At 37.7% G+C, this 72089-nt stretch overlaps 1 non-coding gene and 1 pseudogene across 1 annotated transcript; one reads left to right on the top strand and one right to left on the bottom strand.

Annotated features, from left to right (window-relative positions):
- Nucleotides 1-35486: 35486 nt before the first annotated feature.
- Nucleotides 35487-35589, bottom strand: LOC149814552 (U6 spliceosomal RNA). Its single transcript, XR_016428192.1, has one exon. It is a non-coding gene; the product is annotated as a U6 spliceosomal RNA (small nuclear RNA).
- A 30432-nt stretch (nucleotides 35590-66021) lies between these two features.
- Nucleotides 66022-68788, top strand: LOC149814553 (transcription factor MUTE pseudogene; annotated as a pseudogene).
- The last annotated feature ends 3301 nt before the right edge of the window (nucleotides 68789-72089 follow it).

Genomic DNA, 72089 nt, shown 5'->3' on the forward strand with positions numbered 1-72089 from the left:
CTTGCATATGAGATTTCCTTGTTTGATGAGGAGACCTTAGGAGGAAGGTTATTTATATAGAAGTCCCTCTCTCTATCACACACCCCTCCCTCCTCTTATCTCTCTGTCTATTTTTCTTTCTCCCTTATCTCCCTCTTCTTTCCTTATTTTCTACAATGTGCATACGTTCATGGGGAGAGTTCAAAGGAATAGTGCATTGCTCTGTCGTCATATCGGCGACAAAGGAATAGTACATAGGCAACCAGGGGCGTAGCTAGGATTCATGTGAGGGGGGGGGGGCAAACAGGGGTGTAGTAAAAGAAAATTTATTTGTGCGATAGTTTGGGGTTAGGGGGCGTTGAACCCGAAAAACTTTTTTTTGAGATAAAATAAAAAGGGCTACAATTATTAATAAAAATCTATTTCATATGGACAAATCAAACTATTTGCTGCAGTCAGGGCTGGGCTAGTACTGGTCTGGGCTACAAAAATGGATAAAAATCTATTTCATATGGAATCAGGGTTGGGCTAGGACTGGGCTTTTAAAAAACAAAACAAAAAAAATTAACTGTTTCGGGAGGCAGGACTGGGCTACAACTCAGTCCTGCCCCCCCTAGCTACGCCCCTCTAGGCAACCATGGGGAATAACGTAGGACGTACCTTGAATTTTAAGGGTTCGTAAGGAAACCCTACTGGCTGCATTGTCCCAATTTTAGGGCAACCGAACCCTAAGGTTTCCTGCCATGAAGACGCAAACTCAGACTTTAGTATTGACCAGATACACTCTAACCTAATGAAACAGGATAAACATGTGAAGCCAAAAGAGAAAGGGCAAATCTAAACGAAAATAGTTATCTTAAGGTGGGTCGGGGTGAGAGAAGAGAGGGGTAAGAGGTGAGAGGAAAAGAGAATACAATGTAAGTGGTTCGGCTTATGAGCCGAAGTCCACGGAACAAGTTCAAAACTATTTTTTTCTTTCTTGTCTTTTACAAGGCCTCAACCATCCCTTTATATCCGTGGGATTACGTATTACATTTTTCATCTTAGTACAGTTTGTAGCCTTTTCAATCCCAGCCATTGGATTCATTCCAGAATCTTCATTAGGCATATCATCTATACGTGTGGGACTCATATTAGGTGGATCGAGTTCTTCACTAACAGGAGCGCTTGATGAGACTCCTTCCTTATCCTGCTTATCTTCCTCATTTGGTAGTTGAGGAGCTGGATGTCCCTTGAGATAACCTCCCAAATGTTGGTTTTGTCAAATGTGATAAGCTTTATCTTGATCAGTTGGACGTCCTTTGAGATAACCTCCAAAATGTCGATCTGCCAGCTAGGTAGATACGATACCCCCCCCCCCCCTCAAACTAGGTTAGGGAGGAGACCAAAGGCCAAGTTTGGGTCTTAACAAGTGAAAAACTGGCTTGGTCAAAGGCTTATTGAAGATGTTTGCAACTTGGAGATTGGAAGAAACAAACGAAGTAATAAGTTGTTGTTGAGCCACCTTCTCCTGAAAAAAGTAATAATCAAGTTTGATATGTTTTGAACGGTTATGAAAAATAGGATTAACGGTCATGTAGAGAGCTGAAAGATTATCACAATATAATGTAGGTGTCACGGGCCTATTTCCTTCAATGGGCCAGCGCGGCGCGACGGTCCTTCCTTACCGCCGCAAGCCTACTCGTCAGCTCGCTTGCCGGTCGCGGAAGCTTATGATCAGAGAGCAAGAGAGAATAGAGGGAGAGAAGTTGCAATCACAAGAAGCAATCACAACGAGGGTGAACAAAAGAAAGCTCAACGCATTTAATTCATTCACAATTTTGCCCGCAGGCTATTACAGTTCAAGTATACGGGCTGCCCCTTCGGGGTATTAATTCACCTGAACCGGGCAGCTTACATCAGACTCAACAAAAGCAAAACAGACTCTAGCGCAACTGTATACTGTAAGTCGCAAGGGAACATGCTCCCCCCTTCAAATCATGCGCCGTCCTCGGCGCCATCTGTTTCGTGGTAAGCCCTGACTTCAGCCGGGTAGCGGCTGTTCATTCGAAATGCAGGCTCCCACGTTGGTTCCGCTGTTTCCTCCCACTGCACCAAGTATTTCTTTGCTTGTCCCAAGTAGTTGACCTTGTGGCGAAGGATCTGACTGAGGTGCTTCTCGGCCCGTTGTGCTGCCGGGGCCCTCTGCATGATGGGAGCGCGTTGCAGCACATTGCGTTCCGGGTCTCCATCATCTGGATGGAACTGCTTGAGGTTGCACACGTGGAACACCGGGTGCACCTTGAAGTCTGGGGGCAACTCCAGCTTATATGCCAGCTTGCCCACCTTCTTTGTGATGGTGAAGTTCTCGCCAAGATAGATGTAGTAACTAGTGGTGGATCTACGAATTGTTGGGCAGCCTGCACAGTAAGCATAAGAAAATCCATACAAGACAAATAGATTGTGGGCTAGAAAATGTAAATCAAGATCTAAAGAGCCTTTAACATAGCATAAAATTTGTTTAACAAGCTGAAAACGGTAATGCATTGAAGCATGCATATACTGACAAACATAATTCACACTGAAGGATAAATTTGGTCTCATAAAGGTGAGATATTGTAAATTGCCTACAAGGCTTTGGTAATAATGGATATTAGGGAACGACTGGTCATTTGTAGGTGGAGTAGGTCGGGCGGGCGACCATGGGAGTGGAAATGGGCCGACAGTCTTTCATTTGTGCTTTGTCAAGAATTTCTCTAGCACATCGACTTTGATTAAGAAAGAGTCCACTAGGAAATTGAGTTACGTGTATGCCCAAAAAATGACAAAGATCGCCAAGGTCTTTCATAGCAAATTCCATGTGCAAATGGTTTATAATATTAGATAAAAAATTAAAATCACTCTTAGTAATAATGATATCATCCACATAAAGCAGGAGAAAAATACACTTATTGGAGTCATGGCAAATAAAGAGAGACAAATCAGCAACATTGCAGTAAAATCCCAAAGCAAGTAAAAAGGTGTTGAACCAATCAAACCAGGTCTGAGAAGATTGGCACAAACCATAGAGGGCTCGGTTAAGGAAGCACACATAGTCGGATTTATTTGGGTCCTTGAAACGGGGTGGTTGATCCATAAATACATGTTCTTCAAAGAATCCAAAAAGAAATGCATTTTTGATATCTAATTGATAGATAGACCAACCTGAGGCTACGATAATAGATAGGACAAGACAAATGGTTGTAGGTTTGATAACTGGAGAAAAAGTCTCAATGAAATTGACACCAGGTAATTGGGTAAAGGCCTTGGCAACTAAAGGGGCCTTGAGAAGTTCCAAAGACCCCTCAGATTTCAGTTTGGTTTTGAAAACCCACTTACATCATACAATATTCATGATAGGTGTCCTAGGCACAAGATGCCAAGTATGAGTTTAAGTCAGAGCTACCATCTCCTCTTGTATTGCTTGATTCCATCCTAGATTGGCAAGGGCAGACTTGACACTTTTTGGTTTAGATGGGATAGACAACTCAGCTATAAAATATTTAGGTTTTGATTTAACAATGCTATGTTTGGACCTGGTGAGCATGTTGTGTTGATTAACAACATTATTTGCAACACTGTCAGAAGCCGTGTGGTTTAAATTGCCATCATAAGTGGGAGAAGGTGTATCATAAGTATGAATTGGATCCTCCAAAATGAGTTTAGAGGGCTGAACCAAATCAACACTATTAATGCTGCTAAGATTTCGATGATCATGACAAAATAAATTTGGAGAACTCTGTGAATCTGCTTTGTTGTCATCTGAAACCCATTAAGACAAAATACTGGGCATAGGAAACTTGTTAATATTTTGATCTCAAAAAGGAAAACACTTTTCGGCAAAAACATGTCTGCTAATATAGACTTTCCCTGAAGGAATGTGTAGACATCGATATTCCTTATAATTGTTACTGTATCCCAGAAAGACGCAAGGTAAAGATCTAGGAAAAAGTTTGTTTTTTGTGTAGTCTATATGAGGAAAGCATTGTACATCAAGGACACAAAGATAGCCATATTTGGGAGGTTTTGAAAATAATTTCTCAAAAGGAGATACCATGATTAGAATATGAGTGGGTAGTTGATTTAAAAGCCAAACTGCAGTAAAGAATGCTTCAACCCAATATCTCAAAGGTAAATTGGCATGCAACATCATAGCAAATCTAATTTCAACAATGCTACCATGCTTTCTTTCAGCCCATCCATTTTGTTCGGGTGTGTGAGCACATGATTTGTTGTGATGAATGACATGATCTTTCAAATAATTATCAAACTCCTTACTCATAAATTCTCCTCCACCATTTGTTTGAAATATTTTAATATTCCTCAGAAATCTATTTAAGACTATCTTGTGAAACTCATAAAATCTAAGTATAAATTCATATTTGAATTTGAGGGGATAAAGCCAAACATAGCGTGAAAAATGATCAACCATAACCGCATAATATTTAAAATCTTGATATGATGATTCAGGTGTAGGGCCCCAAATATCACAATGTACCTTGCCAAAAACTTCACTACAAACGGATTCAAAAATATAAAAAGGCAATCGACTTGACTTAGCCATAAGGCAACTATGGCATGCACCATCATGCTTATTATCAGACAATGAAATAAAGTTCTTGCTTAGAAAATCAACAGTATCCTTGCTTGGGTGTCCCAAACGCCAGTACCAATCCACTTTACTCACGGTCCTTTGTCGATTTGAGAAGAAAACTTCTTTATTGTTGGAATCCAAAACGTAAAGATCTCCACTCCTACGCCCCAATGCTATCACTTTCTTGGTCTCCTTGTCCTTAACAAAAAAATTATCATTATAAAATTCAAAATATAGTGGTTGGTCGGAAATCAATTGGGTCACAAATAAAAGGTTTTTCATCATCTTTGGAACAACTAAAACATTATCAAGTTTTAATTTTCCAAATTTGGTAGAATCAACATGATTGATGGCTAGGGATGGCAGTGGACCGGGGGAAAGCGGGGCCCCGCCCCGTTTGGACCGGGGATGAAGGGTATGAAACGGGGATGGTGGCGGGGACGAAGGTTAAAATCCATCCCCGTCTGGGGGTGGAGGCGGGGGTGGACGTGCACTTTTCCCCGCCGCGCCCCATCCCCGCCTCATCACCGCCCCAACCACTTTTCCCCGCAATATCCCCACCCCGCCTCATCCCCGTTTGAACCGGGGATGGAGGACATGAAACGGGGATGAAGGCGGGGGTGGAGGATAAAATCCATTCCCGCCGCGGAGGCGGGGCGGGGGTGGAGGATAAAATTTTGAGGCGGGGCGGGGGTGGAGACCTTGTCCCCCACCCCGCCCCGCCCCACTGCCATCCCTAGTGATGGCAAGTCTATTTCCATCTCTAACCATAATCTTTTCAAAACCATTATACGAAGAAAGATCATAGAAATTATATGGGTTATTGGTAATATGAGAGCTAGCACCTGGATCTGGGAACCACACATGATCTTGATAATCAGAGATTGTTATAGCAGTCAAGAACTGTGGAATATCTCTTGCCTGGTACATTTGGTCGAACCTGTGGTTGCACTTTAATGCAGTATGATTGGGCTTAAGACATATATGACAAACTCTGCTCTTATCCTTGAATTGATTGTTTGGAACAAACTTATTTGGATGGTTATGAGAGTTTTGGACATTTTGAGCATTCTAGTTATTCTTGTTATTATTCTAGTGATATGATTGATTTCCCATTTATGAGAAACCACGACCTTTGGAAGAGAACCTATTTTGGTTTTGATACCCCCCACGCCTATTGTTATTGGAGTTTTTGTCCTGGCCACATTTTGGTTAGGTCAACTATTATGGCTAGAAGATTGTAACGAACGAACAAAAAGTTTCATGACCCTGTAGGAGAGATACAAGCTGCTTGCATGTGGGAATTGGGGGTTTCATCATAGAGGGGTTGAAGGCCTCATAGCCTTGACCCAAACCATTCAACGAAGAGAAAAATTTTGCATAGTCATCAACAAGCTTTCTAATAGCAGCTAATTCATCACAAGTGTTCTTAAAAGTGGCCAAATATTCAGAAAGAGTAAAGTTTCCTTTGTGAAGTGTGTAATTTTTGAAGAAGGTAGCACTCACGCTCTTGAGAATCAAGAGCGAAAGCTTTCTCAAGAGTCAAATAGACCTGCAGTGTCTAGACCGACAACAAATCCAAGGACTTCTTCGGATAACATACCCGTGCATGATCCAACCTTTGATCAAACGAGCTGACTTCCTCCATGCAACATAGTCAGGATTTTTTTGACCGGATACGTCAAAGCCAACAATATATTTGTTTGGGACTGCCACCTTATTATCGATGAAGCCCTGCAAGTCCTGGCTTTCGATCAAGCCCAGGAGTTAGGTCCTCCATAAGAGATACTTGGAATGACTGAGCTTCATGGAGACAAAATTTGCAACATTCAAAGTTGTTGGTTATGGAAATTTGGTTGGGACAGGAGATGACATTGAAGTAGTCATTGAAGAATTAACCTTAAAACAATAGGGTTCAAGGCTCTGATACTATAAAAGAAAATAGTTATCCTAAGGTGGGTTGAGGTGAGAGAAGAGAGAGGTAAGAGGTGAGAGGAAAAGAGAACACAATGTACGTAGCTTATGCGCCTACGTCCACGGAACAGGGTCAAAACTATTTTTTTATTTCTTGTCTTTTACAAGGCCTCAACCATCCCTTTATATTAGTGGGATCACATATTACATTTTTCATCTTAGTACAATTTGCAGCTTGTTTAATCCCAGCCATTGGATTCATTCCAGAATCTTCATTAGGCATATCATCTATATATGTGTGGGACCCACATTAGGTGGATCGAGTTCTTCACTATCAGCAGCGCTGGATGAGACTCCTTCCTTATCTAGCTTATCTTCCTTATTTGGTAGTTGACGAGTTGGACGTCCCTTGAGATAACCTCCCAAATGTTAGTTTTGTCTCATGTGATAAGCCTTATCTTGATCAACTGGATGTCCCTTGAGATAACCTCCCAAATGTTGATCTGCCATCTGGGTAGATCCGATAACAAAGGCCACATTAGGGCTTGGCTGGGCACATGCCCACCCTGACCCAAAAGTTACCCCATGGTGAGATTCCAGAATGCCCACCCTGACCTTGTGAAATGTTGGGTCAAGGTGGCAGTGCTCAGCCCCAAGGGGGGTTAGCGTAGTGGGGTGGGGTCTTGGCTGCTAGACGTGCAGTCAAGGTTCTATTCCCATGAGTGTCGCCCCTCTATGCAAGCCAACTCATAGCTTAGGCCCCGGGGGCAGGGGTCCTAACCTCAAAGTTTTACAATACCAGCACGACGACCGTAGGTATCACAGGTTGAGCTAGAGCGACTCGGGTTATAAATCCAAAAAAGAAGGTGACAGTGCCCGCCTGGACCCGACTTCTAAGTCTCTCTCTCTCTCTCTCTGAGATCCGACGCTCTCAGCTCCCAGTCAATATAAATTAAAAAAAGGATAGAAAACATATAGCTTTTAACAGTATTTTTTTAATGAAAACATAAAGAAACAACTAATTTTTTAAATCAAATAAACAAAAATAAAAAATATACTTAAAATATATAAATTAAGATTTTTCAATATCATGATATTATTGGTATATTTAAGCTATACACTATTCAAAAATATCGTAATATTTTCTATTTAATATAAGTTGTTAGGGTTATTTCCTTTTTACTGTCCATTTGTGCCCACCCTAGTTTTAATTTCTGGCTCCCCACCCCTATCACAAAGGCCGGAAATACAGCTCAGGAAAATGCAGTTGTCACGTAAATGTAGCTAAGAAACAAATTGTTTTGTCCAATGTTATCCCTATCAGTGCATATCTGCGTGTAGTATTGGCAGAAAATCGATACGCTTCACCCCTAAATCGGTTATTTTTAATAAATGTAAAATTAATAAAAAATAATTATTTTAATAGTTTTAACAAATGTTATGATTAACAAGTAAAATTTTTTTTGAATGATATAGAACGATTCACTTGAGTATCATTATCAGCCGATACAGTTGAATCGGTGGTCAAACGATTCAGGGCTGATACCGATACTGACAACATTGGTTTTGTCACCTAAGAAAGTGCCCGGAATGTAGGATAAGAGAGAATTCCTATATCATAGAAAGTTTGTCTAGATATAAGGAAATGTATAACAATAACAGATATGATAAGATTAGATAATATTTTTTCCTTTCTTTTACTATTGTAACTAACTCTGTAAAATCATTAAGCATGAGTCTAAATGTTTTTGTAAAGATCTTTTACAATTATCATCACCTCACTATCAACCTCGTCAAACATGAGTATATATGTGTAAAAATGGGCTCAGTATATATCTATATATATATACTTGAAGTATAATATTTAAAAAGAAAATGCATAATATATATAAAGAGAATGATGTATGAAAAATATATACATAAAATATGAACTATTAAGTGTAATATATAATTTAAGTGTAATATGTAAAAAAAACATGCTCTTTGTATAAATAACATGGAATATTCTTACACGAGCTAGCTCGTGTTTGGCTGGTCCCATTTAAAGATGAGCCAGCTGGGCTTGGCTAAACATGAACACTAGCTGAGTCACGTGCTCAATCCACTGGTAAACGAGTCAAGCCCGAACATGCCCTATTCGGTTTGTTCGGGTCGTTTATACCAGCCCTAACTATCCGGGGGTTTATGCATTTTGGAAAAGTAGCAGCTGCCAATTGCTGGATTTCACATCTATCAATTGTAAGAGGTCGCGTTACCAAATCTAGTTTTTAGTCCAAATACAAAAATAAACTACGCCTTCAACGTCCTCCGAAAAAGTAAGACAGTTTGATCAAGTTTTTACCGACTGCATGAACCCCCACCACAGCTACCAGTTCTCAAAAAAGACCTCATTCGGTCCATCAATTCTAGTTAACTTAATGAGATTGATCCATTTTAATTTTGGAATTTGCTGCAGTACTGTCACCTAGGGATGGCAGTGGACCCCGAGAAAGCGGGGCCCCGCCCCGCCTCGCCTCGTTTGGACCAGGGATGAAGGGTATGAAACGGGGATGGAGGCGGGGACGAAGGTTAAAATTCATCCCCGTCCGGGGGTGGGGGCGGGGGTGGAGACCTTGTCCCCCGCCCCGCCCCGCCCCACTGCCATCCCTACTGTCACCCTTCATCCCAACTTAGTAAGCTTGCTAGCTTTACTCAACAACTAGCTGTGGTGACAGAAGAAAAGGAGCGTCACAGTACTGCCTATGCCAGACAGCACCATTGCCACCAACTTTATGAAAATATATATTACTGCTCACAGATGTCCGAACACTACTAACATGAAGATCAAGTGGCCCTGTAAACCTGCATGTTTAGTACCTCTCCAGCCATTTTTGGCCAGTGATGTGGCTTTATCACCGGCAACCCCTGTAATTCAAAATTCAAAGAACAACAAAAACAGTGCACACAGTAGTCTCATACTTCAATGAATGGTGAGGTGTAAGTAATAGGAGACTTCAACCACCCCACCACTGAATTAATAAAGAGCTTTAAGTGGGTGGTTGTTGGATGGGATAGGGAAGGTGTGGCTCTGCGTAGCCATCAAGAGATGATGCTGAGAAGGTTGCACCTGAGCTGAACACCAACGGTCAGATTTGAAAGAGGCAATGTTGTCGGTATCGTATCTGCAGAGAATCGATACGATACTGACCCGAATCGGCTATTTTTTAATCAATATAAAAACAGCTTAAATTAAATTTTTTTAATATTATTAACACGTATCATTTTATGATCGACACCTAATATTTGATCGATTCAAAACGATTCACTTGAGAATTGTTATCGAGCAGATTCACCTGAATCCTTAGCCAAATGATACAGGTCCGATTCCGATACTGACAAGGAAGGACCAGGTGTACGGTTTGAGAAGGGAAGGGTCCCTTTCCTAGTAGACCCGCAATCGGATACAAAATCTTTGCCTCCATTAAAACGGTGGGGCAGTGAACGGGGGGTCCCTGACAACCCCCGAAACTCACGGTGGGGCAACCGGCCCTGAACCAGCCGGAGAGGATGATGGCAACCCCTAAGAATTCATTCTCCTTTCGTGTCCCATTTAATGGTGATGCCTGCGATGGTTTATGATACCATAAAACACTACGGAGCTGGAGGGTTTATGAGTACTTTCTAGGGATTCACGAGAATCTTCGTTTGTCTTTACTATTCTTGATACAATCTGTTCAGCCTCTTTTTCTTTTGTTTGGTTCTTATTGAGCGCAGAAAATAACCTGTGTTTGGATTAAATTGGGATTTGGAGAAGTTGGTTTGCATGCCCATGGAACTACGTACCTTATTATTGCATCACAAACTTTCAGTGAGACGGGGTTTTCATGATATATAATGCATGTTAAAATTTCCAACCATAGAAATTTTTTGCTCAGTGTTCGGTTAAGCTGAGAATGGTGTATGGTCTTAGTTCAGAATGGCTTCAAAACTAAGGCGTGAAAACGAGCCAAGCCGAATCTAGTTATAGGTTGTTCGTGCTTTGTTTGTTTAAGGAATATCCAATTCAGGCTTTGAACTTAAATACCAAGTTCCAACGTAATTTCAAGTTTAGATGCTTTAAGACATTCGATAGAATAATTATTTTGATTGTAGTCCGTTATAAGATGTATAAATTTCAAGTTTAGATGCTTCATGACATTCGATAGAATAATTTATTTTGAGTGTCCATGTAACATTGCATAGACATGCCTATGAGGGCTATGCACACCTCAGCTTGTGGTCATCTTAAGGCATTCAAGAAGTTGCACACTCTAAATAAATATATATATATATATATATTGATAGGCAACGTGGCACCTCCAGCCTGTAACAGGACGTGCAAACCATAATATTTTTTTTTCTTGATAGGCAAGCTGGGGTTAGGCAGACCCCCTACCAGATATCTCTAATTAAGCTTATGTGGTAGAGGGATTCGAACCTGGGCCTTCAGCTTGGCACAGGACCCCGCTTACCACATAGGTTACCATGGACATGTTTGAATTAACAAAATTTCAAAAATGCAAAGAACCCTTGGGGAGTACGGCCGGCTGCAACAACGCTTGGCCTATGTCAGCTGACTGTAAATCTTGAAAGGTTTTTAGCCATACACCAAGCTTGGTGTCTATGTCACAGGGACACGCTATTTTGGCTGTGTCCCTGGTGACATGAGCAAACATGGCCGGGTTGGGTTTGGTTCGGACCCAGGTGGTACCAGACTTGGACCCGGTTTTTGGGTATGGTATCAGGTGCGAAGTCAAGTTTGTTCAGGTCCACTATGAGAAAAACCATACCCGGACCTGTTAAGAACTGCATGGACCAGACCCAATAAAACCATATTTTTTTATCATTTTTACATTGAAAATTTGTGGGTCTCAGGTCGGGTCTGGGTTTGGTATAAGAATTCACAAACTATGCCCGAGTCCATGTATTAATCAGACCTTCGGGTCCAGTCTCGGGTCTTATTATTTATCACCATACCAGGACCCTATAGGGTTTGGTTCAGGTTAGGTCCGGGTAAAGCAGGCCCATTAAAACCCCTACTGACATGTATGCCATTATTTTAATAATTTTTAAATAATATTTTTTTATTTCGTCCAAGACCATAAAATTAGGTTAGCCACTTGGAACATAGGGTCTTTAACTGGTAAGTTGGTAGAGTTAGTAGATGTTATGTGTAGGAGAAAGATTGATATTTTATGTCTTCAAGAGACCAAATGGGTAGGTGAGAAAGCTAAAGTGATAGAACCTTGGGGATATAAGATTTGGTATACAAGAATAAATAGGAATAGGAATGGAGTAGGGATTGTTATGAGTCGTCAGTTTATAGATAATGTAGTTGAGGTCCGTAGGAAGGGTGATAGAATTTTACTTATTAAATTAGTATTAGGTACGGATATTATTAATATTATTAGTGTTTATGCACCTCAAGTAGGTTTAGATGATTCCATTAAGCATCAATTTTGGGAAGATTTAGATGGAGTAGTACAAGAGACATCTTATGGAGAAAAGCTTTTCATCGGCGGTGACCTTAATGGACATGTAGGCATTAGTAGGGATGGATTTGAGAATATCCATGGAGGCTATGGTATAGGAGAAAGAAATGAAAGTGGAGAAAGGATTTTAGATTTTTGTTTGTCCTATGATATGATCTTAGCAAACACTTGGTTTAGGAAGAGGGAGTCTCACCTAGTAACATTTAAAAGTGGGGTTAATACGAGTCAGATAGATTTTTTCCTACTTAGAAAGAGAGATAGGGGTTGTTGCATCGATTGTAAGGTTATACCGGGAGAAAGTGTAGCTACACAACATAGAGTCTTAATTTTAGATCTTAGAATTAGACAATGCCGCAAAAGGGATAGACATAGGATAGATCCTAGAATTAAGTGGTGGGCACTGAAAGGAGCTAAACAAGGAATGTTTGTAGAGCAGGTAGTTAAGGAAGTTGATTGGTGTCTCGAGGAGGATTCAGAATCAATGTGGAATAAGATAGCGGGTGGTATGAGAAAAGTAGCTAAGGAGGTATTGGGTGAGTCTAAAGGTGGTGCACCACTAGGTAAGGATACATCATGGTGGAACGAGGATGTCAAATTAGCTATTAAGGTTAAAAGAGAGTGTTATAGAAATCTAAGTAAGAGTCGTGATAATGAGAATTTGGAGAAGTATATGATAGCAAAGAAGGAAGCTAAAAAAATTGTTCGAAACGCGAGGGCTAAGGTATATAAGGAGGTTTATGACAAGTTGGATACCAAAGAAGGCGAGAAGGATATTTATAGGCTTGCAAAGATGAGAGATAGGAAATCGAAGGATTTGGGTATGGTTAGATGTATCAAAGATGAAACGCAAAGGGTTTTAGTCAAAGATGAGGAGATTAAGGAGAGATGGAAAGATTATTTTGATAAGCTATTTAATGATAGTCATGCTCAAGATCTTGGAGACTTCTCCATTCCTTTTCATGAGATAAATCGTGACTTCATGCGCAAGATTCAAAAGAAAGAAATTGCAGAGGCTTTGAAGAAAATGAAATCAAGAAGGGCAGTTGGCCCAGATGGTATACCTATCGAGGCTTGGAAATGCTTGGGAGAGAAAGGTTTAAAATGGTTGACAAATCTTTTTAACTTGATTTGGCGAACAAATAAGATGCCTAATGAGTGGAGGAAGAGTACTTTGGTGCCTTTATATAAGAATAAGGGTGATATACAAGATTGCACAAACTATCGTGGTATAAAACTCATGAGTCATACTATGAAACTTTGGGAGAGGGTGATTGAGTCTAGGTTGAGGAAGGTTGTCATGATATCGGGGAATCAATTTGGTTTTATGCCTGGAAGATCAACTATGGAAGCTATACATCTTCTTAGACAACTTATTGAAAGATATAGAGAGAGGAACAAAGATTTGCATATGGTTTTTATTGATTTAGAGAAGGCATACGATAGAGTACCTAGGGACGTTCTCTGGTGGACAATGATGAAGAAAGGTGTTTCTCTCAAGTACATTAGTATAATTAAAGATATGTATGAAGGAGTAGTAACCAATGTCCGCACTTGTGGAGGGGTGACAACCAATTTTCCGATAACGGTTGGGTTACATCAAGGATCTGCTTTAAGCCCTTTCCTATTTGCGATAGTGATGGATGAGCTTACGAGATCAATTCAAGATAATGTACCGTGGTGTATGTTGTTTGCTGATGATATTGTTTTGATTGATGAGTCTAGAGCTGGGGTTAATGCTAAGTTAGAATTATGGAGACAGACATTGGAAGCTAGAGGTTTTAAGTTGAGTAAGAGTAAGACTGAATATATGGAATGTCGGTTTAGTAAGCAACGAAGTAGTGATGGGAGTGTAGTGAAGCTTGGTGAGCAAGATATACCGGTGAATGATTATTTCAAATATTTGGGATCCATCATTCAAAAGTATGGAGAAATTGATGGAGATGTAAATCATAGGATAAAGGTTGGGTGGATGAAATGGAAAAGTGCTACTGGAGTGCTGTGCGATCGTAGAATGCCATTGTGGTTGAAGGGAAAGTTTTATAGGACGACTATTAGACCCGCTTTACTATATGGTACGGAATGTTGGGCTGCCAAGAGACATCATATTCAAAAAATGAGTGTAGCTGAGATGCGGATGCTTAGATGGATGTGTGGAAATACAATAAAAGATAAGATTCGGAACGAAGAGATACGTAAGAAGGTAGGTGTTGCACCCATTGAAAATAAGATGCGAGAGAATCGTTTACGGTGGTTTGGACATATTCGGCGAAGGCCTAATGATGCTCCAGTTAGAAGGTTGGAGAAATGGGAAAATATATTAGTTAAAAGAGGTCGGGGTAGGCCTAGGAAGACTTGGATGGAGATGATAGGAAAGGATATGAATGCTTTGAACCTCACCGAGGACATGGCGTTGGATAGAAATGATTGGAGGAAAAGGATTCATGTGGAAGACCCAAAATGAATTTCTTTTTTGGTTCATATCGCTGACCCCAATTGTTTTGGGATGAAGGCGTAGTTGTTGTTGTTGTTGTAATATTTTTTTATTTCAAAATATTCAGGAAAAATATTGATTCAAATTTTGAAAAAATATGTGTCCTCATGTTCTACTTTTGAAAAAAAAAATGAACTTTCAAGTTGAATATGATTCTCACGTATTCGAGTCCACAAATCATTGTGACATAGCTTGATGTGACTTGAGTTTGTCTTCATTTCTTTTCAAACTTGAAAGTAATGTTTGAACTGGCATTGTTAGTTTAACAAGTGAATCTTAAATGAGCTTCTAATGAGCCAAAATTGTATCAGGTTTGAGTATAATTGATTTGATAATCACCCCTATGATTGAACCCCAATGGGTTGTTGAATCTAGTTTCGGGGTGTGGTGATTGACAGTGGGGCATGTGCGCCAGAAGAAGGGGTTGAACCTCGAACCTTGTGAAGATCACATACTCTGCCATTGAGTTATCCCATCCCCTTTTTCCTATGTGGTGAATCTCTTTTCTACTCTAAGCTCTATGATTTTATATGTTTTTCATTCACATTCTCATGTACCTCTATGTAACAGATGAGATGCACCACATTTTATGGAGAAGCATGCCCTACTCTTCAATAACCATCCCCACTAACTGCACATGATCCACTATCTTGGTGGTCATGGGATTCATTGTAAGACCCAATGGCCATACTCTTGATCCAATACTTGAATCCAACATCTTTCACTTGGCCATAAGAGCGAACAATCACAACTGGTGCATCATGTATCATACATAGAAAAATATGCACCAAGTGACCTTGCACAATTCCAAGGGTTATATCAATATTTATGTATGATATTTTCCTCAAATGCTATGGGTTATTTCTCACATAAACATATGAATTTTCTATCATCATATGAATCATGATTCTTTTCACATATATTATGATTTAGCGATAACATTATGAGACTCTACATACACTAACTGGACTTTTTTTATGATATATCTTTATCATGAGGATAAGGATAAACTAGGTTGATTTTTCATCCTGATCTTTTTATGCACTCATTTTACATAACTATATGGGTTTTTTATCATGTCAAAAATTTCAATCACCCCTTAACGTGCAAAACCATGTGCAAAATTTATTTTTGTTTTCACATCCACTCGAGCGAGTCTATATCTAGGGATGACAGTGGACTCGGGAGAAACGGGGCCCCACTCTGCCTTGCCTTGTTTGGACCAAGGATGAAAGACATAAAACAGGGATAGAGGTTAAAATCAAAACTCGTGTGGGGATAGAGGGCAGAATTTTTAAACGAGGCGGGGGTGAAGACCTTATCTCTCATATCTGCGTCGGTCCAACCATGGTGAATTATTTTTTTATATTCAATCTAATGAGGGTCTCATTTTCTTATATACTCATGGGGTTTATATTACTCTTTCATGACCATACCATAGGACATCGTCTTGTCCTAATAATCTTGCAAGAAATTCATATGCACACTAGTGTAGTATTATAGATTTTTACCATCTCATGAATTCATAAAAATTGATTTTCCAAACATGATTAATGCTCTCACTTTGACAATACTCTCACTATGTATGTGCATCATTATCACATGCAATATGCTTAGACACTCATCGGGTTAACACCACCTGAACATTTTGGATTAATATGACCAAATCTAAATAGTCATAAATATGATTACAAAAAATAAAATTGAATACAACCATGTTGCACCCCATGCATAAAGCTTCTAAAGCATGAAAAACATTCTTTCATGCATTTATACAAGAAACCATGATAAATATCTACATGCATGTGCAAGTTATAATTTAGCTCTCACTTTTTTACGCATTGTAATGTCACATTCTTCTTGCTTCTTGTGTAGTAAAAAATCTTCTCATGTGGTATTTAAAGGTGGTAAGCCTCCACTAAGCACACGAGCTCTAGGAAAGGTCATCATGGTCACCAATCTTCTCGATATATTCCTTTATTTTTAGGAGGAATGCATGGCCTTTTTCATAATCATCCATGAGCTGACTATCAAGCAGTTGATTCATTTTCAAACTGCTCATATTTCTCATCAACCGTAGGTTGTTTGTTATACTCTTAATTAATTCAACTACATGAGTTGATTCATTGCTAAACATATCCCTCAGCCCATCAATGCAAGTTATTCATGTCAACATCTATGCTAATAATAATTTTCAAGCATATTCATGCTTAAAAGCAATATTAGTGAACCCTTATCTGGGCTCAAATTAAAATTTCAGCCACATTACATGTAATTTACATCCATAAGCTTTAAATTTATCAAACCAAGCTTATTTAATCAATTATTAAAATATGATAAATGCTCTCACTTTTTTGTGCATTATGAAAATCATAAGCATGTTTTTTATTAAACATGCAATCAGAGTAATATACTCTTACTTTCTCAAAGTGAATTACTACCTAATCATATCAGCTTTGGATTCATGTATTCATATCCAATCATTATGCTTTGTTATTCAAAATCATAAATAAAAGTCATGCATTAAGCATTCAAAGCATGTCAAAAAATGTTCAATAATATTCTCATCCAAATTACTCATTCAGGAAGATTTCAATCATAATTCTACTTTCTTTTGATGTATATAATTAATCTATGTTTATTGAGTATGCAACCTCCACTCTGCACTTCTTGATGTTCACATATTTTAGTTAAGGGATAGTATTTGCTATCCTCATGCATAAAGAACCCCTTAGTTGGAACTCATAAGAGAAGGTTGATATGTCTACATCTAATGATGGATATGATATGCATAGTCAAAATAGTAGGAATCGAGCTCCAATTCTTTTTTTTACTAAAAACATGATTTTTGAGGGTTAAAAATTTGGTACATTGCAAACTATTGATTTTTTAACCCTAAACAGAATTCAACATATACATGTAAAAAACATGATTCAAGGGTTGTTTTCTACTAAACCAAATATGTATATCATATCTAGAGGGTTAGATGCACAAAAAAATTTAAAAAATAGAGTTTTTCATTAGAGGGTTCCTTAGCCAGAAGGGTAGCAAGCATTATTCCTTTAATTAATTCAAACATCACATATTTTTTTATTCTAGTAATCTTTTTCATTTTTTTAAGGATTTATTGATCTCGACAGATGTTCAAATATCACTTTAAGAAGGTGATTGGATGACAATAGAAGAATCTGGTTATTTCAAAACCTTTGATAATGAGAATAACCAAAAGTTGTTTATGAAAATCCTATTTTTGTTGTTTAGCAAGTAGCCCACATGGACTCCATACACCTAGCTAGGTGGGTCGGCTTAAAGAACATCAAGAATTCAATAGCTAAGGTATATGTTCCTTGCTTTAACGTTAAAGCAAAACTCTCCTTGGTGGGTCGAGGGTGGTGGCAAAGAGTTTTTATCCACTTGAGAATGGTTGAATGACAAATGTCAATCTCTCATAAGCCCTACCACCAGAAGTAGGGTTTTCCCTCAATAAATATAAAATAGTTATTAAATTTTAATTAAGCCAAAGTTGGTGGCTCCCTGGTCAAGGGGTGCACATGGATTTACACATGTTTTGGGTGGTTTCCCCATTCACATGGAAAAGAAAATTAAATATTATTATTTAGATGGCAATTATCTCTGTTTTGTGATCTTTTATCAAAATAAATTATAACCTGAAAACCCCAAAAATGTGTTTTTTTGTGTACATTTAAAACATTATGCAAGGCATGACCCTTCTACTAGGAACGAGAAACACTAGGGTTTGCAATGTAGCAAAAATTCAACTGACATACATCGATCACTACATATTGCATATATATGTGTTGCACTAACTTGCAAAATTTGGGCACTTAGGCTGCATCGACAAAGAATGCCGATTGAGAAATAGATCTTCTTGAAATCTTGATGGGTAATAATCTTGCACCATCCCGGTGGTTAGCCATGTGGACAACAAGGTCTTATGTCAAGCTGAAGGCCCAAGATCGAGTCCCAGTGGCACAAGTGGGCAGTCATTGCTTTATCATGGTTGAGGCACATAAGGTTTGGTGGTCATGTCCTTAACACGGAGTTTTACTGTGAAAAATTAAAGAATGACCTGAATAAAAATAAAATAAAAAATTATGAAGGTGAAAGGGACATAACAACATATACGTGGTTCAACCAAAGGCCTACATCCACGAAAAAAACTTTACTCACCCTCTTTCTTTCTCATTTTATTCAACCCCACAAATCACATATTCATATATGTTTGTAACCTAGATAAAGAAACATTATCTATAACAAATAGATTAACTAATCAAGATAAGGTCATGATGCATTGAATCTCATCTAATCCATCAAATCTAGGAATACTATAACTATAATTTTTTTCTTGATTTAGATCCATCTCTTCAATATTGTTATAGATTCCAACACAACCCCTCAAGTTGGAGGGTGAATGAAGAAATCCTCTAACTTGCAAATATAAAAATATATGCTAGAATTGATGTAGCTGATTGAAGACATCAATGTTCCAGCGATGATAAGGCAACAATGAGGCATCGGACAATCTGAACCAAAGTCACCAAAAAATGCAAAGCATGATGATTGTAGTATAAACTTGTCAATGAAAAGAAAACTACAACTTTCAAGTTGGTGAAAATGAATCAAGTCATACTCTAATACCGTGTGAGAAATTGAAGAACAGACTGAATTAAAATAAAATAAAAAATTAGGAAGGAGAAAAAAAATAACACGCATATATGTGGTTTGTCTAAAAGCTTACATCCACGAAAAAAGGCTCACTTACCCTTTTTCTTTATCATGTTATTCAATTCTACTATCATATTTATACATGTTTTTGACCTAGATAAAAAAAACTTTATCTATAACAAATAGAGAAACTAGTAAGATAAGACCATGATGGATTCAATCTCATCTAATCCTACAATTCTAGAAAGATTAACCATAAATCTTTTCTAGATTTAAATAAATCCCTTTCATATTGTTATAGATTCTAACATTTACCTCATAGGAAGGTGGGCCCATTAAATGATCAGTTCTCTGTGAGGGTTTTCTTTTGTCATAAAAAAATCAAGATTTCATAAAAGAAATATCCTAAAAAAATTATTTCTTAAAAAAAGGATTTTATAAAAGAAAATATCCTTCTATAGTGTTAGACTTACAAAAGAATGATAGAATGAAGAATGACTAAAATTATGTGCATAGTTATTTTCAATCTTTAAGCATGGATGAACTTTTTATCATTCTAAAAGCTTCTTATGTCAAAAATAAATGCCAACAAGAAAAAATATCAAGAGGCATTATTATATGTTAGGAATGAAATGCCCATGCCTAAATTTGATCAGCTCATTTCAGCCCAATAAGGCTTGACTAAATTATAACTATTAGCTTGTTTCAACCCTGAACTCCAACAAGTAGCTTTAATCAATACTCTAACACACTATTTAGACTATGTTTGGGAGCTATGCATTGAAGAGTTGTAGAATCTGTGATACACATTTGAATTTGGGAGCAACTTACTATGAATCCTCAAATTTTGAAAAGAACAAAAATAAGCTTTTTCAAAAGAAATTTTTTTGTTTGGATAAAAATCGGATCTGAATTTAAGAGTTTGTGGGGTTTGGTTTTTAAGTTGTGCACCTTTCCTCCTTTGTTGAGTACAAGGAGCTCAAAGTCTTCAACATGGGCTTTAGCTTGCGAGTGCATGTACCACGTACGTAGGTCCTAAAAAGAAAAGTGAGCTTCATGGCGTAAGCCATCAAGAGGTTGTACTACCAATGTGTCCTAGGTGGTATGTCAATGTCTTAAAAATTTTTATGATGCATCCTGAAATCAATGACCACTGGTGGGTTTTATTTTAGTCGCGGACTGCTCTCAATGGATCTGTTTTAGTAAGTTACTCTAACAATTAAAATACAAGGTATAATAAACACTCGAGTGGTTTTCTCTGAATCAATGACAGTGACCTGCGAGCATAGTGACAAAAGTTAAAAAAAGACAAAATATAGGCAGCCAAAAAACTTGTGTTTTTCAACAAAATAGACATGTTTAAAAACTTGTGTTTTTCAGCAAAATATCAACAATAAAAAAATTAATTAGAATATAAGCAAAAATATTTTTTAATTTATAAAAATACAAATAAAAAATTTTAAAATAAAAAACATATGATTTTTATTAATAAATAGCAGTTAGAAACATGAATATCATGAGAAATAAAAGTTTAAAACATTTAAGTAATTTCTCACAAGATTTTTACAAGATTTTCATAAATTTGGTGATATTTGTGACACTGCCTGCGAGTACCCGCAAGTGAGTAAGCAAGAGAAACAATGTATTAGAATTGAGCAAGTTCACTTTCTAATGACTTGTATTGAAAACATGTCCTAATAATGATTCAAATGCTTAATCATTGGTATATGCATGTTTTGGTAATATGCTACATGAATTTATTTGTTATACTTGCTTAGCTGAATGCATGAATTTAATTGTTATAGTTGTTCATGAAAATGCATTATGATATGATGTTGCATTATACATGTATTTAAAAATTATATGCTTTCATGTATGTTTAGTTATGTACATAAATGCATTGTTATTGTGTTCCTATTGAGACTTGATGAGTCTGACTCCTATATTACAAATATTGAGGTAATGAATGAATTAGTTGTCTTGATGGTAGGATGTCATGGGTGGTGCCAAGAACCAACTATCTACATTTAGGATTTGTTTTGAAAACAGTTTATAATTTATTAAGACTTGTTGTTTTTATCAATCATGTTTTCAAACAATTCAATTAATTCATGAATAGTATTGTCTTATTGTTATCTTGAATTTTGGATTCTTGATTTGAACCAATCCACAATTTAAACCTGGACCTAAGTCAAATACAGAAATTGAATCTGGTATCATGCTGAGTTAAAATGCCCATAACCCGCCCAAAATTCTAACCAAAACTAAAATGTATATTTTTGTTGTATTTATGTTTTTGATAAAGGGTTCTTGTCCCTAGTTAGCTCTTTCATAAACTTAGTTCTAGTAGACTAATATACACTCGCGCTTGCACTCAGACAGCCCCCTTATTACTTAGTCTAGTTGAAGCATTGTCATTGATAAGGCCTTACATCAATCACTCTTTCAAAAAAATAGGTATATTTTTTAATTAAAATTTTGGGGCGTTATAAATGAAATCACGAAATTACAGTACCCAAAAAATAAATCCAATCAAAAAACTAGTGTTGTCGAATTTTTTCTGAAATCTAATATTTGTATCAGACATTGACACTGATTTTGGACTCAAAAAATGATGGATTCTGAAAAAACTCAAATAACGAAGAAAGTAGACTTGAATACCTTTTCAACGGTAGAAAACAAAAAACAGGCACTGAAATACAGCCCTGATAATACACCTAAGAGAGGAGGAAAACATACACTCAAGCACCTATTTTAGTAGTTCTAAGCTAATTTTTGGCTACCAACGCCAAAAATCGAAGAAAATAGTAAACATAACAGTAGATCAGGAAGACAACTTTTCAAATTCACTGAGACCGCCCTTATCTGATGAGCAGTTAGAAAGAAAATGATTTTTGGAAGACAAATTGCCCGACAACTATTGTCGGCAGAACAGGTTTATGTCTCAGTTTTGAGATTCAGAAACAAGGATCCTAGAGGGGTTTTCAATTCTGACTCAAAGCATAAAACTTTTATATTTGTGTCTCAGTTTTTCAAAGAATATAAAAACAACGGATCTAGGGTAGATCCAATATAAAATAAAATTAGAAAGTATTAACCTCACAATGCTGAAAATCAGAGAGATGTCAATTTTAGAGTCTAAACAAGTGGTCTCACTCTGATCACCATTATGTAGATCACCAAATTTTGAAAGGAACAAAAAGAGGATTTTTCAAAAAAACAAATTTGTTTGGATCAAAACCATATCCGGGATTAGAATTCTCCAAGCGTCATAAATGGCCAGGATGACACTTGGGCTGGATTGAAAAGAGGAGCCATCACAGTCTTGCGCACTTGCCTAGCACAACTACAACAGGATCACGATGCAGTAGGACACCACAAGTAATTCGCTACACAACGAAGAGGAGGTGATTGCTGCTGAAATTCACGCCCAGCGGACACAATTGAATCAAGTACAGACCGGCGGAGTGTCTCTCGGCCACGCGGACGAGGCACTCACGCAATCAAATTAATGCGGAAGCGTATTGGCTCTTGCTCACACTCTAGCACAACTCCTTCGCAGCGTTAGATGCTAGAACAAGTTGCGAACATCAACAAGAAATGCGTCAATTTAAACAATAAATGCAATTCAGTTGTCGATGAACTTAGCTGAATTACTGTTTAACGACGTGTGCGAGATAGGGAAGCTCAGCAGGACGTGGGTAGCACTTGGATTGGCCGACGATATGGCACTAAACTAGCGCAACAGAGTTGCGCCTCCACACGAATTCTCCAAAGCATCACAAATACGAACAGAACAGATTGTGAATCAACCTTAGAATTGAATACTCAGATTCAAAGTGCTAATGCACTTAGCTTTACTCAGTTTAAGACAATCGGGAGCTATTGCAGCTCAACCAGATCGTCTGCAGCATGCGTGAGCTTAGGTACGATGAGATCGCAGAATCGGACAGTCCCTTTGCACGAGCAGCGTAGGCGATCGTTGCGCTAAAGCAGCAGATGTTGTACATGTCTGGGCTTAAATGCGTGCTTGATCGGCAGAAACGCATGGTGAATTGTCTTCTGAAGTCGTTCAGTCGGCAGATCTGCAGATCGGACGTCGCCTCCCTCAGATCGGTGATGCGCTGAGCGTATTCTGATCAGACCGTGTCCTGGTTTTTGTGATTTCACGGCTGATCTACTGGGCTCTTTCTGAATTTATCTGATCTGCAATCACAAATCTATTACATGCCTAGATAAGTTTTACGGTGAGAACGACGGGGATGGAGTGAAGGATCGAATGGAGAGATAGGGAAGATGAAGTGCTTTTGAAATTTTCCAAATTGTTTTTAAGAAAGTGTGTTCATCTCGAGTTCATGTTCTGGACACGAGCCTGAGCACGTGATTTTCTTTTAATTTCTTTCATTTTCAGCTGAGTTTGACAAGTTCAGAGTAGGGCTCTGCTTGGTAGGGATATAAACGGTTCCGGTGCAACCCGATACCCGACCTGAATTCGAGTCTATTAAACAAGTTTGGTAGCCAAATCTAGAGCGATTAATAATCGGATCCGCGTTTGGTATTAAGTTTTGCATTCAAAACCGATCCCGGATCTGACTAAAACACAAATCCGACTAAAAACCTGACTTTATTAAGTGTAAATATTGCTTTATAAGCTAGTTGAATCCGGGTTTGGTTTTATCTTTTTTTCATCCGAATCCGACTCTGAACCCGATTAAGTCGGACTTACATCCCTACTGCTAGGGCTGCACACACACCCAATAGATGTGAATTAGATGGTTGAATGAGACAAATAGAAAATAGCTAGATGGGATCACAGTGACAAAAGTTTAAAAAGGCAAAATATAGGCAGCCAAAAACTCACGAGAAATAGAACTCTTTTGAAAAACTTGTGTTTTTCCAATAAAAAAATAAATTAGAATATAACAAAAATAACTATTTATAAAGAAATACGTCATATTCAAAAAATGAGTGTAGCTGAGATGTGTATGCTTAGATGGATGTGTGGAAATACAATAAAAGATAAGATTCGGAACGAGGAGATACGTAAGAAGGTAGGCGTTGCATCCATTAAAAATAAGATGAGAGAGAATCGTTTACAGTGGTTTGGACATATTCGGCGAAGGCCAAATGATGCTCCAGTTAGAATGATGGAGAAATGAAAAAATATATTAGTTAAAAGAGGTCGAGGTAGGCCTAAGAAGACATGGATGGAGTTGATAGGAAAGGATATGAATGCTTTGAACCTCACTGAGGACAAGGCATTGGATAAAAATGATTGGAGGAGAAGGATTCATGTGGAAGACCTAGAATGATTTTCTTTTTTTGGTTCATATCGTCGACCCTAATTGTTTTGGGATGAAGGCGTAGTTGTTGTTGTATAAAGAAATACAAAATAAAAAATATTTAAAAATAAAAAACATATGATTTTTAAGAATAAATAACAGATAGAAACATAAATATAGCGTTTGAAACTCGAAACTTATGTTTCTATGAAAAAACTCAAGTATCGTGAGAAATAAAAGTTTAAAACTTTTAAGTAATTTCTCGCAAGATTTTTCATAAATCTCGCGATATTTGTCACACTGTATAGAATGCAGTGTTTTCAATAGCGGATCAGGTGAGGCGCACCCCAGACAGTTATCCATTAGGAGCCTCTCCACCACCGTTCATCCTTACGATGAGCGGCATCCCAAACACAAGTGTTTGTGGTTTAATTTCAACCATCTATTCTGTATGCTCTACATGGCGATGCGGTTCATTTAGAGCATTAATGACACTGAAAAAATTTGTGGGACCTATCCAAGATATAAACAATATGGTACATGGTGCCTGTGAAGGGACTGTCATATAAACTATATGGTACATGGTGCCTGGGGGGAACATATAACCTGCCCGCCATGACTAACCCTAACCTGATCCGCTACGGAAAGAGTTTCTTCTCCAATTAAATTCTCCTATTTTGCTACAGTGCCGTTAATGCAAGATCGGATCGGTCAGATTTGGTCATTTATTGCCCATATCTGTGGACGCATGCTTATTAATGGCGAAAAGCTGGGGAATATGACCCCTTTTAATGAAAAACATGTTTTCTATTAACTAAATAATGATAAACATATCTAACGGTTCAAATCTAGCATGAAACACGTAAAAACTATGGTTTTTAGGAGATCCTAACGAATTAACAAAAAAAGAGGCAGCACAATCCCCATTTTTATCCACACATACAAAACATACCAAACCTACTAAATGTATTTTTTCCAAAATTCTGACCGTACAGATGTGTTCAGCATGATTGATTTACTAAAAATGGAATCAAACAATGGTATTTAGATGTTTAAAAATTTATGAAAATTATGCATGGTTGTTTTTTGAAACTTATAAAAAGCTATTCATAATACAATAAAATGTGTTGTGGGTAATATTCATTCCTCTTCTTTATATATATATATATATATATATAGAGAGAGAGAGAGAGAGACCTTGGAATATGAGAACCGGAAAACATGAGAACCAGTCAGAACTTTCCTCCACCGTTCGATTGAATGCAATCGGATGGCTGAGAGCCGTTTGACGTTCTTGTTCCCGCCCGAAGATTTTCAAAATACTGCTCTCTCTCTCTCTCTCTCTCTCTCTCTCTCTCTCTCTCTCTCGGGGTTCCTTGCTCGCCAAGCCCTCAATCGTCGTAAGACCTCTCTCCTCTCTCTTGCTCGTCGGGTTCCCTGCTTGCCATAACCTGAAACCCTCAATCACAAGAATGGACCCTTTCTCCTCTCAGTTTCCTCTCACTGAAAGCCCCTGCTTGCTCCCAAAACTCTCACCTTACCTGTGTCACGTCCGAGCCGATCCTGCTCGATGGAGGTTTCTTCGCCAGAAACTGCCGAACGCTACCCCAACCTCTCTCTCTCTCTCTCTGCGGTTCATAGTTCGCCGGAAGCTCGTTGTCCTCTCAATGGAAGCCCCTGCTTGCCGGATCCAGCTCTCGCTCTCCCCATCTTTGCCTCGCCTCTGCCCCTGTTAAGTGATTTTATGTTCTCTCTCTGGGATGAGTTTGGTGGTTTTGTTTAATTTTCTTGTCCTTTCATGGATTGTTTGTCGAATTTAAGCGGAAAATGATGGAATCTAAGTTAGCATATGCAAGAGTTTGGTTTTGACGACGTGGGGATTGATGAAAATGAGAAATAAAAATGGAAAAGGCGAAATTTTGGTGACTTCTTTCACCTGTTACCAATTTTTTTTTAATGCTTGTGTTGTGTTTTTTGTTTTTCACCATGTTGATCTTGTTACTGGTACTAGGAGCGTGATATCATTCTAATATTACGGTATCTTATCTATGAGAGATCAGTTCATATCTTTACACTGTGTATTGAGGGAAAGTCGTGTGAAGGTTATCCTCATGTGATGGTCATCAGTTGCTCTGTATGTATGCCTATTTATTCAGACCTTCGTACTCTATTACAAATTATCAATAAACAAGTGATGGGGGGGTTCTCAACCGTGGATATAGGCACTAATGTGTTGAACCACGTTACATGGTCTGATCTCTAGGTGTTCGCAGTGGTGCGCATCTTGGTTGACACCAATACATCAGCTTCGTAAAGTCAGAACTCCTTGAAGTCAAGTATGCAAGACTCAAATTCGATTCTAAAAATCACCACGGTTCTGTTTAATGAGATAGATTACTTGAGTTGGTCGAAGGCTGTTAGCATGTTTTATAGTTGGAAGTCAAAACTCGGGTATGTTACGGGTAAGATAAAGTCGCTTGAAACAACTAGTCCCACGTATGAGGAGTGGGAGTCAGGAAACTATCTTATGATGTCCTGGCTCCTCAACTCTATAGAGCCGACTATTGCCAAGAGTTTTTTGTTTTTAGAAATGACACAACAGATTTGGGAGGCCGTTCGTGAAGTGTACAGAGAACAACAAAACTTGACTCTAGTTTATGAACTCCAGCAAGACATTGCCAAATTCACACTAGGTGACATATCGTTTAATGTGTACATAAGCACTCTTTGCGGCATGTATGATGAATTGTTGCAGTATCGGCCTCCCACTACCAATCTTCTTATCAGTCGGCAACATATTGAGGAAGATAAAATTTTTAAGGTATTGGTTGGTTTAAGCCATGATTATGATGCTCTAAAAAGTCAAATCCTCATGACAAACCCACTGCCCTCCTTCAATGCCGTTTGTGCCACCATCCAACGTGAAGACACCAGACGGAAAGTGATGAACCCAGTTGCAAAAACTGGTAACGAGCAACCAGATAAAATGGTATTTCATACTATGTCTAGACCCATTGCTGAAATCAATGAGCAGCATAATGTTAAGCCTCAAGAAAAGTTCAGAAACCGACCCAGAATGAGATGCACTCATTGTAAGAAGTTGGGTCATACCCGCGAGCGATATGTTGGGATCTTGTTGGTCGACCTTTCAAAGATAACCAAAATTGCCCCAAACTGGCTGTGGCAAACTATGTCACCAAGAAAGACCTAGCGCAGTTCTTTCAGCAGATGGTAAAGACAAATCTCATCACCAATCAGCCAATAACATAAAACGGTAAACTTGAAGGTAAAATTTGCGCCCTTATCTCTCATAATTCTGATCGTGAATGGGTTGTTGACTCTGGGGCAACTCATCATATGACTAACAGTTCATTTGAGTCAAACCAACTTGTTAAATCCTGCTATAAGTCTGTTTTTACTGTTGATGGGTCACCCATGCAAGTCGAAGGGACTGAAAAAATGCATTTTCGGAATCAAGACATAGAGTCAGAGGTCTGGCATGTTCCAAAAAATTCTACTAACCTATTGTCTGTTAGCAAATTAACCAAAACTCATAATTGCTTGGCAATTCCCCCCCCCCCCCCCCCCCACTGAGGTGATCTTTCAAGATGTGAAGACGAAGAAGGAGATTGGTAGAGGGATACAACACGACGGACTTTACATGCTCCATGGGCATGGTCGATCTCTTCTTAGTAATGGTCATCAAAATACATCCTTCGACGTGTGGCATTCCAGACTTAGACATGCATCCAACTGCATTCTAAAGATGTTAATTCCTAGTATAAGTCTCTCCAATTTTTCTTGTGACGCTTGTGAGTTCTCCAAAGCCACTCGGCTACCATTTCATAACTCTGGCCATAGATCAAACATTTGGGGTAGCTGAGCGAAAGAATAGGCATCTCCTAAACATTACTCGATCTTTGATGTTTCACATGTATATACCACAGAAGTATTGGGTGGATGCAATTTTCGTTGCATGTTATATTATAAATCGTATTTTGAGCACAAGTCTAAATGATAGAATTCCCATGGAGCTCTTGAAGGGAAAATCGGTGGCTTTATACCATCTTAAAGTTTTTGGATGTAAATGTTATGTCCATCTCCAGGAGAAAAATCGCTCCAAACTCGACCAATGGGCTGTCAAGTGTGTATTCCTCGGGTACTCTACGTCAAAAAGCATATACAAGTGTTTTGAGCCTAGCTCAAGAAAATTATATATTTCTCGAGAAGTAAAGTTTTTTGAAAATGAGGCATACTTCTCAAGTTGGCAATGGGGTAGCCAACCTGAGGGGGAGAAGCAATGTGACCAAACTCATCATCATGATACCATTCTTCCCATAGGTGTTTCTCTTCAAATACCAGATTCGAACATTGTCCCCCCAAAATCTGACCATGAGAATCCTAGCCATACCTCATCAAATCAAAACAATTCTACTACCATCCCTGATCCAGAACCCACCTCTCTAGACATGGAGATAAGAAGGTCCACTCGAGTTTACAGACCCCCAAGCCGACTCAGTGACTACTATACCTATTGTGAATCCTCTACCAACCAGTATCTAATCGAGCAAAACCTTAACCTCAGAAATTTGTCCTCCTCATACATGTCCTATATTGCAAAAACCTATGCTCACCATGAACCTACAAACTTTCAAGAAGCCAACAATGACCCAAAATGGAGGTCTGCCATGAATAAGGAATTGAAGGCTCTCGATAAAAATCAAACATGGGAAATGGTTTCCTTTCCTGAGGGGAAGAAGATCGTTGGGTGTCGATGGATATACAAAATTAAATTCAACAATGATGGGACGATAGAGAGATTTAAGGCCAGACTTGTCGCCAAGGGATATACTCAGAAGGAAGGAATCAATTTTACTAAGACATTTGCTCCGGTGGCTAAAATGAGTTCAATACGTATTCTTTTATCTGTTGCTGCTAACAAAAACTGGAAAACCCTCCAGTTGAATGTAAAGAATGCATTTCTTCATGGAGATCTAGAGGAAGAAGTGTACATGGATCTTCCTCCCGGAAGAGAAAATTCGACAGGTCTTGTGTGTAGATTGAAAAATATATATTTATGGCCTTAAGTAGTTGCCTCAGACATGGTTCTCAAAACTTAGTGATGCGCTCATTAACATTGGTTTTCAAAGGAGCACAACCGATTATACTATGTTTCGTCTGTCAGAGGGCATCAATCATAGTTATTCTTCTGGTGTATGTAGATGATATTATTAGGACCGGCGATGATCAACAGTTGATGGAGAAGGTAAAAAAAAAATTCTCGAACAAACATTTTAAGATCAAAGATTTGGGGAAGCTCAAATATTTTATGGGAATAGAAGTAGCTCATTCTAACAAAGGGATTTTTCTCAGCCAAAGAAAATATATCCTAGATCTCCTAAAAGAAACGGGTACCCTAGGGTTAAAGTCGGCAGATACTCCTCTTGAAGTAAACTGCAAACTAAAGAAAGATGAAGGTGAAGTAGTAAACAACATTGAAAGCTTCCAGAGACTAGTAGGAAGGCTAATCTACTTGACTGTCATGCGCCCTGATATTTTTATGTTGTAAGTGTAATCAGTAAATTCATGCACAATCACAGATCCACTCACATTGAAGCTGCCCACAGAATACTTCGATATTTGAAGGGTAGTCCGGGTAAAGGAGTACTAATGAAAAGAAATAACCGGTTGGATATTGCAGGTTATGCAGATGTCGATTGGGCTGGAAATCCTAATGATAGGAGGTCTATTATAGGACTATGTATTTTTGTTGGAGGAAATTTGACTACATGAAAAAGCAAGAAACAAGACGTGGTGGCTCGATCGAGTGCGGAAGCTGAGTATAAGGCAATGGCATTATGTGCATGCGAATTAATCTGGGTTAAAGCTCTCCTTCAAGATATGAAGATAGAAGTGGCCCTATTTATGGACCTTAAAGGAGATAATGTGGTGGCTATCCATATTGGAGCCAATCCAGTTTTCCACTAATGCACAAAACACATCGAAGTGGATTGCCATTTCATTCGTGAAAAAATTCAAAATGGCATCATGCGTACTCCTCATGTTGCTAGCAATGATCAACTAGCCGATATTTTTACAAAATCTCTGAGAAAAGAAAAACATCAGCTCATTAGCAAGTTGGGTCAGATTGATATTTGCGCTCCGACTTGAGGGGGAGATTGTTACCGATAATAAGAGCATGATCTCCTAATATTACGGTATCTTATCTGTGAGAGATCTGTTTGTATCTTTACAGTGTGTATTGAGGGAAAGTCGTGTGAAGGTCATCATCATGTGATGGTTATCGTTGCTGTATGTATGCCTATTTATTCAGGTCTTGTACTCTGTTACAAATTATCAATAAATTAGTGACAGAGGGGAGTTCTCAGCCGTGGATGTAGGCACTAATGTGCTGAACCACGTTACATGGTGTATGTGCATTTTATATCTCGTTTTTAACGGATCTTCATATACTTGGTTCATTCCTCTCATTTCTGTCAATTGGTGGATGAATTTGTCTATGTTACATGCAGCCTATTGCATCGGGACTTGAGGAGATAGAAGCGTTTTAGTCTTTGATTATATCTTTAGAATCTGCTTCACAAAGAAGTTGCTGTATTTAGCTAATGATTACCAGCCATTGTAGTAATTGGCTCCTAGCTTGAACCAAAAATTTGTGAAACTGTGCAACTGGATATGGTAGTGTCATGTTCACTAAGTTGGCTCTCTCTGTTGATCTCAATATGGGGCTGAGATGCGACACCTAATAAGAGGTTTAGAAGGCAGTGAAATTCATGCAACTTTGGGTGAGGATATAGAAAAAGAAAAACATGAATAAAGGTGTTTGTCTTCTCTTGTTAAGCCTTTCCCATCAGCCACAGTTATCTAGAAACATCTCCCTGGTAGCAACTGTTTTTGTGATAATAACATAAGCCTTTACCCTAATTCTTTTTCAAATAAGGCCATACAGAAAACTCTTGTAGGCACCATTGCAGCAGAAGCAATAAACCCATACCCATCCCTGGCAACTATGGCTCACTTTGCCGAGAAAACTTCAATCGAGAGGCATGAGACAATTGATTGGTACCCACAAGACAGCAATGCAATTTGAAGCGAGTGGATGGCATGGCTAAACCAACCTATAAACTTATTACCCTCTTAGTGCGGTCCCTCGTCAAGTCCCAATCCAAGTTTTTTCATGTATTACGCACCTCCAACCCAGAATTGTACTGATATCATTCACATTGATCCAATTTGATATGTCCACACATAATAAGAATGTCATCATCTAATAAATGCAATAATTTAGCACTAACGATTTATCTGGTAGATCCAAGGGGGATGGTGTAGAGGGATGAGGCCAGACTGTTTGACGGGCAGCCAAGGTTCCAATTTCATGGGGCGTCACTTCCTGCGTAAGCAGTAGCTTGGAAACTCCCTGAGATCGAGGGGTAAGCCCTCAGAGTTTTACACCGATCAGGACAATCACTGTATGTGCGACAGGCTGAGCCAGTGCAACGTGGGGTAGTTTCTCGAGTAAAAAAAAAAAAGTCGATTTATCTGGTTCTGGGCAATACCAAAATTCATAAGAGTGAGATTATGCGCTAACTTAAGCTTCCCAACTCATAAACCAGGGCAAAAGAATTACATAACAAAAAGAAAAGGGACAAAAAGAAGAGGGTCTACCAAAACAGAAACCAGATGTAACTTTTCCACAGAAAAAAAACTGCTCTTTAGCTCCCCCACTATCACATTAATTCCACCCGTTTCTTTCCAAGATACAAAGGCTCAAAAGCAAAGTAGATACACAAGAGAAAAGGCATAAAATTAAAAAAAGAGAAAAAGGCAAAAGTAAAATCAGAAGCTACTCCAAACCACTGAATATGCCGCTAGCTCAGCAAAACAAAACCACCAAACTCATCCCAGAGAAAGAGAACGCATAAAATCACTTAATAGGGGCAGAGGCGAGGCAAAGATGGGGAGAGCGAGAGTTGGGTCCGGCAAGCATGGGCTTCCATTGAGAGGACAACGAGCTTCCGGCAGCAGCCACCTGGGCTTCTGGTGAAGAAACCTCCAGCGAGCAAGATGGGCTCCGGCGTGACATAGGTAAGGTCAGGGTTTGGGGAGCGAGCAGGGGCTCCCAATGAGAGGAAACTGAGTCCATGCCTGCTAAACAAACTTGTATTTTGAATGATTTGGCAGATCATAGTGGAGAAATGCTCTAACATCACCACCATCCATTCTAGAGATCAATGGCCACCATCATGGCATCCAATGATGACATCGTAAGCGCCTTTTTAATAGGCCCCACAAACTGATAGCAAGTGAACCTATAAATGAAGATGAATCATAGTCCTTGTGCATTGTAAGCCTCAGTCAAGGCACATGATCCAGCACTGAGAACAGAGCCTGTAAACTGGTGTTTTACACCCCTCCACAAGTGCGGAGATTTGCATATGGTTTTTATTGATTTAGAGAAGGCATACGATAGAGTACCTAGGGACGTTCTCTGGTGGACAATGATGAAGAAAGGTGTTTCTCTCAAGTACATTAGTATAATTAAAGATATGTATGAAGGAGTAGTAACCAATGTCCGCACTTGTGGAGGGGTGACAACCAATTTTCCGATAACGGTTGGGTTACATCAAGGATCTGCTTTAAGCCCTTTCCTATTTGCGATAGTGATGGATGAGCTTACGAGATCAATCCAAGAAAATGTACCGTGGTGTATGTTGTTTGCTGATGATATTGTTTTGATTGATGAGTCTAGAACTGGGGTTAATGCTAAGTTAGAATTATGGAGACAGACATTGGAAGCTAGAGGTTTTAAGTTGAGTAAGAGTAAGACTGAATATATGGAATGTCGGTTTAGTAAGCAACGAAGTAGTGATGGGAGTGTAGTGTAGCTTGGTGAGCAAGATATACCGGTGAATGATTATTTCAAATATTTGGGATCCATCATTCAAAAGTATGGAGAAATTGATGGAGATGTAAATCATAGGATAAAGGTTGGGTGGATGAAATGGAAAAGTGCTACTGGAGTGCTGTGCGATCGTAGAATGCCATTGCGGTTGAAGGGAAAGTTTTATAGGACGACTATTAGACCCGCTTTACTATATGGTACGGAATGTTGGGCTGCCAAGAGACATCATATTCAAAAAATGAGTGTAGCTGAGATGCGGATGCTTAGATGGATGTGTGGAAATACAATAAAAGATAAGATTCGGAACGAAGAGATACGTAAGAAGGTAGGTGTTGCACCAATTGAAAATAAGATGCGAGAGAATCGTTTACGGTGGTTTGGACATATTCGGCGAAGGCCTAATGATGCTCCAGTTAGAAGGTTGGAGAAATGGGAAAATATATTAGTTAAAAGAGGTCGGGGTAGGCCTAGGAAGACTTGGATGGAGATGATAGGAAAGGATATGAATGCTTTGAACCTCACCGAGGACATGGCGTTGGATAGAAATGATTGGAGGAAAAGGATTCATGTGAAAGACCCAAAATGAATTTCTTTTTTGGTTCATATCGCTGACCCCAATTGTTTTGGGATGAAGGCGTAGTTGTTGTTGTTGTTGTTGTTGACTAGTGGGCCCCATTGAACACACCATTTCTGTTTTGATTGTTTTACATGAAAGGTTTTACCCGATCCGCTTTCCATGAGTACCATACTCGTGTAACTATTCTCTTTCATGGTAGGGGTGCACAGGATCAGATATGGTTGGATACCGATCCAGATGCAGCAACTATTTATGAATTTGGATCCTCCAAGCAAGATCTGACTGTCCATTCAGATTGGATTCGGATTCGCTTAATCAGATCATATCTGGATTTTAACCAGAATTTTAGTTTGGATCTATTTCAGATTTGGATTAAAATCTGATACGATTGCATTTTTACATGTGAGGAGCTTGTTATCATTCAGATCCGGATTCATTCTTAGATCATCATATCTTTTCAGCACTTGGATCATGATGATGATGCACTTGGATCAAGTGCACAAAATTCGGATTTGAATTCAGATCAGGCAGGATCAGACTCATGTTCAATCCTTTTGCAGTCCTAATTCATGGGAATCTTTTGATTCATAAGAATCATACGTTTTGTTTCTTCTTATATATCGTGCAGAAATCATATCGATTGCTGTTTCGTTGCATTTCCACATTGGAGTATAATGTTCATACTTCATACAAGGTGTACTCACGGATACATGTGCAGGAAAGGGGCCACAAACTGTCAACGGTTCAGATTTATATCATACCCGACCCAACCTGAATCCGATTGGCGTAAAAAATGCCAGCCCAAATAATATTTGGTTCAATCCGAACTCAACCCGAGCAATATGCAGGCTGGGTTTGGAACACAAAATTGACCTGGTACTTGACCCGACCTGACTTTTTCTGGGTACCCAACCAGAGTATTGTATAATATTTTTAATAAAAAAAAAAGTCTAGGAAATTATGAGGGTCTAGGTTTGAGATTCCATTTTCATGACCCGGCAAAACCCAAACTTATCAACTTGTTATTTAGTTGGGTTTGGGTCATGAATACCCTGATGAGTCGGGTACCCTACTCATTGACAGCCCAAAGCAAAAGAGAGAGAGCTGAAAGTAATTCAACATTACCACTCATGAAGATCAACAAAATGTTGAACCCATGAACTGAACAAGAACAAAAGCCAAAACAAATAAAGAAAGCACAAGAGAAAAGAACATTAGATAGATAAAATGGGCTCACGCCGGAGCCGCTTGCCCAGATTGCGACAAAGGATAGGTAGCATCAGCAGGAGGGAGTGGAAGATCACTAAGATGCATACGCAAGATCGCATAAACATCTACCAAGATTTTATGCACCAGGTTTTGAATGTTAACTCGAATATGACGAAAATGAGCATCGTTTCGTGCCATCCAAACAAACCACCAAGAAGTAAGCAACCATGTCCGCCAGATGAACCTCCACCTCTTGCTGCGCCTAATACAAACCAGCCCCAAGATCAGATCTAGCGCAAAGGGAAAATTTTGGACCATTTCTCGATTTGTGCGTGTCATCCTTGCGCAGGGGCCATGCTAATCTTCTCTGTATCGTTCCAATTTTATCAGATGTCTCCAAAAAGACAAAGCAAAAGAGAGAGAGAGAGAGAAAGACAGATGAATGTGATCGAATGAATTGAATGGGCCTTAAAAGGATGACATGTACCCAACTGTAACAGAAACATAAACTTGCCTATTGATGAGAATGAATCACAGACACGACGAGTCCGCGTGCTCTAAAAGGAAAATGCAAAAAGTCTTGCAAGCCGCGCTCCTCGTGTAAAGTCGCATCCCAATTATTATATATGCATGAAAGTTCGTTCATTTACATGAACCATGGCAGCTTTGTCCTCTGGTCATGTCCCCATATTTATCACTTCCAACAACCTACTCTGCACGAAAAGTTGCGTATTTATTCTCAGTAAAGGTCACAGTGGCACGCCATTTTTCTTGTCTTTCTTCGTGTCAATTTTCCTTCCTCAGGATTGTTCTAAAAGCAGTGCATGCATGCATTAATTGAAAGATTGGATCACTGAAACGGGCGTACCTAATCAAAAAATTTCTTGTGTAAAGTTGGAATTATCCTTTCAAAAAGGTCTGGGAAGCCAGAGGAGCTGCTCATGTCTCGCATACGTTTGGTTGGTAAAGAGCTCGTTCAAACTCGTAAAAATAAACTTAGCAAGCTAAATATGAATAATCGATACTATCCTCTGCTCGAGTTGTGTGAGCTTGTTTATTATCAAAAAATACATTTTAGAAATATTTTACATCATATATAATACAGAACATGTGATTAAACTATTGGGTTTTTGCTAAAATAAGTTTAGTGGTAAAATCTTATCACTTCTAGAATTGAAACAGTGCATATTCTGTAATTCTATTTTCTTTTGGCTATAAAATAATGTATTTTATTTTTAATAAATAAGAGCTCAAACTGGGCTTGTTTAACTCAAGCTCATTATGGGTTCAAACTTGGCTTGGCTCGCTACAAAAATGAGCCAAGCATCATGAACACTTCAAGATCGGCTTGTTTAGATCGTTTACCAGTCCTACCCTTGACTTATTAGAGCTGATTAGGTTGATATGCCTTGTTAGGCAAATATTGAGACTTATTGATACGTGCAGAAGGCTCTAAATTAGGCATTTACCTGAAGCAGGTTAACTTGTACATTGGGTTTTTCATAATCACTTTTACCATATGAGTGAGACCCGTAAACATCCTTACCTTATCTGATTTTTCAAAGTGTTACGATAAATGCACTCTTCTATCCGGTGATAACTGATGTCTAAACTATCATAAGGATGATTTTGGAAAATGGGATAAATGAAGGATGGTTTTGAGTTTGCTTTATAAAAAAAGAGATGATTATAAAAAAAATAACTCTATCATATATGAGAAATTTGGTCCACCTAGCCAGACTTGAACCACAAGGTGCTTCCCGCAATTCCAAGTCTGATGAAAATAGTGGCGTCAATGGATCGGGTATGACCCGATTCTGACCCGTACTGGATCCTATCGGGTCATTATTTTATAAAATTTTACAAAGAAGGGTGTTCGATTGAACTATCTGGGTTGGACCCATGAGCTCCAATTATTAAATGGGCTGGTAATAGTTTATAAAATTTTATATCACAACTGGGTCCGACCTTAGTTTCAATTAAGATCCATAAATTTTCAATGTAAAAAACATTATTTTACTGTGTAAGGACCGGACCTGGTTTATGTAGTTTTTATTGGATCCGGCATAGATTTTCTTATGAAAAGTCCGATCGAAAACAAATCTAGATCTGATACCCTCATCACTTAATTGGATCCAATCCCTGTCTCACAACTTGACGTGAGGGAATGGATCCGGTGAGAATCGTTCTCTCATTTTGGTGGGAAGTATGCTTAGAGGAAGTTAACAAACATCCCCATGATACTGTGGATCACCCAAACATTGATGAAGTCATTATTTCATCGTCTGCTCAAAAATTTGAAAGTTGAAGCTGCTGAATTCCCATCAACCTACCTTCACTTATATATATATATATATATATATATATATATATATATATATATATATATATATATATATATATATATATATAGAGAGAGAGAGAGAGAGAGAGAGAGAGAGAGTAATGCGTTCTTTAAGCCCCTTTTTCGTTAGGTCTGGTTAGGACCCTTCAAAAATCATAGTTTTAAGTATTTTTTCTCACATCTAACACCCTACATGTGATCTATAGGTTTTGTTTAGTGGGAACCAGCTTTTGGATCGCCGGAATCTGACATGTATACAGGTTTTTCTGGTGATCCAAAATCAATGGCTATGAAGGTACCAATTTTTTTTTGCTCATAAAATCATGTTTCTTCATCAAAAAAACATGATCCAAGGGTCAATTTCCACTAAATCGATCATGATAAACACCTCTAATGGTTGAGCTCTATCATAAAACACTTAAAACCTATATTGCTGAACGGGACAGAACGCGAAATGGGGCTCTAATATGTTCAGTTCTCTCTCTCTCTCCCTATATATATATATATATATATATATATATATATATATATATATATATATATATATATATATATATGGGGAGAGAGAGAGAGAGAGAGAGAGAGAGAGATTGGTAGTTGGCTCACAGGTTAGGTGTGAAATGAACGTGCTAAATGGGTTTTCAACCTTTTCCATTTTATTTTTAAATTCTGACCATAGAGATGTGATCTATGTACTTGATTTTACAGGGATCAGCTCTTGAAAAGTTCGATTTTGACATATGGGTGGTTTTTTATAATGTTCAAAAAATCAACTATCCAAAATCTTTGTAAAATTTTTAGGCTCCAAATATCATTTTGTACATTGAAAACACATGATCCAGGTGGGAATTCCTCATAAATCGACCTTGACCGACACATTTATGACGTCAGAACTGCTCCAAATGTGATAAAACAATGGCAGCCACCATGCACTAGTGGGATTTGATCCTGAGCCTTCGGCTTGACACAAACTCCTGTGGACCACATGGGTAACCACTCTCATGGTAATGTGCTATATCTTTTCAAGATCTTAAGAACCCATGATGCACCCCTTGCTCATAGGGAGTCACCTTGCCTCCTCATGAGCAAGAGACATAATGCACTTGCCCCTTCTTATATGCAAGGGGCTGATGCCTATGGGAATGGAACCCTGACCACCACTACGCCAAACCCCTTGGGGCTTTCAAGATCTTAAGGGAGGGCTGATGCTATTCATAGCCCATTGTGCTAGCTATTCATTTCACATTTCATGGTTCAAGCCATTTATCTTAAATAGTAGGCAAGTTTGGGGGAGTTCTCTATAGCCTGCTTTTGCTATGCCTTCAAAGCGGTGGGGGTCGACCCATTCCCGAAAGAATGAGTATAGGCGCATGGTCCATCTCTGCAAGCAAGGTTATTTGCGTGGTTGCTGATCATGAAGGGAGTTTTGATGCTTGATAACCTGGCTAGGAGGGGCTTTCACCTAGTTAGTGTTTGTTGCCTATGCCGTGCGGATGTGAAGATGTTGGTTTTTCAGTACATGGTGGGCTGTTTGGCAGGAGCGAAATACCCGGATCTTTGATGTCGAGGTTAGGTCTGTCTCATTGGTGATGATCCTTATTCTTACTGATGTTTATCACATGGTTGCTCTTAGGTGGCCGGTGATGGATTTGAGTTGGATCCGTCCTTTTTTTTGCCAGTTTTTCTACTTACCCTTCTTGTAGCGCTGGGGGTCGATACCTCATCGCCCTAAGCTCTTTATTTAACCTATTTAAATAAAATTGTTTTTACTTCTACCTAAAAAAAAGTAGGCAAGTTCAATGCACCTTATGTTATACATGCATTTTATGCGCTTTTGTAAACCCATTTCACATTAGGTTGTTTTGCATGTGAAAATTTTTGAAAAACATTTCCATTTTGTTTAAAAGAAAAATATTCATTTTAAATTGAAAAAATTACATCACAAGGTGACGAGATATCACTAAAGCAAGGATCAAGAGTACCCAAGGTCTTGTAGGAACAAAACATTCAATATGAAAGTCGTCCTTGGAGATATTGGCCAACAATTATCAAAGTTTCCGCAGAAACCATCCTTGGAGATGAAAACTGTAATTGATCGCCCAAGCGCTCTAAGAAGGACAACATTAGCATGGAACTCTTGAAATAAGGAGATGATATATTCTTTGCATGCATCCCAAATACTTCTAAGAACTCCAATAGGAAATTCGTCCAACCCCAGGGCCTTACCCAAAGGCATAGACCAAATAACCTTCATTACTTCATCCAAATCAAAATTAGATGAGATAAGACTTGTTCTTCTTCAAGTGATCGAAATCTTAAGTTGCCCAATTCTATTTATGGCCTAGGAGAAGATGAAATTTGGCTTGAAGTTGGCGGGTGAAGTAGTTCAAGAGGTTCGATTCTTGAATGAGATTATCATTGGGGTTCAAGGAAGAAATGTGGCTCCTTCGCTTTGATGCATAGGTATGAAAATAGCGCGTATTAAGATCACCTTCCTTTAGCCAAGTGATTTGTGATCTTTGTCTCCATCTGATCTTTGCCACTCCTCTACCAAAGAGGTTATATGTTCATGTCTAGCTTTTAGGTCAGCAGCCTCATTCATTCTTAAGATCATGAAATTGAACTTCCGCTTATGTTGATGCCAAGTATCAATTCTCTCCAAAACCATTGCCAACCCGGACCATAAACAAAGGTAAAACGGAAGTCCTTGTGATTGAGTGAGTAGTTCCCTTTAACATCATTTGAGGAAGTATAGATATCCTTCCACATAGGTCTCGAGTGACAATGAGGGATGCTAAGCTGGGAACCACGCAGTGGATGGATGGACAGGGTTGTGACAGGTTCGCACATGGCCAACGAAGGTTACAGCAGGACATGTCCAGTTGGGGAGGACAGACGCTGGAGAAGGCTAGCTGAATGGTCGGACATGCGTGGGAAGTGGGGACGATGAGGCTGAGGGGGCTACGGCGAGTTTGGTCTAGCCACTGGTGAGCAGGTAGTGGAGACGTCAATCTGGAGAGGGTTGGGGATGCTACTGGATTAATGGTCCAAAGCAAAGGGGGGGTCGGGTTTGGGATACCAAATGGGCTGGGGCGAGACCAACCACAGCTGGTTGTAATTAATGAGTCCAGCAAAGGAAGGGAGTCGTTAAGGCAGGCAGGCAATAAAGGAGATTTGGGTTTCCAAAGGGTAGAAGATCTAATTATAGGTTTTAGGTGGTTGGGTTTTGGTAATGGGGATTGATATCTGGAAAACGAGGTGTACCTTGATTGGCAGTAATGACATTATTGAATGGGAGGGAGTCGGATTTTGATGTTCCACCGGTGGGAGAGCTTCGTCGGCAAGGCCATGGCCGGACAGAATCTGGCGAGAAGCGTCGTTCTTCATCGACCACAAGTAGAGAACGAGTACATACCTCTTGCTGGACAGCAATAGACACTGGACTAGTTGATGCAAGCCGGTTAGGCGAGGTCCAATTCCAAAGAGGAAGCCCACTTTGAACGACTGCACAGGAACATTGCCGCCATTGTTGATGATTGACAGAGAATTAAAAGAAATCCTCTTTAAGGCAGGTTGAACACGTTCAGACTGTTGGCCTGGTTCTCCCAGTTTCTGGATTCTTCTTATCTCTCTCAACGAACGACAGAGTATGAGGTTCGGATTGTTCATCAGAATCGACAATCTAATATTCATGGTGGAGCAGAAACCACACTACCAATCTCCAGGCTTACCTTTCGAGCTTTGCACCTTAAGAAGAAGTGCCTTCAAGGATTTATCACGTCTAAATTCGACCTTCGTGCAGCCAGGATCCGTCTCTTCTTTCTCAGATGAGAAGAACGGAGGTTTGATGCTTGCACAGATCCGATTAACAATATATACTTCACGAGGAATTAATACGTTTGATGAACATCACAACATCATTGGCGAGGAGAGACCCTTTCTTCCAACAGTCGAGAAAAAGTGCCGAAAGATTGTCAAAAAACACGTCGTTTAATGAGAGGGGAGGTTTCTTAATCCTCCTTGATTTATTTGTTAGATGATGTATTCCTCAGTCACACAAAGCTTCGCAAAGCCTTTAACATTGCATAGATTTTCTTGTCAAGATTTGGATACTGAGATATTCCAAATGTGGGGTTGCTTGGTGATTACGACTCATGTGCTTGCTCGTATGACCATGCTTGAAGCACTCGGAGCAATGCATGTAGAAGAAGGGAAATGTTACCGATGCCTTGACATCGCATTCCAGATGAACTTGCTAGGGAACCCCACGTAGAAAAGATTGGACACACATTCAATCGATGGAACCAGCATCTAGAGAGTCTTCAAGGCTTCGAGATAATTTCAGGAAAATATCCTGATCGAACGTCACTTGATTTTCGCGGTCTGAATGGATGTTTGCCAGACTCTCCAATCGTCGGTGGAGATTGAAAAGGTAGCCATTGTTGACATCACGCGTTTGGCGCCAATGGATTCCCCACGATGACACCTCCGATAGAGGCAGGATTCGATCTGCTGGGGAACGACCCGCAGTTGCAGGGGTGCTAGAGTTACTCCTGCGCTTGTATCTTCTTTTCCCACGAGTATTACTACAGTCTGGCCTTGCGATCGGCTATCTGTCCTCGTTTCTGTTTTTTGCTTCAGCTAGTTGTAAAATTTGCGATTTCCTGGTGCAGACTAAATGACGCCAAGCTTCCTGATGTTTGCCTCCTATCATCGTTCTCTCTCTCTCCTCCTCGCTTATCAGAATTTGTTGTGATGTGTCTACTAGTACTTTATCAGAATTTCTTCTAGATTTATCAGAATTTGTTGTGAATTACAGCTCCACGTTCTATGGCCATGCACCTGTTCATAAAAAAAACAAAAAATACGTGCATATAGTTCAATACATGCATTATGAAGGTTCAGTTGTGTTTGTTTTAAGATTAATTTCCCAAAGACCCGGAAATTTTAACCTTTATTGGTACATTTTCTCTGCTACTCTTGCTCATACACATGAGAGGTGTATTTCTGTCATTGTAAACTCCAGTCCAATCCTTTGCTCTTATACAAGTTACAAAGCAAAAAAGTTAATTATTTTCTTTTATTTTTACACGGAGAAACCATCGCAGGGACAGAGACCTAGCCATGTTGGCTTTGCCTGACTCGTTGCCTTGATAGCTTAAAACTCTGTGGGTTTACTCTTTCTCCACAGGGAGTCACCAGGCTTCGGCTTGTGCAAATGGTAACACTCATGGAATTTGAACCTAAACCACCTCCACCTGCCTAACGGCCTAGGTTCCATCCCACTAGGGCCAAGCCCCTTTAGGACGATGTTAATTATTTGAAGGTCCTTTTTTACTAAAAATGTTGTAATCATGGTCACAAGTCAATGTGTCGGCAACTTTAATAGCGAGTCACAAACGGTTTATCTAGTTTTTCAACCCTTCATATGTTAGAAAACGCTCATGCAAGAAAACAAAGAAACAAGAACAATCAAATCACAAAGAAAATGAACACACATATTTACGTGAAAAAACCTTTCCTCAAGCTAGCGAGAGAATAAAAAACCACGGCCGCCCAAAAAAGAAATCTTATTATTTTTTTCTGATTGTTACAAGAGAGAAAGAAAAGAAAGTATTTATACAAGGCAAGGGCGACAACCCTAAACCTAAACAAATCGGGTCTGATCCATAAGCAACCGAGTCTCAAACATAAGCCTCCAAAAAAAAAATCTTTCGGGAGGCGCTGCCCCCCCTCTAAAGGCGCCCCCGACCCCCCGCATATCGGGGAACCCCTAAACCCCCTTCCTGTGTGGGCACAAACTCTGAATCAGGCTCCACAACTCATCATCGCATGCATTAGAAAGAGTAACTAGATCCTGCCTATGTCACACAAACGAATCACGTGACAGCATTCCATAGCTCCGCGACAGCAACAGACTGCAGGCCCCACTCAGAAGTTATGTGAGTAGCCTGTGTTACATAGACCGGCACTTAAGCCATCCTTGCATTACTTATCAAAGAGGGAGGCCATAGAATACTGAAAACAACCACCATCGTTTGCAAGGTATGACACTTGACGCGTGCACTTCTTCCGCATGTATACCACTTACACTAACTTAGTCATCATTTACTAGCAAGAACTTGAAGTCAAACACATTAGTTTGGGCTTTAAAGGTTGTATCTTAAGACCTTGTACTGCTTGTACAATCGTAGTTTTTCTTTTATATTGTCGTATATGTTAGATATTAATGAGGAGAAGCTGGGATTCGCAACGGCTTTAATTTGGAGGAAGATCCAGTGATATGACTCCACCCAAAACGCGGACATGTATCCCTCCATCACCCTGCACTTTGTGTTTTCTGTTAACATCTCTTACTAAATATCGTTGAATGAATCAGTAAATTTTGCCACCACAAATACTAGTTGAAGGGAGAGTTCTGTTTGAAAGAAAATCGTCAAGAAAGAAAAATTATTATAATGTTGAACATAATAATGATTTGTTCGAACACAACATCATGTATACATGGACATAATTTTCATATACACAGATAACAAGTCACCGCTACGTGGCACTATATGGATGGCATAGGTGTTCAGCCCTGATGGTTGAATGCTCTTGGGGGGAGGGCGAATGCCCAACATCTACACATTTGATCGAATACCTTTACATGGTACTAAGCCAAGTACTCGCTTGCTCTTGAACAATAACAAAACCCTTACGAGCCGAGTCCCCCCCCCCGTATCAGATAAAGATTGAAGAGAAATTCCATCCTAATGAGCTTGATAATTCAAGAGCAACAATAGTACAATGGTGGATGAAGCCTAAAGTCTAGGTGTCAGCAAATGCTAAGCATAGGTTCAGGTAAAAACGATGGTCGTTATGACTAATTTTATATTTAGTTAAAAAATTCCAAAAGCCCTTACTCAAGTATATGCAAAAAATTTATTAGCCTCTATTTGGGAGCCTTACATTGGTATGAGAACATTCTTTCTGTGTATTGTTAAAATTTGGTTTTGCAAAATCTGGTGTTGAGAATTGAAGTTGCCAAAAGCATCATTTTGTGATTTTTTTTTTTTTATAACTCGAAGAAACCACACCCGGCATGAAGACCTGGCCGTGCTTGCTCAGCCTGCCATACCTACGATCATCGTGCCAACAGCGTAAAACTGCGAGGCTAGGACCCCCTGCCCCCGGGGCTTATGCTACGTGTTGGCTTGCGTAGTAGGAGGGTGATGAAGTATATGGTATTGTGGATTTCTAAGTCCATCCAATGACTACTCCCAAACACCAAAAGCGTTTTAGAGAATATGCAATTTATTGCTTCCAAATACCAGAAGGTGTTGAAGAAGCTGTTGGGAAATGGATGAGTTGCTCATGGCTCGGCTCTGTTTGGCTCGTAAAAAGCTTGTTCAAACTCATGAGACAGGCTCACAAGCCAGACACGAACAATCAATATTCGGCTCAGCCTGGCTCATATAGGCTCATTAATTATTTTATTTTATTTTTGAAAGGCAAGCTGGGGTTAAACAGACCCTTACCAGTTATATATACAGCTATATCATTGGGTTTTGAACCTACAGTATCCCAACAACACAAGATGACATGCACTAGCTGCTCCTACCAGACAAGCAGAGCCCCTATTGGTCATTAATTAATATTTTACATATATATTGTTATCATAGAATGTAGATGGTTGAAGTGATTTGCATGCAAGAGTTTAATTCCTATTGCTTACAGCATGAAACAATTATTTATTTTGTAAAATGAGCCAATTTGAGCTTGTTTCAATAGGCTTAGGGTCTAAATTATATTATCGTCAACTCTAAAATTTATTATTATTATTTTATTTGTTTTGGCTCATTTCTCAGCTTGTTTACTTGGGGCTCGGGTTGGTTTAACACAAGAAACAAGACAAGCTTGAACACCCTCGATTCGGTTCGTTCAGCTCTTTTACCAGCCTTAACTGCAATGCACGTCCAAATTCGAAGCTCTGATCAACTAGAGCCTTAATTTCATTAGTCAGAGACCAGCCAATGGTTTTTGTTCTTTTATTGGTACTTAACCAGAGGAAACACCAATTCAGGTGGTGGGGCTTTAGAAGAGAATGACATATTGCCATATGGCCTACTCCGAGACAGTTAAAACCCATCGACAGCGTGCCCCCTACCTGCATGGAAGCCTGCCTCTATTGCTTTGTAGCAACGGATAATTATATGCATTCCAAGTATCCAACTCTTAATGTCTTTAGCTTTAAGTGCCTTAAGCCAACCTACTTAGCTAGGTATGTGGCGCCCTTTTGGACTAATTGATACATATTATTCACACTCAGAAAGAAGAGCTAGCCATATCGAGCTAAGCTTGGAGTTGGAACCAATGTTGTCAGTATATATCCAAATCGGACCTGTATCGTTTGGCCAATGATTTAGGTGTATCGGCCAATACTCATACTCAAGTGTATGGTTCTAAATTTGTCAAAAAATAATTAAAAAAATGTCAATCAAAACGTGATAGATGTTAAAATCATTAAAATGATATTAAAAATTAATTTAAAGCTACTTTTATATTTTATTAAAAATAGCTGATTCAGGTCAGTACCGTATCGATTTTTTGGTGATACGATACTTTTTGAGGGCAGACAAGCACCAATACTGACAACATTGGATGGAACTCTACTACAATAAATGCGGAGAATCTTACATTGAATCTGGATCGGGTGCAATCACGTAACACAAAATTTGTGCATTAATCACCTGATTCCCCTCCATCAGGCCTTGGGCCCCACAACTGACAGCCCTGTCCCCAATATGGATTGGAGGGTGAAAATCATCCCTGCCTTATAGTCTAATCTCAAATCCATTCCTGCTTTATCCTTATTCTCAAATTTGTCCTTCCCTTATATTTGACTTGAACATAATAGCCGCTAGGATTAACAGGCTTCCTCTGTGACAAATATCGCGAGATTTATAAAAAATCTCGAAGATATATCATGAGAAATTGCTTAAAACTTTAAAACCGCAATTTCTTGCAAGATTTTCAAACCAATGACAAATATCGCGATATTTATATTTGTAAAAGATAATTATCGTGAAAACCCTCGAGATTTTTATTTTTAAATGTGTTTTATTTATATTTTCTTATAAAAATTATTTTTTCATATTTTTTAATTTATTTTTTATTCTCGAGATTTTGCTCAAAAAAATGTAAGATTTATGAAAATTTTCAAAATCCCCCGATTTTTTTGCCAGACGAGAGATTTTGCAGTTTTTAACTTTTGTCGCTATGCTGGCGTCAATATCATTGGCGAAAATCAAGGGTCAATTAAATAACAGTTTTACCAATCACAGAAGGACATTTTAGGGTAAAGATGATTAGGTAAGGATGAATTTGGAAAACCAATCCAAAATGGACGATTTGTTTTCTATTAGCTTTATTTTGAATTTAAAGTCATGTTTACCCTTATAATGTCTACCTTTGATGTTTTACTGTCATAATATGCACCCTTAAAAAGTTAAACATAATGGGCAAGGATGTCAACGGTGAGGATTTGAGTTGGATTTCTTACTGAATCTGAAACAACTTGGTTGGTTTAGCCAATGAAAGAAATGTTTTGGCTAACAATTTCATATTTGGTTTGGGTCTAGACCTAATCGGACCTGGTTAAACAAAACCAGGTTTATTATTAGAAACAGATCTCCTTAGTTAGATAAAGCATTGATTATTTTGATGATTTTCGTGTACAATTTCTCAAATCTTAGTGAGCTCTTAGATTACACTGATTAAGGTCTGGTTTGTAAACTTCCAAACCAGGCCCAGGCCCAGGCCCAGGTCCATCCATTGCTCAGCTATTGTGAGCCAGAACCAATTAGCATAAGATTTAACCAAGGGATTAATCTTTTAATGAGATTACACTATATTGCTTATGAATCCCAAATCAAAACCCTAGAGAAAACACCATACCAAATTGAAAAATTTCAAACCCTAAATTAAGAACCTCAAATCAAATGAAAGCCCTAAATGAAATAAAAACCCTAATAAAAAAATCCAACCAAATCAAATCGACATGTAGTTTTTATCAATGTTGTCAATAGTCGTATCGGCAGAATTTTGATACGCTGAGGACCTGAATCGGCTATTTTTCAATAATTGTAAAAAAAATACTTTTTAAATATTATTTTAAATTTATTTTAATAATTTTAACATATGTCATGTTATCATTGACACATTATAATTTTTTATTATTTTTTTGACCGATACATAACAATTCAGTTGAGCATCAGTATCGGCCGATACAGCTACTGACAATTAAGGGCCGAAACAGATACTGACAACATTGTTTTTTATAGCAATTATAGCATTTTCTATTGCAACCTTACCATGGTAAGCTCCTCCTAATCATAGTTTTTTTTCTTTTCTTTTTGATAAAGGAAAACCCTCATCCAGAACCTGATCACTTACTGAGCTCGCCTTCTTAGGAGGTAAAACTCCAAGTTGAGGACACAACGACTATTACATGCCCCAATGGTGATAATGCAACCAACCGGGTCTCCGCTTGTCTGGTAAGATGAGTTGGTGCATGTTACCTTGTGTTTGGAACGTTGCAAGTTCAAATCCCAATGATATCTTTCTATAACTGGTGGGGGTCTGCCTAACCCCAGCTTTCCTTTAAAAAAATGGTGATAAAGCAACGGCAGCCCCAATACGGCAGATGGCTTTGAAAAAAAAAAAAACAGGGAAACCTTCTCCATCTTTTTTCACCTAGTACACTTTTAAAACCAGAATCCAAGGATCTTGTTCTTCCGTCATTACTTATGTCTTTAATTATTTCCGTGCACCAAACATTAAGTTTTTTCCTTTACCGCACCACGTGCTCCATTGAAGCTAATGAATAATGACTTTTTGCGTCATAAACATAACCTCTTTTTTTAATATGTCCCTTCGGAGCTATGCTAGAGAGAGTGTTGTGTGTTATCCGGGGAACACAAATTGCGTGTTTTGGTGTATACGAGGTAATATTTTGGGACCCGCAATAATTCATATGCCAATGTTACCCACAATGACTTTATAATAAAATAATATATAAAAAAGGTAGATATGTTTTTGACAAAAATATTCTTTCATAAAATAGATATGCGTTGGACAAAAATGTTCTCTCACTTCCCATAAATAGATTTGTGTGTTCCGCATTTGTTTTTAGCTTGTATTACAACACATGGTTGTCTTCTCATTTCTGCCTTGTGTTATATAAAAAACTTTTTCGGGTTCGTTCCTACCTCGTGGAGATAACTATAAATCGAACGATTGGTTAGATCATTGGTGGGCGTCATAGGGGATTTGTCGGACATCTCTTTTTACAGTCTTCTCTTCTTCTTCATTTTTGTTAGGCAGTATAGAAAAAAGCAATGACGCACAAACATTCTAACAAGTGTCATTAAAGTGTGGTGAGTATCTTTTCATGTCATCATGCTATTATTGAAGAACGTATGTCGGCGTGAGTGTCATTAAGGCGCTTTGTTATTCCAGGTAGATTTTATTGTTTCAACAGTTGGAAACTTGAAGACATTTGTAAGACGCTAGGACCTGTTGCCAAGAATGCTTGGTTACATATGTGAACAAGGGCCTCTACCCTATCCGATATCGTCCATTCACTCAGTATATTCAATGTAATGCAAATCGCGGTTGTAGTAACACGTATATCGATTTGTGAGATATTATTTTATTTATTAATATCGATTTATAATATATTATGCTAAAATGCCATATATCGATTTGTAATATATTATGTGTTTTATAGTGTCAATTTGTGAGATATTATTTTGTTTGATAATATTGATTTATAATATATTATGATGAATTGCCATATATGGATTTGTAAGATATTATGTATTTTCTGGATTCATTTATGAGATATTGTTTCAGTTGAAAATCTTGATTTGTAATATATTTTGTTGAATTTTCGTATATTGATTTGTAAGATGTTATGTGTTTTCCAGTATTGATTTGTGAGATATTGTTTTGTTTGTTAATATCGATTTGTAATATATTATGTTGAATTGTTGTATATCGATCTGTAAGATATTATGTGTTTTCTAGTATCGATTTTGAGATATTGTTTTGTTTGTTAATCTTAATTTGTAATATATTATGTTGAATTTTCGTAAATTGATTTGTAAGATGTTATTTATTTTTCAGTGTCAATTTTTGAGATATTGCTTTGATTGTTATTATCGATTTGTAATATATTTTGCTGAATTGTTGTAAACGTATGCACTGGCTAAAGCAAATTGATGTTTTACTCATGACAGTATTGAGCATATCAACTGGTTCCAGTGAAGATAATGTGTCACAATCACTGGAAAGTCATGGAGCGACGGACATCCGTACTGACGCACCTGAAGAAGTGAATATGTGCACTATTGATGCACATGATAAGAAGGGTGCAGTCATTGAATTCACTCTACACTTGAATATTCTAGCAGACGAAATGCAAATCGATAATGATATTCCATCAGATGAAATGCAATTCGATAATGATGTAGACGATCATGACAGTGCACTTGATAAAGGTGCAGGCACCTCAAGTCTATATAATATTACACTTGACTCTGTTCCCGTAGAGAGAATGCAGTTTAATAATGAAGAAGTTGCATACAAATTTTACAATGATTATGCCTTAAAACTCAGATTCAGTGTTAGAAGGTATTCTTGGGCAAAAAATGCACAAAGTGTCGTGGTGAGAAAGGCATATGTTTGTTCTAAGCAAGGTTGGAAGAAGTCAAGTGAAAATCCAACAAGGAGCAAGCCGGATTCAAGGTGTGGCTATCCAGTGAGAATGGTGTTAAGAAGATTTCTGAATGGAAAATATGTAGTTCATACTTTAATCAATGATCATAACCATGGATTAGCCTCTTCTTTTATGACTCGTATGTTAAGGTCACATCGTAAAGTAACTAAAGTGCATGCTGAAATAGCTGATAGTGTTGACATTGCACCAAGGAAGATATATAATTTGTATGTGTGCATAAATGATGGTCGCGAGAATGTACCGTTCACACCTATGGATCTAAGAAACCATTTGAGAAGGAAGATGTCAAACAACATGAAGAATGAAGTAATATGTTCTTTGGTTGATTACCTACAGAAAAATTCAAGCAATGACCCTGGTTTTTTTAGTGCAATGCAACTGGATGAAGATGGCTATGCTGTGAATATGTTTTGGGCATATTCAAAGTCAAGAGTAGATTGTGAATGCTTCAATGATGTGCTTTTTTTTATACGACAGTGAAGATTAATACTGAACAATGGTCATTTGCACAATTTGTCGGAGTGAACCATCACTCACAGAGTTGCATATTAGGCGACTTTTTTGTATGACCAGACCAAGGAAACCTTTGAGTGGTTGTTCAGAGTATTTACACAGGCAATGAATGGGAAGCACCCTGGAGCTGTACTTACAGATGGTGATCATGCAATTGCGGCTGCAGTGTCTCATGTATCGCCATATGCATATTATCGCCTATGTTTATGCCATATTTTTCAAAATGCAGCAAAGAACATATGACACATTTTTAATCAAAAGACATGGTTTAATAAAATGTTTAGAAAGTGTGTACTTGAGAGCATGGATGAGGTAATTTTTTTGTCTGATTGAGAGCAAATGATTCGGATGTACGACCTTGAAGACTGTGTGGTTACAAAATTTATATGCAGACAAAGAGAAGTGAGCATTGACATATGAAAGATAATACTTTTGTGCAGGTATGATAAGCACACAAAGAGCTGAATCTATGCATGTCACACTGAAAAAAAATTTGTATTCACGTTTAATAATGTTTAGCTTCATGAAACAATATAAATTATTTGTAGACGGTCTTAGACAGAATGAGCTTGAACAAGATGTGAAATGTTTTAACACCCGTCCTGTAACTTTGGGCATGAAAATATTGATACTACCTGCAGATCTGTATACACTAACTGTATTTGAATGGACTAAGAAAGAGGTTATACAGGTCATGAATTGCAACATAGAAAGACATATGCAATATGAGAATATGCACAAATACTATGTTGTATGGGAGGGCGAAGAACAACCAAAAAAGAAAGAAACACATGTTACCTACAATGTTGACAATGGAACAGTTAAATGTACGTGCAAAATATTTGAACTCAAAGGTATTTTATGTCATCATGCATTAAAGACACTTAATCAAGAGAAGATACAAGAAATACCTGAGTCATATATAATGCAAAGATGGACGAGAGAAACAAAGATTGAATTGCTGGATATAAATAAAGTCAGTCCATCTGGCATTGATGAGAAATACCACATAGCCTCCCATTACCAACAACTATGTAGGTCACTTATGCATGTTGCAGATTTGGCATCAAAAAGCTCAGAAGCCTATGTATGTATGAGAAAAGTGTTAAGGGAATTACTTGAAAAAGTGCAGTTAATTCACCATGAGTCTGTTGCAGCTCATGAAGACCAATCTAAGAAAATAGGATTGAATAGCGTAGGTGAAATTCACATTTCCCCTGACTCTTATGATAAGTTGCGCTGAAGCGTCAACATCATCTTCGACAAGTTAGGAGTAAACCTTGTAGATTATGATGAAAATATTCACCTAGCGAAGGGTATTAAAAAGAAACCTGCCTCTGATCGCAGTCGTCGAAGGACAAAGGGTGCACTGAAATTGGTTTGCAAGAAAATGTGTAAGAAATAACCAACCCTTAAGCAACCAAGCCCTTCACATGAACAGGTATGTAATACAGTATATTGCTTTCCATGTAAATTGTATTACGTGCAACTTATTAATATCTAATTTATATAATTTTCAATATGCAACAATACCCTATAGACGTGTATTACAACGTTGGAACTTGCAATCCCCCCGACCTATTTCAGTGGAACGATGGCATGAGTTTGACAAGTCTTTTGGTATCTAACAATTTTGGGATGATGTTTGCATTTCTCGTTAAACTTAATGTAGTGCCTGATATTGTCTGTTTAATGACAGGCTCAGTTCAATTCAAAAGTGAGCAACACAACACAGAAATCACGTGTGGATTCTTCAGCTATAAAATACTTGTAGCATTTAACTTTCATTAGTGTAAATCATTGTAATGTTTAGCATTTTGTAATTCTTTGTGGTAATTCTATAATTCTTTATTATAAATCGATAATTCTTTCTTGTAATTTTATAATTCTTTGTTGTAAATCTATAATTCTTTGTTGGAATTCTATAATAGAAATCATACTACAAATATAATAAAACTCATCCCTAGAAAACACATAATATCTCACAAATTGATATGCAGTAATTGTGTATAATATCTTACAAATTGATATACAACAATTCAGCATAATAGCTTACAAATCAAAATTAACAAACAGAACAATATCGCATAAATCGACACTAAAAAACATATAATATCTTACAAATCGATATACGACAATTTACCATAATAGCTTACTAATCGATATTAACAAACAAAACAATATCAACAAATTGACACTATATCGGGAAGCTTTATTCTAAAAAAGGCAGGTTGTGAATATGGTTTCGCCTCATTAATTTCTTCGAGAGAAGAGAGGGTGTGCTGACAAAAATAGTAATCAGACTAACATTAAGAAGCCAAAGATTGAACCCGCTGATGAACCTCTCTCTATTTCATAAATTTATGACCTAAAAGTGACTATTTCTAAGAAAACTCATAAGAATTTTCACTTCTCTTTGGCTTGATATCTTATAAATCGATTTACGGCAATTCAGCATAATATCTTTCAAATTGATATACGACAAATTAACATAATATATTATAAATCGATATTCACAAACAAAACAATGTCACCAAATCGACATTCAAAAACACATAATATCTTACAAATCGATATACCGCAATTCAGCGTAATAGCTTACAAATCGATATTAACAAACAAAACAATATCTCACAAATTGACACTAAAAAACATATAATATCTTACAAATCGATACATGGCAATTCACCATAATAGATTATTAATCGATATTAAAAAATAAAATAATATCAACAAATCGACACTATATCGGGAAGCTTCATTCTAAAAAAGGCGGGTTGCGGATGCGGTTTTGCCTTATTAATTTCTTCAAGAGAAGAGAGGGTGTGCTGACAAAAACAGTAATCAGACTGACATTAAGAAGCCAAAGATTGAACCTGCTGATGAACCTTTCCCTATTTCATCAATTAATGACCTAAAAGTGACCATTTCTAAGAAAGTTTGTAAGAATTTTCACTTCTCTTTGGCTTGATATCTTACAAATTGATTTACGACAATTCTGCATAATATTTTCCAAATCGATATAAGGCAAATCGGAAAATATATTACAAATCAATATTCACAAACAAAACAATATCACCAATTTGACATTCGAAAACACATAATATCTTACAAATCGATATACCGCAATTCAGCGTAACAACTTACAAATCGATTTTAACAAACAGAACAATATCTCACAAATCGACACTATAAAACACATAATATCTTACAAATCGATATACGGCAATTCACCATAATAGCTTACTAATCGATATTAACAAACAAAACAATATCAACAAATTAACACTATATCGGGAAGCTTCATTCTAAAAAAGGTGGGTTGCGGATGCAGTTTCGCCTCATTAATTTCTTCGAGAGAAGAGAGGGTGTGCTGACAAAAACAGTAATCAGACTGACATTGAGAAGCCAAAGATTGAACCCGCTAATGAACCTTTTCCTATTTCATAAATTAATGACCTAAAAGTGACCATTTCTAAGAAAGCTCGTAAGAATTTTCACTTCTTTTTGGCTTGATATCTTACAAATCGATTTATGGCAATTTAGCATAATATCTTCCAAATCGATATACGGCCAATCAACATAATATATTACAAATCAATATTCACAAACAAAACAATATCACCAAATCGACATTCAAAAACACATAATATCTTACAAATCGATATACTGTAATTCAGCATAATAGCTTACAAATCGATAGTAACAAACAAAATAATATCTCACAAACCCACTAGAAAACACATAATATCTTACAAATTGATATACGACAATTCACCATAATAGCTTACTAATCAATATTAACAAACAAAACAATATCAACAAATCGACACTATATCGAAAGCTTCATTCTAAAAAAGCCAGGTTGCGGATGCGGTTTCACCTCATTAATTTCCTCTAGAAAAGAGAGGGTCTACTGACAAAAACAGTAATCAGTCTCACATTAAGAAGCCAAATATTGAATCCGCTGATGAACCTTTCTCTATTTCATAAATTAATGACCTAAAAGTGACCATTTCTAAGAAAGCTTGTAAGAATTTTCACTTCTCTTTGGCTTAATATCTTACAAATCGATTTACGGCAATTCAGCATAATATCTTCCAAATCGATATATGGCAAATCAGCATAATATATTACAAATTGATATTCACAAACAAAATAATATCACCAAATCGACATTCAAAAACGCATAATATCTTGCAAATCGATACACCACAATTCAGCGTAATAGCTTACAAATCGATATTAACAAACAAAACAATATCTCACAAATCGACACTAGAAAACACATATTATTTTACGAATCGATATACGGCAATTCACCATAATAGCTTATTAATTAATATTAAAAATTAAAACAATATCAACAAATCGACACTATATCGAAAAGCTTCATTCTAAAAAAGGCGGGTTGCGGATGCGGTTTTGCCTTATTAATTTTTTCAAGAGAAGAGAGGGTGTGCTGACAAAAACAGTAATCAGACTGACATTAAGAAGCCAAAGATTGAACCTGCTGATGAACCTTTCCCTATTTCATCAATTAATGACCTAAAAGTGACCATTTCTAAGAAAGTTTGTAAGAATTTTCACTTCTCTTTGGTTTGATATCTTACAAATCGATTTACGACAATTCTGCATAATATCTTCCAAATCGATATAAGGCAAATCATCAAATATATTACAAATCGATATTCACAAACAAAACAATATCACCAAATCGACATTCAAAAATACATAATATCTTACAAATTGATATACTGCAATTCAGCATAATAGCTTACAACTCGATAGTAACAAACAAAACAATATCTCACAAGTCGACACTATATCAACATAATAGCTTACTAATTGATATTAACAAGTGCTAGTTGCATAATTTTATAAGATGTTTTGATTTTTAAGATATTTGAATTATGATTTTGAAACATGTGCCTGCACAATTGACATTATTGCGATTTGCATGCTTGAAGTGGCGATTTGCGTATTCAACACATATGTGCCAGTGCGTAATATTGGTTTATGGAAATGTGAATTTTGAACAGTCTTACAAAATTTGTATACACAGTCTACAAAATTTGTTACAAATGTCTGTACACAAAAAATTTCTCTTGTTCGGGAAATTGAATATTGAACCAAAAATTGCTATCTCTCTCTCTCAGCAGTAGAACGTAACCCTCTACACGTTATCCTTGAGAACAAGTAGACGTTTAGAACAGCTTCCTCTTACTTCTGGGGGTCTCGCATCCATCATCGCTTTCTAGGTATTCTTGCAGTCTGGGGTTTTGTATCCATTGCGATTAGAAAATCCATCAGTTTTTCCTATAGTTTCATGCAGAATCCAGAAATATCATCCTGAAAAAATAAAAATCGATAGTCAGACCAATATAGAAATGTAGTCTGCAATAATATAGGATATTAAAACATATTTAAGTGTACAGTATACAGAGGTGAATTCTGGTACTCGTCCATAGTATTTTACTTCAATATACTTCATTACAAAGACGTCACAATCGATGCCATTATTTTGTAAAGGAACATCCTCGGTGACGTGAATCCTCCACGGGCCAATGTTGACACCCAACATGTCTCTGAAAAATCCAACATGTGGTTTATGCAAAAGCAAGTAAATTTTGGGCCACGATAGAAGATACAATAATCTTATAGATAGAAAATTACCAAATGCACAATGTCATGGTCTACACCAATATTATAGTCCAAGGAGTTGTATAACTATATTTTGTGTTTTCATACATCCAACATGTATAAAACCCAATGCTTTTCCGATTGCCACAATGTAGGAATCAATATTTGAAAATTGATGATAAGAATCAGCATAAAAATTGATATTAAGAATTAAAACAATATCTTAAATCGATATTTGGATTCAACATTGAAATCGATATTAGGAATCAGAAAAATATCTTAAATTGATATGTAAATTCTTATTGGTAGCTTAAAATAGATATTAAGAATTAACATATAAATCAATATTAATAATCAAAACAATATCTTAAATCTATATTAGGATCCAACATATAAATCGATATTAAGAATCAGAACAATATCTTAAATGGATAAGTAAATTCCTATAGATAGCTTAAAATAGATATTAAGAATCAACATAGAAATCGATATTGTGAATGAAAATAATATATTAAATCGATTTAAGATCTTCCAAATCGATATGGTCATATACCTTTTCACTTGACGAGAAGTCTGTCATTTGGTCATCGTCACCCCAGTATTGTAGTCCATCTAGAAATCCAACCACATATGGCATTCGACGAACGATACTATGTTGAACGAAACAGTAATAATAATAAGTTTAAAACACGCATGTAAATTAGTAAATAAAATAAGAAAATAAACATATAAGATAACCAATATACCATAAAATAAGGGGTGACAACGCATACCAGCTTGGATAATCCCTTGCTTTGAATATACATGATAAAATCGTGTATAGTCTATTTACAACAAATATGCACTTGTTAATATACATGACCACGACATACGTAAATGTATAACGGATAGTGCTTTCATACGTATAAAATTACTGATAGTGTGTCATTCTACAAATTCATCTTGCATCTGATCGATGTTCTCTTCGAGCATTTTGTTGAGTTTTCAAGCACCTTGTTTTGTGGATGCTGCACTGAAATTAGCTGAATATTCAGTAAAGAAAATGTTGCATTCTATACAGTAAGAGAAATGTAAACTACATAAAAAAGACGAAGCAGGTTAAAGCAATCGAAGGTACCCTTTTTTGTGGATGGTCTATTGAAACACAACTTCCTTCTTCAACATCGTTACAGTTTTTGCGACGATGATGGTTAATTGAAACGTCGGGTTTTCTATTCATTGTTCATGAAGCAGGAAAATAAAAAATAAAATGCTGCATGCCCCTTGCTCTTAAAGGAAACGTTGTGTGTTTCTTACGGATCACACTACCGAAGTTAAACATTTCATGTCATTTCACATCTCGCCTGTTTTAAAAAATATAGCCTCTAAAGATTATAATAAATAAAAAAAATAAATTGTGCATTAAATAAAAGATGTCATTTCATTTGCTAGTATCATTGCAACGACGTTAGTACGTGTAAATGAATGACATGTTGCTAAACATCAGTAGTGTGTCAGATGACATTTACCTAAACTACCCTAAACCCAAAACTAATCTTATGCGACATTCTTTGCAGTTAAAGGAAACACTACAAATAATAAACCATAAACCAAAAATCGCTTAACGGTTAAGCAAACTTACGTACAAATTCTAGTAACTTCATAATCGCTCTACCTAGTAATCGCTATTATAGGAATTACTATACATAATAAACTCAAAACTAGTAATCGCTATATGATTTAGGAAAGGTAAGTATAATTCATGGTAATTTCATAATTTCTATACTTATTAATCGCTATACTAAGTAATTGATATCACAGGAAATGCTATAAATAATAAACCGTAAACTAATAATCGCTATACGATTTAGCAAACATAAGTACAAATCATGCTAACTTCAGAATCGCTATACTGACTTATCGCTATTACAAGAATCACTATAAATAATAAATCCTAAACCAGTAATCGTTATACGAATTAGCTTCTTGTAAGTAGTAATCGCTAACTTCATAATCGCTATACTGAGTAATCGATATTACAAGATTCACTATACATAATAAACTAAGCTCTAGTAATCATTATATGATTGACCAAACATAAGTACAAATCATGGTAACTTCATAATCACTATACATAGTAATCGTTATGCAGAGTAATCGCTATGACAGGAATCGCTACAGAGTAATCGTTATCACAACAAACATAAAGAAAGAATTAAATAATTACACTTATTAATCGCTATTTGTGTCACACTTATTAAGGAAAGAATTATATAATTACAACAAAGAATGAATGAATTACAAAATAGAATTATCGGGATACACAAATCACATAATATGTTTATTCACTGGCACTTGACGACTCAGATGGACCTACAAATCATCTATTTCTTTCCCTTGGTGGAGTCTCTTTATTTGGTGGCATCTTCATTTCCTTGATCTCATTAAACCCACTGATAATCATCTCAACTAGCCACTCAATTTGTCTCCCCAAATTTTGCATGTCTTTTCGTAACTCTTTATTCTCCTTCTTCAGCATCGCAAACCTTCTGTCGGAAGATACATTCTCCAAGAGTCATCCCCTAAAACGACGAAGGCTTTTTTGTCTTACGAATTTTAGTCATTGCTAACCTGCACAACACATAAATTTAACCACATCATTGTATGTTACAACCACTTTCCCAAGTATATATTATTACAAATTATCACATTTGTTAAACAATCACCAACATTACAAGATGTCGTAATATTTGGCTTCATAAAAAAACATCATAGTACGATTTAGCAAAATTAAGTACAAATCAAGGTTACTTCATAATTACACATCGCTACTACATCAAACGTATAAATCATTGCTGCTTCAAACGTATAAATCGTTATATAAATCGCACCCTTCATAAGTACATATCGTTGTAACATTTTGGCTTCTTAAGTAAACATCATAGTATGATTTAGCAAACTTAAGTACAAATCGTGGTAACTTCATAAAGCATAAGTACACATGACTATTGCTTCAAACATATAAATTGTTGTTGCATCGAACATACAAAGCGCTTCTTCAAACGTATAAATCGATGTAGAAATCAAACCCTTCATAAGTACATATCGTTGTAAATCATAAATCACTGCTGCATTAAATGTATAAATCGTTGTTGCTTTAAATGTATAAATCATGAATCATAAATCGTAAATCGCTACTGCTTCAAACGTATAAATCGTTGTTGCATCGAACAAACCACTGATGTATTAAATGTATAACTCTTTGTTAATTTCAAACTTACACAACATTGTAGAAATTTAGCCTTCATAAGTGCATATTATTGCCTTTCACAACTCTTGTTTCAATATGAAAATAGGTGTTATTTAGCATGTATAGTACAACCACTTGTAAGATCTAGCATTTGGATTTCCAAATCGATTTGTTTACATAACAAAAACTTACACAAAACTCACCTTCTAGGACACAAGTTTTGCTAATCCGATAGTGGAGGAGAAACACCTAGAAGGTAGATACAGTCGATTGTGGCAATGGTGCTTCGACTACGCTCCAGCGGCAGCAGACGACGGTAAAGGGTGCTCCAACGGTAGCAGACGACAACAAAGGTTGCATCATCAAAGGGCGCTTCTATTACAACAGATGGTGTATCATCAAAGGGTGATCCAAAATGTTTAGGGCGACATATTGTGAGGAGATCTTGTTAAAGCAGATGAGTTTACTCCTTAGGGTGAAAATGATGATGATTTAACCCTTTCTGGCAGGAGGACATTTTTGTCCTTTACTCAAAACATCATTTTATGGCACCAATAGAGGGAAAGGGTACTTAAGTATTTACAAAATCTGGCAGGAGGACATTTTTGTCCTTTACTCAAAATATCCTTTCATGGTGCTAATGGGGGGAAAGGGTACTTAAGTCTTTGCAAATGCACCAGACTTTAATGCTAAGTGATGCCGACACACACGGGGAAACAAGCCCCATGTGCTTATATACGTGGTGCTCATTCATACCCAAGAACACGCACCTGCGTGTTTCGGGGGGGGGGGGGGGGACATATAACCAGCTTCACCTTATAATGGCTCAAAAGCAACGATATTAAGAGAGCTTCACTTTTTCACTGTCTTATGTGTGCTCCCATAAACAATCAAAACTGGAATCGAGAAGGCAAAATGCCCTTTTCTGATGGAAAGAAGATAGCAACATCCACATGGAAAAGTTTAACAGGAGACATATATGGCCGCTTGTTTGTCTGCCTTTTTTTTTCCTTGACAAAAAGAGAATCGACATAATATTCATTGGACAGAACATAAATAGAGGAATGGAAACGCAGAGATGACAAGCTTTCTAGCTTTTGTTCTCTTCAAGAAAACCAAGCCCGTTGTAGTACAAGCTCTCTTTCTCTCTCTCTCTCTCTATCTCTGCAAATTCTCACGCGTAGGCACACACACGTGTTTCTATAAAGAGTGAAAGTGATCAACCAATCTTAACTACTTCAAAAACCCATAATTCCATGTGATGTTTTGTAAATCATGTCTTACAAATTTGATTTTAATTGCTTACTTAATGCGGCCTTTTTTTACTTAGCATGCATCTCTACTATATATATATATATATATATATATATATATATATATATATATATATATATATATATATATATATATATATATATATATATATATATATATATATATATATATATGAATCACTAGAATATGAGAATTGAAATATGAGAACTAGAAATATGGGCACTTCTAACATTTTTTTTGCAAATCCAGCTATGTGGATTGTGGATGTGTTTGACATGGTGAATTTGCTAGGAATCAACCATTGAATATTGTATTTTTGATAAAAAATGTAATTTTTAAATGCTTGAATATTTATAAAGATTAGAGACATTGATCTTAAGGCCTTTAAAAAAAATCTTGTTTATGCATCAAAATCGAATGATTCAAGAGCATGCTATTATTAAGCCATATTTGTAGATCACATCATATCCTGATGCTTTTTATCAAGAAAGCTTGTCTCTATCTTTTTAATAAGTCTTTATCTTTTGAAAACTTTTTAGTCATACTTGTTTCATCTTTCGTCTGATCTCGTTCAGCAAAGACTTTCCGCTCATCAGACCGAGTTTAAGAGAAAACCCTCTTGTGAAACAAGGCATTAGTTTAGTCTTAAATGCAATTATGTTACGCCAAGACTTTTTTGCCTATATAGAAAAGCACCATAGAGACTCTTGTATGAAGCTATGTAGATGCCTTTAGCTAAAGAAGACACAATCCATTGTCATGTTATTATTTTTCACGAGATTTTTTCGAAAATCCTAGTGCCAAAGTTAATCTTTTGTTCACCAAAATTGGTGTATTTACTTTCTTTATTATTAATCAAGTTTCACATGCTCAACAACAAAACTGGGCATCCGTAGACACCCCAATTTATGTCAAAATCTTTTGATGTCTGGATTTTAAATTTTAATGGCATTTTCAGCCCTTAAAATGGCATTTTCAAAGGTTTTGTTAGAAAGGTGAATAAAACTAGTGGATTATAGCTTTTAAACAAATAAAAAATTGGGTCAATCCGATATTGCAGTCAAAATTTATAACCAAAATAATGTGGCTTGTTCAGTCAATGGAACTACTGCTTCCTGAAAAAAGAATCTGTGGGTTGTGAGGCATGGTCCCATTGAGACTTTGCATGCAAACTGTATCACCAAAAGCATGATTAAGAAAATAAAAGTCGCTGAATCAGACAGGATTCAGAAAGACAAACCTCTTGAATGGCTTATGCATCAATGTGATTTATAATGTACCATAGAGCTGGGAAAGTAGTTAAGGCACTTGTGGCTGGGCTCATGTTTGGCTTGTAAAGGGCTCATTCAAACTCGTAAAATAGGCTTGGCAAAATTGAGCATGAACACGAGACACTCAGCTCATCTCGATTCATATGAGCTTTTTAAGTAGTCGAAAATGATTTTGGATATATTTTGCATCATATAGTATATATAGAACATATGATTGAACTATTTGGTTTGTAAAAAATAGGTTTAGTTGTAAAATCTTATTAAAACAATGCATTTTTTTATAACACTCTTTTTTCCAGCTATAAAACAATGTATTTTTTTTATGTAAATAAGCCAGCTTGAACACGACTTGTTTATTTTGTGCTGATTATGAGCTTGCACTCGGCTTGCCTCTCTACAAGATTAATGAACCAAGTTTGAACATTTCAAGCTTAGCTTGTACGGCTTGTTATTAGCCCTACTGTGTAATCTATGTTATAGTTGATATACTGGTAGGGGTCTCCCCAGATTGCTTAAAGATCCACCACAATTTGCTTGTCAACTTTTTATAAGAATCAGTATTTGCTCATTTTAGTTGCACACAAGCAGGAGAAGGTTGATGCGAAGAATGTTTACGGGGCTGGTGGTTCACACGACACCAAAAACCTATGGGTAATTAAGTACCAGTCCAAGCTGTTCAAATCCGTCAGGGCCCACGTTTAGAAAAGAAAGGCAGGCCCACAAAAAGGGTGAAGATCGCCCACTTGTCAAGATCAGAGGGTCTACATAAGAGCCAAAGACACGCCCAGGTTTAAAAATGAAGGGCAGGCCCACAAAGGCTTTTGGCTTATACAATTAAAAACACACATGATCTCAGACAGCATGGTACGCATTGCAGAGAAAAAGTGAAAAACGATCAAATCTTGGGGCAGGCGTTAATGAGAGGCTTGAGAGCCCTGCATAGCAATCTTGGTCAGTTTCATAATAGCAAATGGATTTGATGAGATAATGATCATAACAAGATATTAATGACAACTAATCTTGTCAAAGGTTTGTATATCCGTTACGAGCTGACAGTTGCTGTTCATTTTAGAAATTCGTGTTTGGTATCTCACGTATTCCCATGTTTACGGAAATATTAAAGAAAGAACCAAAGAGAACTGAGAGAGAGAGAGAGGGGAGGGTGGCCTGTGTTCTCTCCGGAAAACCCACTGAATGCTACAGTGCATGTTCGGGGTCCCAATGAGTGCCATGTATGTAAGCACTTGGGGCTTGTATTCCTGTGTGTGTCGGAATCACTTAGCATCGGAGTCCGATGCTGTTGTAAAGACTTAAATATCTTTTCTTGCTATTCTTGCCATGAATTGACTAAGGGTGGCAATCACGTCGGTTTGGCGGGTTGACCTGGCTGGTTGGCGGGTCAACATACATCAACCCAAACCTGACCCGTTTATTAAACGGGTAACCCAACACGACCCGCCAACCTGTTTAATAAACGGGTTGGGTCAGGTAAACGGGTTGGCGGGTTAGCGGGTCGGGTTGGTGGGCGAGTTGGCGGGTCGGGTTAGTGGGTTGACCCGCCTACCTAACTCGTTTATTAAACAGGTCAGCCAGGTTGGCGGGTTGGCATACCCCTAACACAAACCTGACACGTTTAATAAACGAGTTAGGCAGGTCTATTAAACGGGTTAGTTTAAGCCCAACCCAAACCCGCCGAAGAGGCGGGTTGGCAGGTCGTGTCAGGTTTTGCCACCTCTAGAAACGACGATTCGAAAAAATGACAAAAATGTCTTTCATTTAAAAAAAAGAAAAAGAAACAACAATTCAAAAAAAGGATAAAAATGTCCTTTATCCAGAAAGTTGAGGATGATGTTGACTTTTCAAAGTCTAAACAACGAAACGAACCTATAATGTTCTCTCTTTCTTTTCTCTTTGAACTTTTCATCGTCATCTTCTTCTTCTTTCTTCTCTGTGAAATACTGTAAAACCCTCTTTCTCTCTAGAGAAGAAATTAAGGGAGGCAAAGAGTCGGCGATCCGATGGTGATCGTTATCCTCTTTCTGCCAGCAGTGGCCGAAATACTGCCCTCATCCAACAGGCAACCGACTGCGGCGGCCCCTTCACCACCTTCAAGGGACACCTACAACAGAATCTTCCTCCAGTACACCTACAACAGAATCTTCCTCCAGTACACCTACAACAGAGTCTTTCAAAGTATAATTCGTCTACCCCCTACGTCGGCAATACTTCTGATCAGGCCTATGCCTTTCAGGCCACCCTGACGTTGCTCAACACGGGCGTTGAGAATGACACGTTCCTCTCCGGCTTCCCCATCACGGACCTCAAGACTGCCATCGGGATGACTGACGACTACAACCTAATCATGGCGAAGAGCGTGCTCAAGGGGACAGTGTTTGGCATCGCGATTTACGAAAATCGTACAGCGCAAAAAAAATGGTAAATCGCAAAATCGAGTAGCGATTTATAAAAATCGCGTAGTGTAAAAAAAATAAATGGCAAATCGCTATGCAATTTTCATAAATCGCTATATCGAGTAGCGATTTACGAAAATCACGTAGCAAAAAAACTGGCAAATCGCTAAATCGAGTAGCGATTTACAAAAATCATGTAACAAAAATAAAATAAAAAATAGCTAAATTGAGTAGCGATTTACGAAAATCGTGTAGCGAAAAAAAAATAGAAAATTGCAGAAAAGGTTGTTATGAAAACCTCGAGCAAGAAACAACCGAAGGAAATATATGAGCGTCAAGATCAAACAAAACACTTTATTGCTCTTTTTTGTCAGTTATAAGAGGGAAAGAAAAGAAAAAATTTATGCAAGGCCCCAAAAAAAATTTGTTCTGGGGGGCGCCCAGAAACCCCCCGTCGGGGGAGCCCCCGACCCCCCTTCTGTAAGGGCAAAAACTCTAAATCAGGCTTCACAACTCATCAAGTTGAACCATACTATAGTTAGTGTGCAGGTCAGTTGTTGCTTGATGGAGTAGTGTAGGATCGTCTGCTGGATGCGCACAGAGAAAGAAAGAGAAGGGAGAAAGAGAGGGTTGATGTGCATGACCTTCTTCAGGGGAGATTCCTTTCTCGGATAATCTTGCAGTGCAGAGATTGAGTCTTAAATAACCCTCTTTGGGGTACTTAAGTCTTTGCAACTACTCTTTTTCTAGAATTGTCATTTTTATAGTATTCATAGAGGAAAGGGTACTTAAGTCTTTGCAATCGCATCAGACTCTGATGCTGACAAACATGGGGATACGCGCCGCACGTGATTACATACATGGCATTCATTGGAACCCCCAAACACGAGATGTAGCAAACGGCCGTCTTCGGGGGGGGGGGGATGGGGGCATATAACCTGCTTGGGAGAGAGAGGAGAGGTGTGGATGTTGCCACTTGCCGTCTTAGTATTTGGTTTGAATAGCAATAGTGAATGCACAGCCAAAATATTTGAAGTGGGCATATTGCAGGCACTGTCATTATGAAGCCACATATTTACTTTGCATAGCTATATGATACGAAATTATCTTCATGGCAAATTTGTGATTTTCAAACACCGAGGGAAGCATCTGGAAAAAAAAAAAAACCAAACCCCCTCTTCTTTCTGCTGCTGCCTTTATAACGATCACCGTGGCCGTTCCTTCTTACAACTCGAGTCTTTCTTCTTTTTTTCCTTCGCCTTCAGCCATCGACGTACGTACCTGATACAAGAGAAGTGTAAACGCTTCTTGGAATATCAAAAAATTTGTTTTCCGACTACTTCATAGTTGTTTTCAGGGGAAATTTAAATGGCAGATATCCTCACGGACCTGTTCGACGACCCCCACTTCTGCAACACCTCGGCCTTGGATGGGCCGTCCTTGCCGGAGAACCTCTTCAGCATACTCGAGAGCCTCGACTGCGTACCCTGCTCGCCGGAGATTACCATACCGCACCTTCCGGAGCCGGTCCCGAGCCCGAAACCGGCCACCGAGAAGCCAGCATCGTCAGTTGCTCGCCGAGGGGCCGACAAGGTGGGGCCTGAGACGGAGGCAAAGGAGGTCGTGGGGAAGCGTAACGGCTGCAAACGGCAAAGGATTTCAGGGCCTAACGCCGTCAAGGAGGAGGTAACGGTGGATGGTCAACAGCGGGTCTCGCACATCACGGTCGAGAGGAACCGAAGGAAGCAAATGAATGATCATCTCTCCGTGCTGCGCTCGCTCATGCCATGCTTCTACGTTAAAAGGGTAAGTAATAATAATGGTTGAAGGTTGGCTCCATATTTCATCTATGTTAAAAAGTCGTAGCTGCATCATGGAGCTTCGTAAAAACTCCCGAAGTTGCTTTTTAAATAACTCGCTTTGCTTCGAAAGTGCGAAACTACACTCTTCTTTTATGCTTGAAAGGCTTGATGAGAAACTAGCTTTTTTGAAAAGTAGAAAGCCTGTTTTTTGAGTACCATAAACTTTCTTGATGTTGGAAATGCATTGATAAAGATCTCATAAGGTTTTAAAAACATTTTTATCATTTCCTACTTGCTTTTCTGAAGAGCCAGTAGGTGATCAGACCCAATACTTTACAAAGTAGTCGGGCCACACAAAACATAGAAAACCACTCTCATGCAGCAATTTTCTGTGTGAAACACAAACACAAAATACAGCTACACGGTCAGTGATTTCTTCCTGTAAAGCACAAAACATAGAAAATTACTAAGCGCACAGCGTCAGCGATTTTCTGTGTTGTGGGGTTGTAGTATTTTTACTTTTTTACTCGCCTACCCATATGCTTCCTAAATGCATCATGCATCATGCATCTAAGCATGTTTTCAACACTTCGTGCTACATGCTTCATGCATCGCTTCTTACACCTGCTTAACTGCGGTTAAAAAGTTGATAATGGGTTTGGCATCTCTGTCGTAGGGGGATCAAGCATCAATCATAGGAGGGGTCGTGGAGTACATCCAGGAGCTGCAAACGGTGTTGCAATCGTTGGAGGCAAAGAAGCAAAGGAAAGCTTATAGTGAAGTGCTGAGCCCAAGGTCAGTCTCAAGCCCTAGACCCATATCAAGCCCTAGGCCCACGCCTTTGAGTCTGAAAATGAACCTACCCATAAGCCCTAGGACCCCACAGCCAACCAGCCCTTACAAGCCTAGGTTGCACCTTCAACACCAACAGCAGCAGCAGCTGCAGCCACAGCAGATGTCCTTCGTCACCTCCCACTTGAACTCCCCGCGTGAAGTGCACTATGACGATGGGATGAAGCTGATGGCTGCTAACTCCAAGTCACCGGTTGCCCAAGTAGAGGTGAAGTTCTCGGGACCCAATGTGCTCCTCAAGACGGTATCACACCGGATTCCTGGACAAGCTCTTAAGATAACGACGGCCCTTGAAGGTCTGTGTCTGGAGATACTTCATGTGAGCATCAGCACAATAGACGATAAGATGCTCAACACGTTCACTATCAAGGTGAAAGCCCCTCTCTCTCTCTCTCTCTCTCTCTCTCTCTCTCTCTCTCTGTGTGTGTGTGTGTGTGTGTGTGTGTGTGTGTTCGTTTGGTTTGGAAGGAGGGGTTTAGTACGATAAGCTAATCTCTTTCAAATCTATGATCAGTTTATAAACCTTTCATGACTGAACAAATATTGGTTAGCCAAGCTGCAAGTAGGGCTGGTAAATGAGCTAGGCTCATTCTTGTGGCAAGCCAACCAGAGTTTGAGCTCATAATGAGCCCGAGTTAGAGTTGGGTCGTTTTGGGGGAAATACATAGTTTTAGAGCTGAAATAAATAGGATTACAAAAAATATATGCAAAATATATTTTTAATACCTAACGACTTTATACGAGTAGAGCTTATCATATTCAACTTGCCGAGCCTATTTTTTCTTTACCAGCCAAACATGAGACGAGCCAGGAGCGGCCCCACTTGTTTCCCAGCCCTAGCTGCAAGTTTGAATCCAAGCAGTTAGCTTTCGGTGATAGATTAAGAAATTCCTGTTAATTAGATTTTTTTTTCCACGTTAAATGGTTAAGCCTAGTTGGTTAATGAATCCAGTATAGGATGAGCAGCTTTTTTTTTTTTGTTTGATAAGCATGCTGGGGTTAGGCAGAGGATGAGTATTGAATATGTGTGTACGTCACTGATTTTGTACTAGACGTTTGAGCGTAGAAATTTACAAATACCTTTAGTTCTTAATTTAAAAACAGACAAATAAAAGGTCACGTCAAATTTACAGCTTAAATTGCCGTGTGGTACTGGTATCTATGGCAGTACTGAATCCTCCTTAAGCAATGATCCGCAACCATCGATCCAAGATATCAAGGGTCCAAATGAATCAAATGCATATCTTCCTCCATTTTCATCTTCTGCTCATACTTTTTAAAAATAATATCATTCTGTATTACTCAAGAAAAGAAAAATAGAAATGGGGGACTGATTTCGAGGCACAACAAAGCTAATGATTGGGCTCCTAATCAAATATTTCTGTTGTTCTCGTTTTCTGTTGCAGATTGGGATCGAGTGCAAACTCAGCGCGGAAGAGCTCGCTCATGAAATCCAGCAGACATTCCATCAAGCCTATTAGGCTGTAACCCTAAAGACTTTAGCTATAGGTGCTTGGTCGTCTTTCTTCTTCTTCCTCCTCCTCCTAGTCGTTTCTGCCTTCAATTCAACCGGGCGTGCCGTTTGTATGAATGGAAAAGAAATTTGCGGCGGCTGCTTTAATCAGAAAATTTAGTGCCTGACAACTCTCGCAAATACCTTGGGCAGATGATAATAAATTTCCCACTTCATAACGCAACACGCGTATTAATTGTTACTCCCTCGCATCCATATGCATGCACACGCCTTTAAATGGTGGTTCTGCATTTGCCATCATGCCTCCTGGAAGTGCTTAGTTGGACAACGCGACGTCTCTTTTAATAACTTTGGCTGGGCGGCCATCACGTCATCTTCAGCCTGTGACTCTAAGCTTAACGCAATGCCCAGTATCGGTATCGGCCCTGTATCGTTCGGCCAACTATATTCGGGTGAATACGGTCGATACAGATACTCAAGTGAATCGTTCTGAATTTGGCCAAAAAATAATTAAAAATATTATGTATCAATCAGAACTTGATACATGTTAAAGTCACTAAAATAATATTAAAAATAAATTTAAGTATTATTTACAGTTATTAAAAAATAGCCGATTCAAGGGTGAAGCATATTGATTTTCTGTCGATATGATACTTATTTGCCGATACAGGTTGATATACAGCTATACTGACAACATTGCCCTTATCGATGAGAGCTGGACTAAAGGTGGGCATCGGGTTGGGCAGCCCCCTAGCCTATCCGAATTGAGCTTTTGGTGCGGATTTGCCCCGTGTATATATATATATATATATATATATATATATATATATATATATATATATATATATAGGAAAATTGGTAGCTGCGAAATGCTTCAGTACTAAATTGGTGGTCAATCATGCTGGCCATCCATCATGCACATTGATCGATGGTCACACGCAAAAAAAAATAGCATCAAAATGATGAGTTTTTCCGCTAAAGGAGCATTAGCAGCTAATCTCATATTAAACTCGTATTTTTGACCAATTAACTTGATAAACTTGAAATTTCTTACAAATAACTCTCAAATTCTTGCTTTTCGTGGTTGAACCAAGTACCTCTTTCCCCTTCCTTCAGCTTTGTTTTTTTCTGAAAAAATGAAAAAATAGAATAAAAATAAGAATAATTAATTAACAAATTAAAAGAAATATTTTCCTAAATTACAATGAGAGAGAGGCCACAATTTGTGGGATGGTTCCGCATCATCGCAGATGCTATCGAGATGGAGTTGGAGTTGGGTTCCCATAATAGGAAGATATCTATGTCACATAGGTGCGGGTGAGGGGTGCGGGGTGCGGCGATGCAGCACTTAAAAAAAACTTGAGTGCAAAGGCACAAGAGTATGTGTATATATATATATATATATATATATATATATATATATATATATATATATATATATATATATATATATATATATATATATATAATAGTTAACAACAATAACACTAATGAAAAAACAAACAATTATCATATCATCAATTCATCATGCATTTAATAAATCAAATTAATAATCTACAATTGTTATTCTTCATCAATAAAAAATAACACTATAATTGAATCAACCTAAATATATTATGACTACGCTAAGTGAATTAAGAAAAATAAGAAACAATCAAACAAGTCAAGTAGAAAAGAAGTAAATTGTACTAATAAAAGAATCAAACAATCCATAATTACATACCAAAAGTATATCTAACATAATATATACCACAATGAGGTAATGATCCTAATAATTTTCTGCTTTATCATCAAATTCATCGTAAGAAGGAAGAGTAGGCTCTGATAAGTCTATATTTATAATGTTGAAATCATGCTCACCTTCTAAGTTACACTCTTTTTTGTTTACATCACAAAATTTGGATGTTCATTATCTATATTATAATTAAATTTTACAAATATTAAATACTTACATATTTAAATGAAAAAACTAAGAAACATTTAAATAACTAAGATAACAATTAGTACATATATTCATCATTGGTCTACGAAAGTAATCGAAGATTGGAATGAATAAAGACTAAATCTATTGCATGCTTACTGGTAAGTTTGTTTTTCTTCATATTGTAGATTTGAGCATATGTGCTCAAATTTCTTTCACAACAAGATGAACTAGCATACTAAGATAGTAATCTCAATGCAAGATGTTGGAGAATATGTGTTTCTGATTCATATGTTGACCACCATATGAAAGGATCTATATTATCTTCCGCTCTCGCTATTAATGCATGTCCATATAATTTCAAAGAGGAAAATTTTTTTAACTCTTGTGTAACTTACTTTAAAACCTATGATTCTTAATAAAGTCTTGCCATACACATATTTTTATGCTTTGATAGCTTTTGGTCTAAATTTCGAGGAATACGACTAATACCACCTTCTTACCACTTCTTTGCATAATATTTGGGATTAAGAGAATGTGTCATGCAATATAAAATAATGTTGCTCTTATCTCATCTTTTAACTAAAATTGAATATATATGATTAAAAAAATTTGAATCATCCACTGTAGATTTTTTTTCTTCATGCTTGAAAACTTTAATTTAAATTCTTTAAATCATATTATCACATATTTCATAAACTTTGTGAAGCATGAGTTCATCATTGTCAACTTCTCTTAGCATTTCCCAAATAGGTTGCATAAATTTAAGAAAATACACGACTCTATCACAAAATTCATCATCAATAATTAATTTCTTAATTTCTTAAGCCCTGATAACATCATCGGCATGATATAATGCTCAATTATCATCAATCACCATGTTAACCAAAGTATTCTTGACTTCTTTAATTCTTTTTACCATCACAATCATGAATGCAAAACGTATTTCAACAACCAACAATTTTAGATCAAAATGCCTATTAAATATAACATTAACATGATGGTGGTTTACAACAAAATTTCTATTGCTTTTAACATTTTTTTCTAATTCTTCAATCCATGAACATGAAACACATCTAGGTGAATCTTCTTCTTCTTTTAGATAGCATATGCTCTTGATGGTCAGATTCAAGTTGTGTACTACATAGGGAGTCCAAAAAATGTGAGGATACTTACTCTCCAAACTCAGTGTTTCACTTTTGTAAAACTAGAGCATTGTGATGACTTTCACTTCTTTTATTACTTCTATAAAACAACTCATACAAATACTCAATATTTTTATATGGTCCAGATGCATCAACTGCGTTGAAGAATATTGGGCCACTAAGCGAGCAAATAATGAAACTAATCAGTAGACGTCTTTGAATATCTGTCCACTTATCATAAA

Source organism: Nuphar pumila, chromosome 15 (genome assembly GCF_984573655.1).
Source record: "Nuphar pumila chromosome 15, dmNupPumi1.hap1.1, whole genome shotgun sequence".
Classification (NCBI taxonomy): Eukaryota; Viridiplantae; Streptophyta; class Magnoliopsida; order Nymphaeales; family Nymphaeaceae; genus Nuphar; species Nuphar pumila.